The following is a 72,089-nucleotide window of genomic DNA, read 5'->3' on the forward strand; positions in this document are numbered from 1 at the left end:
CTAGTTGGTGGGGCGCTTCGCGCCCCCCCAAGCCCCCCCGTGCGCGTAAGTCGTTACGCCCCATATTAGTTACGCGCCATTGTAGTTGTGTCCCTGTGTCCCACCTGTGAATAGAGATAGATATAAATATATGTTTTTAACTACGTAAAACATGCGAATATACAACATTCTTCGCTGTCCCATTGTCTGTGCATATAAATAGATTGTCAGGTTTACTGACTCTTGAACATGCAACATATAATTGTCCATGGGAAAAACAATCCGTATTCAGATCTGTACCTCATTATTCTAATGATGTGTCCCTGTGTCCAGGTCGTCATTTATATTCCCTGTGTCCCGGTCGTCATTTGTGTCCCGGTGTCCCAGTTTGTAATTTCTCTTTGAGTGTCCCGGTCGTCATTTATATTCCCTGTGTCCCAATGTCCCGGTCTTCATTTGTGTCCCGGTGTCCCGGTCTGTAATTTCTATTCGAACAATCCCTGTGTCCCGGTCGTCATTTATATATCCCACCTGTGCCCCCGGCGTCCCTGTTGTAGTTGTGTCCCTGTGTCCCGATCGTCATTTATATTCCCTGTGTCCCGGTCGTGATTTGTGTCCGGGTGTCCCAGTCTGTAATTTCTCTTTGAGGTTCCCGGTCGTCACTTATATTCCCTCTGTCTCGGTAGTCATTTGTGTCCCGGTCTGTAATGTCTCTTTGAGTATTTTTCTTTTTAGTTTTTTTTTAGTTTTTTACCTTTTTTCTTTTTTCAGTTTTCTTTTTCTTCTTTATTTTTCAGCGTCACTATGAAGTACATATCGACGAACCTTTGTTTTTTAACTTAAATCTGGTAGGCATTGATGACCTTATCCAAGTCAAAATCCCAAACCCAATCATCATCGCTATCATTTTCAGTTTTGATATGTTTTGACTCTCGATGTCCAGGTTGATTTTCATCTAACTGCGCGGTTTTGCGTTCTTTAGCCGCAAGCCTGTTTTCTTGCTGTTCTTGTGATTCCTCGGAACGCTTTCTTTTCTTACTTTCTCTATCAGCAGCAAGTTTTTTGGCATAAACTCTTTGAGCAGCTTCCTCGGCTGTTGCCATTGTAGGTTCTTCAGTCATTTTACAATTAAACATTTTTCTGTGAACAAATGTCTTAAATACCGTTAATGACGTCACCGTCAAAGCAAAATGACGACAACTAATTTCATGGCGTCAGTCAACACAGAAACATGACATCACCTGATTCACAGACAGACACACAGACAGACAACTTATTTTTATATATATACTAGCTGTTGGGGTGGCGCTTATATAAAATATATATATAAAAATATATATATAAAAATAAGTTGTCTGTGGATCTGTGGATGTGTGGATCAGGTAAACTGTCTGTCGAGTGACGTCGTGTTTGTCCGCATATGACGTCTGAATTATTTCACACTAATACAAAAGAAGAAAAAAAACTAAAAAAGGTAAAAACTACAAAAAAAATAAAAAGAAAAAAAAACTAAAAAAGCTAAAAAACTAAAAAAACTAAAAAAAGGTAAAAAACTAAAAACTAAAAAAAAACTGAAAAAACTAAAAAAGGCAAAAACTACAAAAAAACTAAAAACTAATAAAAAAACTAAAAAAGCTAAAAAACTAAAAAAACTAAAAAAACTAAAAAAAGGTAAAAACTAAAAAAACTAAAAACTAAAAAAGAAAAAAACTAAAAAAAGGACAAAACTGAAAAATAAAAGAGAAAAAGAAAACTAAAAAATATAAATAAGAATAGAAAAAACTAAAAAAGATAAAAACTACAAAAAAAAACTGAAATGAAAAAACGAAAAAAAACTAAAAAAGCTATAGTCACTCGGTGAGAGAGGGTGTCAGAACGGAGAATGAAGGTCCCAGGTTCAAATCCTGGTTAGGCTAAAAAAGGTAAAAAACTAAAAACTAAAAAAAAAACTGAAAAAACTAAAAAAAGGCAAAAACTACAAAAAAAACTAAAAACAAATAAAAAAAAATAAAAAGGCTAAAAAACTAAAAAAAAACTAAAAAAACTAAAAAAAGGTAAAAAACTAAAAAAACTAAAAACTAAAAAAACTAAAAACTAAAAAAAAGGAAAAAACTGAAAAATAGAAGAGAAAAAGAAAACTAAAAAAACTAAAAACTAAAAAAAAGGAAAAAACTGAAAAATAGAAGAGAAAAAGAAAACTAATAAAATTAAGAATAAAAAAGAAGAAAAACAAAACTAAAAAACGAATGTATATACAGACCGGGACACCGGGATACAAATGACGACCGGGACACAGGGAATATAAATGACCATACATAAGCCATAATGACCAGGACATAAGTAAAAAATATAAATGACGACCGGGACACAGGGACACAACTACAACGGGGACGCCGGGGGGCACAGGGGGATATAAATGACGACTGGGACACCGGGACAGGGAATGGTCGATTAGCAATCACCATCAACAAAGCTCAAGGGCAATCATTAGAATCATGAGGTATAGATCTGAATACGGATTGTTTTCGCATGGACCATTATATGTTGCATGTTCAAGAGTCAGTAAACCTGACAATCTATATATATGCACAGACAATGGGACAGCAAAGAATGTTGTATATTCTCAAGTTTTACGTAGTTAAAAACATATATATAATATATCTATCTATATTCACAGGTGGGACATAGGGACACAACTACAATGGTGCGTAACGACTTACGCGCGCGGGGGGGCTTGGGGGGGCGCGAAGCGCCCCCACCAACTAGGTGTTGGGGTGGCGCGAAGCGCCACCCCAACAGCTAGTATATATATATATATATATATATATATATATATATATATATATATATATATATATATATATATATATATATATATATATATATATATATATATATATATATATATATATATATATATATATATATTTTCTTTTTAGTTTTTTTGTAGTTTTTACCTTTTTTAATGTTTTCTTCTTTTGTATTAATGCTAAAGCCAAGGTTCAAACCTGGAGCCTCTCGGACCTAGAACCTGAAACATAACGCTTTACCAACTCAGCTACTTCGGCTTGAATACATTCGTTTTGAGCAGCTTCCTCGGGTGTTGCCATTGTAGGTTCTTCAGTCATTTTACAATTAGAAATTTCTCTTTCAACGGTCTTCTTACAATTAAAAATTTGTCTTTGAACGATATTCTTAAATACCTGTGTCCTGGTCGTCATTTATATTCCCTGTGTCCCGGTATTCCAGTCTGTAATTTCTCTTTGAGTGTCCCGGTCGTTATTTATATTCCCTCTGTCCCGGTCGTCATTTGTGTCCCGGTCTGTAATTTCTCTTTGAGGGTTTTTTCTTTTTAGTATTTTTTAGTTTTTTACATTTTTTCTTTTTTCAGTTTTCTTTTTCTTCTTTATTTTTCAGCTTCACTATGAAATACATATCGCCGAACCTTTGTTTTTTTAACTAAAATCTGGTAGGCATTGATGACCTTATCCAAATCAAAATCCCAAACCCAATCATCATCGCTATCATTTTCAGTTTTGATATGTTTTGACTCCCGCTGTCCAGGTGGATCTTCATCTAACTGCGCAGTTTTGCGTTCTTTAGCCTCAAGCCTGTTTCCTTGCTGTTCTTTTGATTCCTCGGCACGCTTTCTTTTCTGACTTTCTCTATCAGCAGCAAGTTTTTTGGCGTAGACTCTTTGAGCATCTTCATCGGCTTTTGCCATTGTAAGTTCATCAGTCATTTTAAACTTAAACATTAATAGATTTCTACGTGAACATATATGTCTTAAATATCTTTAATGACGTCACTGTCATAGCAAAAATGACGACAACTAACTTCATGACGTCAGCCGACACAGAAACATGACGTCACCTGATCCACAGACAGACAGACAACTTATTATATATATATATATATATATATATATATATATATATATATATATATATATATATATATATATATATATATATATATATATATATATATATATATATATATATATATATATATATATATATATATATATATATATATATATTCACAGGTGGGGCACAGGGACACTACTACAATGGCGCGTTCTCAAATAATAAATATATGTTTTAATTTCAAGAAATTAAGTCAGTATGTTCATCTAAGGATTTTTCTTTTGCAAATTATGTTCTAATCTCCATAAGGAACGGGCGGGTCTGCTGTGGTCCTCGTAATATCTGCTCGTTTTGAATTTAACTCGATTATTTATTGTAATTTCTGTTCGTTCTGTGTTTCAGTAATATAATGATGGATTGCACTGCAGGGCCGACACAGGGACCTTAGTAGTCAAGAAGTGTCGTTAATCTGATACAATGAATCTTGAAAACAGCCGTCCGAACTTCAAAACAAGTAAAATACGCAATAAAAACTTTAAAGCAGAAAATTCCTCCATAGTTATTTAATGAAAGAATGAATTTTTGACTTCTGCTTTATTATTTGGACTTTCAAATTTTATGTTGAAATTCCATAAAAAATTTTGTCAACATCGTTTCGAAACCTTACAATATTCCACTAACAGTTACTAGGAATGGTTTTGTTTTAACTCGTGCAAACACAATTGTTACCACAATTGACTTTCGTTATTTTGTCGAAATGGCAGAAAAATGTCTGAAATGACAGGATATATAAGCCAAAGAATAAATTATAAGGTTCGTTTTCTACGTTTCTAGAAGAACCAGATTAAAAAACTTCCCATTGAAATTTTTCAATCCCACAGACAGGGCCGCATCCAGGATTTTTTTTTTCTCGTTTTTTCTTAGGCAAGAATTTCTTTTTGGGAAGGGGGTTATACCAAAAACACATAAAAAATGTATACAAAATTCATTTAAAGCCATTTCTCTTATGTTTTTGCAGGTTAGAGAAATATTTTTTGGGGGGAGGGGGGGGGGGAGGTTCAAATGTTCTAACACCCCTAAATATAGCCTTTCCCACAACACACGAATTGTGATCTCATCGTCTTCCTTTTAAATTCTTAGGTAAATTTTATCACAAAAAAACAGTGTCTAATTTTGGATCATTCTTGTTCTAAGATAGAACCCGTGCTGCTTTTTAGATCTAAACTATAAATTGGCAAAACAAGCCCTCATGAAAATTTCCATTGTTATTTACAATTAACAGAAAATAAAGGGGTGCTAGAAGCTTCACTTGCGTAATTCATGCAGATGGAACTGAAAGGACAGCTTGCACATGTTTTTCAAATTTAAATAAGTGGCGAAAATAGACTAATTTCTGAACCATTAATGCAAGATAAATAGGAATAAACAACTCAAGCTGGTGATCAGTTTTTTTTTGTTTGAAAAAATACGTTTTGTGTTTTCCAAAAGAAGATGTGACTAAACATAGTGTGATCAAAAACACAGCAAATTTTTTTGGAATGTTATTCTGCAGTAAATTACGAGCAAAATAATAAACCGCAACTAAATGAATTATCAAAAGTGTTTGTGTGTGTGTGTGTGGGTGGGGAGGGGGTAATACTAATATAAATGACTTTCTACAAATTGATAATTATCAACTTGTAGAAACACATACTTTGTAACTACAAATAGCGCGTAAAGAGTTCTTTTACCGACTTATCCGCTTAATATTAACCTCCGCGAATTTAATCCGTAAAAAACAACAAATGTTTATCCAGAAACTTGTCAGCTGCAATGTTATTTGAAAATTGGCTATTTGGTAGAAAAACTACATTAATCAACATTAATATATTAACTGTAGTACACCATTAATCAGGTGTACTACAGTTTAAACAGAGCTTATTTAGAAATCCTTGAAAGTGTGGCAGATTTCACAATTACTGTCCCTTTTCGTTTCTCAGCATATAATTTCACACATTCTTACCTTTTTTAAACCGATTGATTTTTTGTTTATAAACAAAGTCATAAATAGTCGGGGTTGTCAGATACCTAATCTTGTGATGCTCGACCACATTAAAAGCGTAAAAATTATCGTAAACTTACAAAAATCTTGCGCCAAGCTTCTGGAATTGGTCCATAAACTAAGGTCTAGTATGTTTAATTATAGTATGTTTAAAAAAGTATGTTTAAAAAATATTATATGTTATAATGTATTTTAGAAAATGTTTATAGCCTTTTACCCCTTCTCCTTCCGATTCGCAAGGCTTAATAGAATCTGTGAATCCTAATTTGCAAAATAAAGAATAACATAGCTTAAAACCAAGCGAAATCTTGGGAATGATTTTGAGAAAGCCCATTTGCTCGAAGAAGTATACTATAAGCTAAATATTTCTTTTTTCCGAGATAAAGACAAGTGCAGCGACGATAGATCTTCACGTAATCTAACGGCGAGACATGTCATAAAAGTGTGAATCAAGACTGCATTTTCATGCCCTTCTTTTCTTTCAGCACGTTGAGAGCCAGCGACCTTGAGCTAGCTGCCAAAAGTGTAGATTTTTGCTGCTCCTTTTTATTGAGCTTTGATTTCTCTTATTAAAAAAGCTTGCAACTGACTCACTTGGCTCCTTACTTTTAAATTTGAGTTTTTTTTGTTGCTAAGGTTTTTACTTATCTAATCAGAGAATGAACTACTTTATTACATTTTATCTTTTTTAAAGCCAATCCAAAGTTTATTTTTCTATTATCAATATTTTTTCCACCATTCCGACATGTTTCAGAATAACCCTGTATTTTTTCAAAGGTCTCAGATTTGACTGAACACTAATCGCCAGAAGTTCAAGTCTATGTGCACTATATTAATCCTTTCATGTGATCTGTCTGATCCAATCAGAACTTTTTGACTGCACTTAATTGTTTTGAAAGTCTTTTGCTTTCAAGCCATTGTGTTGAAAATTGGCTCCGATTATTTTTTGGACTTCATTTGGTGTGTACCAGCTAAACAATGGAAAACAACACTTTCAATGATTTTTCCATCATTCCCACATGTTACAGAATAACCCTGTATTTTTTCAAACGTGCGAGATTTGATTGAACAGTAATCGCCAGAAGTTCAACTCTACTACGTGCACTGTGTTAATCCTGTCATGTGATATGTCTGATCCAATGAAGGGTTTTTTGACTGCACTTGATTGTTTTGATAGTCTTTTCCTTTCAAGTCGTTGTGTTGAAAATTAGTTAAGATTATTTTCTTAGACTTCATTGGGTGTGTACCAGCCGAACAAGGGAAACGGTTAAAAGTGATAAAACGGAAATTTTGGTTCTTGATTAAGATTTCCAAGAAAGGAATGACAGGGGACATTTTATAGGCAAGGGAAGGGGCTAAGAAGCCTTCAGAATGGCTTTAAAATAAGGTAGCATGGGCTTGATATCAGAAAAATATATATTTATATTTATATATATATATATATATATACATATATATATATATATATATATATATATATATATATATATATATATATATATATATATATATATATATATATATATATATATATATACCTAGGATAAATACTTGAAGTAGTACTTGAAGTAATACTTAAGTACAATTTAGGCAAGTACTTGATATTTGATACTTAAGTAAGAATTTGGAAAGTACTTATTTCTTGATATTTAAGTAAAAAAACAATGAGTACTTAATACTTGATACTTAAGTAAAAATTTGGAGTACTTGTTGCAGCACTGTCCGAAACACAAACACTTTCCCACATAGCCTTTCCCACAACACACGAATTGTGATCTCATCGTCTTCCTTTTAAATTCTTAGGTAAATTTTATCACAAAAAAACAGTGTCTAATTTTGGATCATTCTTGTTCTAAGATAGAACCCGTGCTGCTTTTTAGATCTAAACTATAAATTGGCAAAACAAGCCCTCATGAAAATTTCCATTGTTATTTACAATTAACAGAAAATATAGGGGTGCTAGAAGCTTCACTTTCGTAATTCACACAGATGGAACTGAAAGGACAGCTTGCACATGTTTTTCAAATTTAAATAAGTGGCGAAAATAGACTAATTTCTGAACCATTAATGCAAGATAAATAGGAATAAACAACTCAAGCAGGTGATCAGTTTTTTTTTTGAAAAAATACGTTTTGTGTTTTCCAAAAGAAGATGTGACTAAACATAGTGTGATCAAAAACACAGCAAATTTTTTTGGAATGTTATTCTGCAGTAAATTACGAGCAAAATAATAAACCGCAACTAAATGAATTATCAAAAGTGTTTGTGTGTGTGTGTGTGGGTGGGGAGGGGGTAATACTAATATAAATGACTTTCTACAAATTGATAATTATCAACTTGTAGGAACACATACTTTGTAACTACAAATAGCGCGTAAAGAGTACTTTTACCGACTTATCCGCTCATTCTTACCTTTTTTAAACCGATTGATTATTTGTTTATAAACAAAGTCATAAATAGTCGGGCTTGTCAGATACCTAATCTTGTGATGCTCGACCACAATAAAAGCGTAAAAATTATCGTAAACTTACCAAAGTCTTGCGCCAAGCTTCTGGAATTGGTCCATAAACTAAGATCTAGTATGTTTAATTATAGTATGTTTAAAAAAGTATGTTTAAAAAATATTATATGTTATAATGTATTTTAGAAAATGTTTATAGCCTTTTACCCCTTCTCCTTCCGATTCGCAAGGCTTAATAGAATCTGTGAATCCTAATTTGCAAAATAAAGAATAACATAGCTTAAAACCAAGCGAAATCTTGGGAATGATTTTGAGAAAGCCCATTTGCTCGAAGAAGTATACTATAAGCTAAATATTTCTTTTTTCCGAGATAAAGACAAGTGCAGCGACGATAGATCTTCACGTAATCTAACAGGCTGTGTACAAAAGGACACAGCAAATTTTTTTGGAATGTTATTCTGCAGTAAATTACGAGCAAAATAATAAACCGCAACTAAATGAATTATCAAAAGTGTTTGTGTGTGTGTGTGTGTGGGTGGGGAGGGGGTAATACTTATATAAATGACTTTCTACAAATTGATAATTATCAACTTGTAGAAACACATACTTTGTAACTACAAATAGCGCGTAAAGAGTTCTTTTACCGACTTATCCGCTTAATATTAACCTCCGCGAATTTAATCCGTAAAAAACAACAAATGTTTATCCAGAAACTTGTCAGCTGCAATGTTATTTGAAAATTGGCTATTTGGTAGAAAAACTACATTAATCAGGTGTACTACAGTTTAAACAGAGCTTATTTAGAAATCCTTGAAAGTGTGGCAGATTTCACAATTACTGTCCCTTTTCGTTTCTCAGCATATAATTTCACACATTCTTACCTTTTTTAAACCGATTGATTTTTTGTTTATAAACAAAGTCATAAATAGTCGGGCTTGTCAGATACCTAATCTTGTGATGCTCGACCACATTAAAAGCGTAAAAATTATCGTAAACTTACAAAAATCTTGCGCCAAGCTTCTGGAATTGGTCCATAAACTAAGGTCTAGTATGTTTAATTATAGTATGTTTAAAAAAGTATGTTTAAAAAATATTATATGTTATAATGTATTTTAGAAAATGTTTATAGCCTTTTACCCCTTCTCCTTCCGATTCGCAAGGCTTAATAGAATCTGTGAATCCTAATTTGCAAAATAAAGAATAACATAGCTTAAAACCAAACGAAATCTTGGGAATGATTTTGAGAAAGCCCATTTGCTCGAAGAAGTATACTATAAGCTAAATATTTCTTTTTTCCGAGATAAAGACAAGTGCAGCGACGATAGATCTTCACGTAATCTAACAGGCTGTGTACAAAAGGGACACGTGTATGTTTGACCTTGAAAGTATCTCGGATTTAGTACCGTTCCTGAAAGTTTTGCACACATGACACGTGCAATTCATCCAATGGCAAAGAAAACACTGTGGTATAACAAAAGCTGTTACAACCGCAACGGTTTGTGCATGATTTATAACGCTTATTGCACCCCTGTGCTTTTTTTTTATCAGGCATGGCTCATCAATTTTGTAATAAATATCGCCATACTCTACCTCCGGCTTATTTCAGATATTACAAATTCCTCCTCCGGCTTCCTAGATGGCACCAAAACAGAAAAATAATTCCTCGATTTGGTTTAATAGATATGACTTCTTGGATTCGGTCTTCCAGTGATGATTTATGTAAAAAGACCATCTACTTTATTCATGTTTACGATCCTATGCAGTCTTTTTTTCCATATTGATACTGGTTAATTAGTCCATGTTGTCTTTTGTCAGTTTGATTTTTTTTTTCTTGCTGTTTATTGTTTTTGTTTAAATATAATACTCCGTACTTTGTGTTTTTTTTATACCTTTACGGATAATAAAGTTCATTCATTCATTCAATCTGCAGTTTGACCAGCCGTATAGAATGCGTCTGAATCAGCGGGCTCGCTGCAGGCCCGTGATCTTATAATATATGTTTGTAGGGAGTTTCACCGACCATCTGAATTGACTACACAGCACGCGGCTTGCTTGAGTAAAAACCAGCCAAAGGATATAGATGCCATATATTTTCATAGCGAATCTGAAATTTAACTTGAAAACTGGATGCAGTTTCCTTGTAAAGATGCCGAGGGCGAGACATGTCATAAAAGTGTGAATCAAGACTTCATTTTCATGCCCTTCTTTTCTTTCAGCACGTTGAGAGCCAGCGACCTTGAGCTAGCTGCCAAAAGTGTAGATTTTTGCTGCTCCTTTTTATTGAGCTTTGATTTCTCTTATTAAAAAAGCTTGCAACTGACTCACTTGGCTCCTTACTTTTAAATTTGAGTTTTTTTGTTGCTAAGGTTTTTACTTATCTAATCAGAGAATGAACTACTTTATTACATTTTATCTTTTTTAAAGCCAATCCAAAGTTTATTTTTCTATTATCAATATTTTTTCCACCATTCCGACATGTTTCAGAATAACCCTGTATTTTTTCAAAGGTCTCAGATTTGACTGAACACTAATCGCCAGAAGTTCAAGTCTATGTGCACTATATTAATCCTTTCATGTGATCTGTCTGATCCAATCAGAACTTTTTGACTGCACTTAATTGTTTTGAAAGTCTTTTGCTTTCAAGCCATTGTGTTGAAAATTGGCTCCGATTATTTTTTGGACTTCATTTGGTGTGTACCAGCTAAACAACGGAAAACAACACTTTCAATGATTTTTCCATCATTCCCACATGTTACAGAATAACCCTGTATTTTTTCAAACGTGCGAGATTTGATTAAACACTAATCGCCAGAAGTTCAACTCTACTACGTGCACTGTGTTAATCCTGTCATGTGATATGTCTGATCCAATGAAGGGTTTTTTGACTGCACTTGATTGTTTTGATAGTCTTTTCCTTTCAAGTCGTTGTGTTGAAAATTAGTTAAGATTATTTTCTTAGACTTCATTGGGTGTGTACCAGCCGAACAAGGGAAACGGTTAAAAGTGATAAAACGGAAATTTTGGTTCTTGATTAAGATTTCCAAGAAAGGAATGACAGGGGACATTTTATAGGCAAGGGAAGGGGCTAAGAAGCCTTCAGAATGGCTTTAAAATAAGGTAGCGTGGGCTTGATATCAGAAAAATATATATTTATATTTATATATATATATATATATATATATATATATATATATATATATATATATACATATATATATATATATATATATATATATATATATATATATATATATATATATATATATATATATATATATATATATATATATATATATATATACCTAGGATAAATACTTGAAGTAGTACTTGAAGTAATACTTAAGTACAATTTTGGCAAGTACTTGATATTTGATACTTAAGTAAGAATTTGGAAAGTACTTATTTCTTGATATTTAAGTAAAAAAAACAATGAGTACTTAATACTTGATACTTAAGTAAAAATTTGGAGTACTTGTTGCAGCACTGTCCGAAACACAAACACTCGTTCCTTTCCAAAAACTGTACCGTTATGCAAAACATTGTCTCTTTGATACGCATTTGAAAACCGAATAAGCATAGGACGTGGATTCGATTTTTATGGCAGTCTGAAAACATCCTGTAAATTTTACTTTGGGGAACTATTTTTGTAAGATAATGCTCTGACTATTCTTTGAAAGATATATTGGCTCTGCTTTTCTGCAACCCATAAATTGCTAAATTCTTCCTTCGAGCTTCCTTCTCGAGAATTCGTATACTGGAGTCCTGGAGTGTATTTAGTTTCTTTGTGTTTTGGACTCTAGATTCTACTGCAGACATTTCTGATTTCACTAAAGTCGTTTCAACTCTTAATTCATTTGACAAATGTTGTATTGCCCCGCTTGCTGAATTCTGATCCTCTTGTAGGATATTCAGCTTGGACCCCTTTGCTTTTAACTTTTCAGATAATCCCTGAATCGATACTAAAATAACCTCTGTTGTCTCGTAGCCTAATAGTTTAAGCAGAAACAGAAACTTACACGAAAGTGGGGTATATTTGTGATCCTACTGTTTCCAATAACTCCTGTTTGTTTTTGCACGTTTACTGTTTCTCAGGTGGGATAAATGTCTGAATATCAATAAATCATACTTTTTGCGTTTATCTTCAATGGAAAATACAGATATGGGCATAACATGTTTTGATTTAGTTCGACATTTTCCTCAATATTCTCGGAACAGATCAATTGAATGTTCTTCATCTTTTATGAAACTGCAGGTGAAATATTGCCGACCTATCTCAATAGCAAATACGGTATGTAAACAAGGGATAAATTGCATAGCTTGCATCTCTTGCCCCATGGGCTTTGGTAGGGGGAGGGGGCTGGATAGCTCAAAGACATAATAAATATTCATAATTTCAATTTTATTTGTTTGGGAATCGGCTGGCGTAGGAGGGGGGTAGTGGTGATTTCCCTCCAATCGGTTTTGACTCTTAAAAATGGGACTTGAAAAAGGAACAAGAACTTTTAATTCCTGATTGAAGGAGGCCCCTTCAAAGCTTAGATGACCACCCTTTCCTTAAAACTGTAGAATTTGGGAGGGAAAGTCGAGGGGGGGGGGGGGGGTTGACTACAATCTGATCTCTTTTGAATCTTAAAAGAAAGCTAGAAGTTTGATCTACCTATACAAGATGATATTATTACCATTTGCTACTACAGCGTTAAACAAAAATCCAGTTTTCGTAACAAATTGATTTTATTAAAAAAAATTAACAACAAAATGTTTTTAACCACATCAATTGCCTTTATAATTAGCCATTAAACAGCTCTCTAGGATGTTCTAACTCTCAGACATCTGCGGAGGAAAGGAAAAGAAAAACTTGCCCTTTATGCGGAATATCGTGGTTACAGTCACTTTTCTTGATTTCCAAGCTAATATGTTTTCCTTGTTATTCATGCCGAGAGACGGTAACTTTCCTATATAGAGGTTTCAAACAAGGTGGTTAATAATAAACTTTTTGTTTTGATCCGTCTCTATTTTTAGGGCTTATAGTTTTTACTCCAATGGAGTTTGATCGTCTCTGACTAGGGTGCTAGCTACTACTGCAACCTAGAAAAAATAATCTTTATAAAAGTTTCACCTCTGTGGTAAGCTTCCACACTTACTGTGCTGGCTAATTCTCTGAAGTTTGTCTCTTGGTATTCCAACCATTAAAAGGCCATAAACATTTTCCTCTTTGTAATAGTCTTTGAAATCATAATGCATGGTTGTTGTATCAAAGTATTCATCATTCTTAAAATTTCGCTTATAACGACATCTGTTGTTCAAATATATGTCCTCATAATAGCCTATTTGCAAACAGGTGTAGCAAACAAAAAGTTTTCCATTGTATTTTTAGAAGATTTTATGATGTCATTTTATACCAATTCAAGCCACAAGCAAATAGAATGTAACAGAGAGATTTAATAAATGTCACAGAAAAACATTTTTTAAATAAATCATTCGAAACTGCATTTCACTAAAACATATTTCTATAATAACGGTGCTATTGAGGTTTCTGTTCTCGCGACAGGCGGGATTTGAACCTGCAGACTCATGATCCACTAGCCCAATCTATTCCACTGTGCTGTCACAAGATATGATATTAAGTTAATAAAAGTTCTGTTGAATAATTAAAAGTTGAAGAGCATAATCCGATTCTGTGTGGTTCTTGCGACAGGCGGGATTTGAACCTGCAGACTCATGATTCACTACCCCAATATATTCCACTGCGCTGTCACAAGATATGATATTAAGTTAATAAAAGTTCTGTTGAATAATTAAAAGTCGAAGAGCATAATCCCGATTCTGTGTGGTTCAGGGAAAATTATAATTCGTACAAAATAAAAGTGGAAGAAATCTTCAGTCCGCTCTCTTACGGGTATCTTACCCTAGATGATATTGTTTGGATTGACGGTAAAACATATCTAAGCAACTCGATGGACTTAACTGTTGGAAATAGTTATGCTGCTGCTACACTCATAGAATATAATAATACAGGACATGCTGGAAGAACATTAAGATATTGTGTGACTTGGCACCAAAAATGGAATAATCTTAATGATGAGCAAAGAAAGTATTTGCATGACGTGCAGAACCATTGCAGGAACGGCATTCCGTTTCCTTAACTGTTGGAAATAGTTATGCTGCTGCTACACTCATAGAATATAATAATACAGGACATGCTGCAAGGACATTAAGATATTGTGACTTGGCACCAAAAATGGAATAATCTTAATGATGAGCAAAGAAAGTATTTACATGACGTGCGGAACCATTGCAGGAACGGCATTCCGTTTCCTAAGGCTGAGGTTACCTTTGTTCTTGCGACAGGCGGGATTTGAACCTGCAGACTCATGATCCACCAGCCAAATCTTTACCACGGCGCTGTCACAAGATATGATATTAAGTTAATAAAAGTTCTGTTGAATAATTAAAAGTCGAAGAGCATAATACCGATTCTGTGTGGTTCAGGGAAAATTATAATTCGTACAAAATAAAAGTGGAAGAAATCTTCAGTCCACCCTCTTACGGGTATCTTACCCTAGATGATATTGTTTGGATTGACGGTAAAACATATCTAAGCAACTCGATGGACTTAACTGTTGGAAATAGTTATGCTGCTGCTACACTCATAGAATAAAATAATACAGGACATGCTGCAAGAACATTAAGATATTGTGTGACTTGGCACCAAAAATAGAATAATCTTAATGATGAGCAAAGAAAGTATTTGCATGACGTGCGGAACCATTGCAGGAACGGCATTCCGTTTCCTAAGGCTGAGAATGGCATTCCGTTTCCTAAGGCTGAGATTACCTTTTATGGTTCTGGGGCTACTGGGGTTACTCGGATTGACATCTTTGTTGTAGCCGTAGCTGCGATGGTGGTTGCAGTTACATTTATGACCTAGCACGTCCAATTGGAATAGAAAAAGCCTGAAATTCTCCATATATGATGTCGGATTGAAATACAAATTTAGCCACTGGCACCGGCTCGGCCAAAAACCCTAAAGAGAAGACAATATCTGTCTTCCCTGTCCTGTGGTGGCGCAGTGGAATTGATCTTAGCTTGGTAATACGGGACCCAGAGATCGATTCACACTGCAGGAATGCACTGCAGGGCCGACGCAGGGACCATAGTAGTCGAGAAGCGTCGTTAATCTATCTATATATATATCTATCTATCTTCTATCTATATAAAAATAAGTTGTCTGTGGATCTGTGGATCTGTGGATCAGGTGACGATCCACAAAAAAGGTAAAAAACTAAAAACTAAAAAAAAAACTGAAAAAACTAAAAAAAGGCAAAAACTACAAAAAAAACTAAAAACTAATAAAAAAAATAAAAAAGCTAAAAAACTAAAAAAACTAAAAAAACTAAAAAACTAAAAAAACTAAAAACTAAAAAAAAAATCTTAAAAAAAGGAAAAAACTGAAAAATAGAAGAGAAAAAGAAAACTAATAAAATTAAGAATAAAATAAAAAAAAATAAAAGATAAAAACTAAAAAAAAAGTAAAAAGAAAAAAACGAAAAAAACTAAAAAAGCTAAAAAAAGGTAAAAACCAATAAAAAACTAAAAAGAAAAAAAGGAAAAAAAAACTAAAAAAACTAAAAACTAAAAAAAAAACTTAAAAAAAAGGAAAAAACTGAAAAATAGAAGAGAAAAAGAAAACTAATAAAATTAAGAATAAAAATAAAAAAAAATAAAAAAGATAAAAACTAAAAAAAAATTAAAAGAAAAAACGAAAAAAACTAAAAAAGCTAAAAAAAAGGTAAAAACCAATAAAAAACTAAAAAGAAAAAAAGGAAAAAAACTAAAAAAAATTTTCATCTAAAAAACTAAAAAAAACTAAAAAAGGTAAAAACTAAAAGAACTAAAAAAGAAAAAAAACTAAAAAAAGGAAAAAAACTGAAAAATAAAGGAGAAACAATCTAAATAAATGACGACACTCAAAGAGAAAGCGACCGGGACAAAAGGAATGTTCGATTAGCAATCAAAAAAGAACCGGGACACAGGGAGTATAAATGACGACGACCGGGACACAGGGACATAACTACAAAGGGGACGCCGGGGTGCACAGGGGGATATATAAAAGAATAAAATTAAGAATGAAATAAAAAAAATAAAAAAGATAAAAACTCAAAAAAAAGTAAAAAGAAAAAACGAAAAAAACTAAAAAAGCTAAAAAAAAGGTAAAAACCAATAAAAAACTAAAAAGAAAAAAAGGAAAAAAACTAAAAAAACTAATAACTAAAAAAAACTTAAAAAAGTAAAAAACTGAAAAATAGAAGAGAAAAAGAAAACTAATAAAATTAAGAATAAAAATAAAAAAAAAATAAAAAAGATAAAAACTAAAAAAAAAGTGAAAAGAAAAAACGAAAAAAAATAAAAAAGCTAAAAAAAGGTAAAAACCAATAAAAAACTAAAAAGAAAAAAAGGAAAAAAACTAAAAAAAATTTTCATCTAAAAAACTAAAAAAAACTAAAAAAGGTAAAAACTAAAAGAACTAAAAAAGAAAAAAAAAACTAAAAAAAGGAAAAAAACTGAAAAATAAAGGAGAAACAATCTAAATAAATGACGACACTCAAAGAGAAAGCGACCGGGACAAAAGGAATGTTCGATTAGCAATCAACAAAGCACCGGGACACAGGGAGTATAAATGACGACGACCGGGACACAGGGACATAACTACAAAGGGGACGCCGGGGTGCACAGGGGGATATATAAATGACGATGGCGACTCAGGGAATGGTCGATTCACAGGTGGGACATAGGGACACAACTACAATGGCGCGTAGCGTTTGCATATGACGTCATTATTAGTACATACGGCTTTGTATATGGACAGACAATGGGAAAGCCAAGAATGTTGTATATTCGCAATTTTTACGTAGTTTGAAACACATATATAAATCTATCTATATTCACAGGTGGGACACAGGGACACAACTACAATGGCGCGTAACTAATATAGCGCGTAACTAATATGGCGCGTAGCGACTTACGCGCGCGGGGGGGCTTGGGGGGGCGCGAAGCGCCCCACCAACTAGGTGTTGGGGTGGCACGAAGCGCCACCCCAACAGCTAGTATATATATATAAATAAGTTATTTGGGTGTTATGTCTGTTACACTATGTCTGTTACGCCAGATTATGAAAAATAAAGAAGAAAAAGAAAACAAACTAAAATGTAAAAGCTGGGAATTGCATAAATATTTCGAAATATTTTGACAATAGATTAAAGTAATTCGAAAACCTTAAAACAGATACTTAAAATATTGAGGTTTATTATAAATTGTTGAGCAATCACCATCAACAAAACTCAAGGGCAATCGTTAGAAAAATGCGTTATAGATCTGAATACGGATTGTTTTCCCATGGATAATTATTATGTTGCATGTTCAAGAGTTGGTAAACCTAAAAATCTATTTATATGGACAGACAATGGGACAGCAAAGAATGTTGTATATTCGCAAGTTTTTCTTAGTTAAATATATATATACTAGCTGTTGGGGTGGCGCTTCGCGCCACCCCAACACCAAGTTGGTGGGGCGCTTCGCGCCCCCCCAAGCCCCCCCGTGCGCGTAAGTCGTTACGCCCCATATTAGTTACGCGCCATTGTAGTTGTGTCCCTGTGTCCCACCTGTGAATAGAGATAGATATAAATATATGTTTTTAACTACGTAAAACATGCGAATTTACAACATTCTTCGCTGTCCCATTGTCTGTGCATATAAATAGATTGTCAGGTTTACTGACTCTTGAACATGCAACATATAATTGTCCATGGGAAAAACAATCCGTATTCAGATCTATACCTCATTATTCTAATGATGTGTCCCTGTGTCCCGGTCGTCATTTATATTCCCTGTGTCCCGGTCGTCATTTGTGTCCCGGTGTCCCAGTTTGTAATTTCTCTTTGAGTGTCCCGGTCGTCATTTATATTCCCTGTGTCCCGGTGTCCCGGTCGTCATTTGTGTCCCGGTGTCCCGGTCTGTAATTTCTATTCGAACAATCCCTGTGTCCCGGTCGTCATTTATATATCCCACCTGTGCCCCCGGCGTCCCCGTTGTAGTTGTGTCCCTGTGTCCCGGTCGTCACTTATATTCCCTGTGTCCCGGTCGTGATTTGTGTCCGGGTGTCCCAGTCTGTAATTTCTCTTTGAGGTTCCCGGTCGTCACTTATATTCCCTCTGTCTCGGTAGTCATTTGTGTCCCGGTCTGTAATTTCTCTTTGAGTATTTTTTCTTTTTAGTTTTTTTTTAGTTTTTTACCTTTTTTCTTTTTTCAGTTTTCTTTTTCTTCTTTATTTTTCAGCGTCACTATGAAGTACATATCGACGAACCTTTGTTTTTTAACTTAAATCTGGTAGGCATTGATGACCTTATCCAAGTCAAAATCCCAAACCCAATCATCATCGCTATCATTTTCAGTTTTGATATGTTTTGACTCTCGCTGTCCAGGTGGATTTTCATCTACCTGCGCGGTTTCGCGTTCTTTAGCCGCAAGCCTGTTTTCTTGCTGTTCTTGTGATTCCTCGGAACGCTTTCTTTTCTTACTTTCTCTATCAGCAGCAAGTTTTTTGGCATAAACTCTTTGAGCAGCTTCCTCGGCTGTTGCCATTGTAGGTTCTTCAGTCATTTTACAATTAAACATTTTTCTGTGAACAAATGTCTTAAATACCGTTAATGACGTCACCGTCAAAGCAAAAATGACGACAACTAATTTCATGGCGTCAGTCAACACAGAAACATGACGTCACCTGATCCACAGACAGACACACAGACAGACAACTTATTTTTATATATATACTAGCTGTTGGGGTGGCGCTTCGCGCCACCCCAACACCTAATTGGTGGGGCGCTTCGCGCCCCCCCCAAGCCCCCCCACGCGCGTAAGTCGTTACGCGCCATATTAGATACGCGCCATTGTAGTTGTGTCCCTGTGTCCCACCTGTGAATATAGATAGATTTATATATGTGTTTCAAACTACGTAAAAATTGCGAATATACAACATTCTTGGCTTTCCCATTGTCTGTCCATATACAAAGCCGTATGTACTAATAATGACGTCATATGCAAACGCTCTTTTTACAAACAAACAAACATGCATACACACAACTCGTTTTTATATAGATAGATAGATAGATAGATAGATAGATACAATACAAATTAACTACGTAAAACTTGTGAATATACAACAGTCTTCGCTGTCCCATTGTCTGTGCGTATAAATAGATTGTCAGGTTTACCGACCCTCAAAGATGCAACATACAATTGTACATTGGTAAAGCAATCTGTATTAAGATCTATACCGCATTTTTCTAGTGATTGCCCTTGAGCTTTGTTGATGGTGGTTGCAAATGCTAATCGAATTGGGAATTGCAATCTTTTAAATTGAAAAAGCAGATCCGTTGGAATCATGGGAATGCGAGGAATAAGAACAGCCTCACCCTCATAAGGCCCTGTCAAGATTGTGGCATCTATTAGGTTTTCCATTGTTTTTTTTTTACGGCAAGTCGCGTGCCATTGCAAAGCTTTGGTGGGTTGATATTTCTTAAAAGTATTATTGGTACGCCTATTTTTAGTTGTAGCAGGTGTGGTGGACACCCTGAAGGATCTATGGAATTTAAAAATTCAGATGGATAATTAACCGCTTCATTTGGTTCCGAAATACAAATTAACTGCGTAAAACTTGCGAATATACAACATTCTTCGCTGTCCAATTCTCGCTGCATATAAATAGATTGTCAGGTTTACCGACCCTCGAACATGCAACGTACAATTGTCCATGGGAAAAACAATCAGTATTAAGATCAATACCACATTTTTCTAATGATTGACCTTGAGCTTTATTAATGGTGATTGCAAATGCTAATCGAATTGGGAATTGCAATCTTTTAAATTGAAAAGGCAGATCTGTTGGAATCATGGGAATGCGAGGAATAAGAACAGCCTCACCCTCAAAAGGCCCTGTCAGGATTGTGGCCTCTATTAGGTTTTCCATTGTTTTTTTTACGGCAAGTCGAGTGCCATTGCAAAGCTTTGGTGGGTTTATATTTCTTAAAAGTATTATTGGTACGCCTATTTTTAGTTGTAGCACGTGTGGTGGAAACCCTGAAAGATCTATGGAATTTAAAAATTCAAATGGATAATTAACCGCTTCATTTGGTTCCAAAACAGTGTCGACTGACTTGTAAAGGACTGCCTGGTCTTGAATCTTGGTCAAAACAATATTGTTGATTTCGTGGACGTCTATATTTTTGGGTGCGAGAATCGCTCTTTCACTTAGCCATTTATTATTTTTATAATTTTTTTGAATATTCGGAAATACTTTTTCAATCAATTCATTTTTGGACGTCACTAAATTACAGAAATCAGCAGGTAGTTGTATACGTCCTGAAATTGAGTCTACTGGGAGCTTTCCGTTTCCCATTGCCAGCAATTGATCTGAAAATGTTTGACCAGAGTCATCGTTTTGCAATCGGACACGCATATTTGTAGTTAATTTTAATGTTTTTACGTGTGCCCATAAATTAGAATTTTTCAGGCAAGCATTCATTTCGTCTGCAGGAGTTGATCTAGGTATTATAGGTAATGTTTGCCTGAAATCTCCCGCAAGCAATATTAAGGTGCTGCCAAAGGGTTTCGACTTCCCTCGCAAATCTTTCAAGCATTGATCCAGAGCCTCGAGCGATTTTTTGTGTGCCATTGTGCACTCATCCCAAATAATAAGTTTGCATTGCTGCAATACTTTACCCATCCCAGATGATTTGGAAATATTGCACGTGGGAGTTTCTGTAGAATGCAAGTTCAGAGGCAATTTCAAAGCGGAATGAGCAGTTCTTCCACCAGGCAGCAATGTTGCGGCTATTCCGGTCGACGCAATTGCCAACGCTATATCATTTTTAGATCGAATTGATGCCAGAATCAGTTTTATCACAAACGTTTTACCAGTACCTCCTGGCGCATCCAAAAAGAAAATTTCTCCAACGTTGTTATCGACACAATGCATTATCGTATCATAAATGCCTTTTTGTTCCGACGTTAACTTGGAAATGTTATTTTGTACATACGACAATAGATCACTCGTACTGTAACTTTGTTCACGATCCAATTCTACACATGTCGAAACAGCAGCGATACGGTTAGGTGAAGGCATTCCCAAACCCTGAAGAGGTTTGTTTGCCATACTTATGCACAAATCTTCTATAACAACTAAAGTGTAGTTATAAATTTCTGATGTAAAATCAAAAGTCATGTCTGACGTCTCTAACTGTTTTCGATGAAGTATATCTTCGGACATTTTTGACTTATATTTTTCCCATAAATCTGTAGGAGCTGATGGAGAGCAAGTTGTTAAAATGATGCCAAACAATGCACGAATTTGACTTGGGGTTGACGTTTCGCACGCGTCATTGATGCAGTTATCCCAGTGTTGGTCATTCTCCAATAAATTCAGAGCTTGGCATGCACTACGGTAAGTGTCATGTATAGTACCATTTACAGTCCTCAAATACTCAAAGGATGTCGGACCGGGTACATTCACCAAAAGCAGGCGTAGAAAGAAGCATTCATGTTGATTGGGGTGAACGGTGTAGAGTCTTCCTATCGTGGTATCTTTGAAGATGGTAGGTTGGCCGTCGACTGACGTACCCTGTTTTCGACGTTCAAATACTTTATTTTTAGTATTCCACGTGTAATACGAAGGCACTTCAGTATACAGCAGTTTTTTTGCAAAAGAATCATTTTTGCAAAGCGAAAAAAAAGCTGTTAATGTTGTATCCGGTGGATTCAGGACTCTTTGTTGCACGTTGGTTTCCGTGAAATAAACACGTTGACCATTCTGTAAATGTACCGCTAAGTGAACAACAGCTGGACTACGTTCATGTATCGGAAATGAAAGAATTCGCCAAACAGCTTCATTACTGCTTATGTATCTTCCAGCCTGATATTCTACGATTTCATCGAAATCTTTGATTTCGGACTGCAAGCCAAAAACTGCCATGTCACTGCCTTTGTTGACGTATTTACATATGTATTTGATTGCCTTTACGGAATTACAGTATTCAACGTTTATGTGTGCATTAAATGTTTTTGATAATAAAGGGGAATATGGAACAACCCACTGGTTATCTACTTCGATGGTGGTACCGTTACGCTTCTTTATTATTGCTGTTTTACCGCCATCTTCAGTAGATCTTCTTCTATATTGTGGGTAACCATCATTGCCAGTAATTGTTTTGGGTACTAAAAGTCGAGGATATTGCTTTGTGCACCTTCCTTTGGCCATGCATGGTGAATTTTCGTTCAGTGCACCCCAAGGTCCATGTATCATATTTTTTACAATAATATCATGTAACCCCTTATCGACATTTTTATCAGGTATTTCAGCGGAAATCACATAATCAATTTCGTTTGAAATAATTTTTTTATGTAGCCAGTTTAGTATATGTGCGTGTGGCAAACCTCGTTTTTGCCATTCCACTGAGTACATCCAGCATCGCACTGACCCAAACACTTCATGTTTTACAAGGTAGTTTATCAGTGATTTCAACTTTTTCCGGAAGACACGTGCCGTAATGTCATGCCTATGAACCGCCGATTGTCCTTCATGTAAAAGCTGCAGTATCTCGTCCCAAGATTGATTACATGTAAATGTAATAAATAAATCTGGACGACCATAGAGACGAACATACGCAATAGCATCTTGAGCATATTCATGCATATGACGGGGACTGCCAGCATATGACGAAGGTAAAATTGTTAATCTTCCAACGTTTGTGGTATTACCGTCATTTATAACTGCATCTCACAAATGAATGTATTGTTCAGAGCGGAGCTTGGTCTGATTCAGGCGGATATATAGCAAACGTTCTGATTCAATTTTAGCATACATATCCACGACAAATTGGTGAAACAATACACGGCATTTTAAAATATAATTTTCTTCATCCTGCCGAATCATTAGTCTATAGGAATAATAATGCATTGTACTGCATTTCTTATTCATTTCTTTGTTAGTGGCTGGATTCATCAATTTAATATTAAAGTGATAGCCGTCGGCTCCATCCCAAAAAATGATAGGATATTGTAGGGCATCGTAGCATCGATGAGTTTCAGCAATTCTTAACAACTGAGCGTTTCGCTTATGTAGAATAATATCTCGAGGTAAAAACTGATCACCGACCATAACGATTGCCACTTCGTCGATAGTCGGAGCATTGTATCTACGCACATGTTGGCCAGGAGGCGTTTTGTCAGTGGAAATAACAATTTTATGAGTATCAGTAGGCATCAAATCGATGGCTGTTTTGAACAGACGCACTAACTTATTATTTTCGTGGAAAAGATGTTGCAATTGGGAAACGATTGTCCTTTCAACGTTGGGAGAAATTTCGCAACGTGCATTCAATTCAGAATTTCTATCACTGATGAAGTACAATTGTAAAAATTTATGATTCTCGCCTGAGAATGGTAGAAGGGACCCTGCTTTATGATAAATTTGCCCTTTTACTTTGAAAGTAGACATAAATTGATCTGGATTTTCGATTTGGGCTCCAAACGACGTCATTTGGAAACATGAGTTGTATTGTCTGATTTTTGACAAAAAACGCTTAGATTCTGACGTATTTCCAGTAAGGAAAGTCTTCAATGGCTCTGGTGGTGCAGCCAATAGAGGAAGTTTAACTTTTCCTGAGGCGCAACACATTCCCATTGTTTCACCATTGAATTTCAAGGCCTTGCAATAGGGACAAATTTTAGACATTGTCCCGATTTGAACACATCTACTCAAGCTATAATCATCGACTGGGTTGTACCTGAATGCCAGGCGATAACTTTCAGATTGCTCTGATTCCTCGGCACGCTTTCTTTTCTTACTTTCTCTATCAGCCTCAAGCCTGTTTCCCTGCTGTTCTTTTGATTCCTCGGCACGCCTTCTTTTTTTACTTTCTCTTTCAGAAGCAAGTCTGGTTTCGCGTTGCTCTGGTAGTTCCTCGACACGCCTTCGTTGACGTAAATTGCACATTCTTAATCTGGCCCTTTCTCTTTGAACCGCAAGCCTGGTTTTGCTTTTTGGTAACATTCTATCTTTTTCAATGTTTTTCAATTTTTCAGTGTTCATTCTAACATTGATGTTAGAAAAAAATTTTACGTGCCAAGCATGCAAACACTCGACAATTTATAATAAAACTCAATATTATAAATATCTGTTATAAGGTTTTCGAATTACTTTAATCTATTGTCAAAATATATAGAAATATTTATGCAATTACCAGTTTCTACATTTTTAGTTTCAGTTTGCTTTTCAGTTTAGTTTCATTTTTATATATATTTAAGATATAATCTGGCGTAACGGACAGACAACTTATTTTTATATATATAGAAGATAGATTTTTATATATATAGATACAGTTTCTTCTTTAGTTTTTTTTCTTTTTTAGTTTTTTCTTTTTTTAGTTTCTTCTTTTTATTGATTTGTTTTCTTCAATTTCTCAATGTTCATTCTAACATTGACACTTGGAAAAATCTTTACGTGCCAAGCATGCTAAAGCTCCAACAATTTAAATTAAACCTCAAATTTGGGGTATCTGTTTTAAGGTTTTCGAATTACTTTAATCTATTGTCAAAATATATTGAAATATTTGTGCAATTCCCAGTTTTTTTTTTAGTTTTTTCTTTTTTTAGTTTTTAGCTTTTTTAGTTTTTTTTTAGTTTTTTATCTTTTTTATTTTTTTACGTTTTTTCTTTTTAGGTTTTTTCTTTTTTTAATTTTTTTAATTTTTATTTTTTTTTTAGTTTTTTCTCTTAGTTTTTTTTAGTTTTTTACCATTTTTCTTTTTCGAATTACTTTAATCTATTGTCAAAATATTTCGAAATATTTATGCAATTTCCAGTTTTTACATTCTAATTTGTTTTCTTTTATATATATAGAAGATATAATCTAGCGTAACGGACAGACAACTTATTTTTATATATATAGACTAGCTGTTGGGGTGGCGCTTATATAAAATATATATATAAAAATATATATATAAAAATAAGTTGTCCGTGGATCTGTGGATCTGTGGATCAGGTGAACTGTCTGTCGAGTGACGTCGTGTTTGTCCGCATATGACGTCTGAATTATTTCACACTAATACAAAAGAAGAAAAAAAACTAAAAAAGGTAAAAACAACAAAAAAAATAAAAAGAAAAAAAAACTAAAAAAGCTAAAAAACTAAAAAAACTAAAAAAAGGTAAAAAACTAAAAACTAAAAAAAAAAACTGAAAAAACTAAAAAAGGCAAAAACTACAAAAAAACTAAAAACTAATAAAAAAAACTAAAAAAGCTAAAAAACTAAAAAAACTAAAAAAACTAAAAAAAGGTAAAAACTAAAAAAACTAAAAACTAAAAAAGAAAAAAACTAAAAAAAGGACAAAACTGAAAAATAAAAGAGAAAAAGAAAACTAAAAAATATAAATAAGAATAGAAAAAACTAAAAAAGATAAAAACTACAAAAAAAAACTAAAAAGAAAAAACGAAAAAAACTAAAAAAGCTATAGTCACTCGGTGAGAGAGGGTTTCAGAACGGAGAATGAAGGTCCCAGGTTCAAATCCTGGTTAGGCTAAAAAAGGTTAAAAACTAAAAACTAAAAAAAAAAACTGAAAAAACTAAAAAAAGGCAAAAACTACAAAAAAACTAAAAATTAATAAAAAAAAATAAAAAGGCTAAAAAACTAAAAAAACTAAAAAAACTAAAAAAAGGTAAAAAACTAAAAAAACTAAAAACTAAAAAAAAAGAAAAAACTGAAAAATAGAAGAGAAAAAGAAAACTAATAAAATTAAGAATAAAAAAGGAGAAAAACAAAACTAAAAAACGAATGTATATACAGACCGGGACACCGGGATACAAATGACGACCGGGACACAGGGAATATAAATGACCATACATAAGCCATAATGACCAGGACATAAGTAAAAAATATAAATGACGACCGGGACACAGGGACACAACTACAACGGGGACGCCGGGGGGCACAGGGGGATATAAATGACGACCGGGACACCGGGACAGGAAATGGTCGATTAGCAATCACCATCAACAAAGCTCAAGGGCAATCATTAGAATCATGAGGTATAGATCTGAATACGGATTGTTTTCCCATGGACCATTATATGTTGCATGTTCAAGAGTCGGTAAACCTGACAATCTATATATATGCACAGACAATGGGACAGCAAAGAATGTTGTATATTCTCAAGTTTTACGTAGTTAAAAACATATATATAATATATCTATCTATATTCACAGGTGGGACATAGGGACACAACTACAATGGCGCGTAACGACTTACGCGCGCGGGGGGGCTTGGGGGGCGCGAAGCGCCCCCACCAACTAGGTGTTGGGGTGGCGCGAAGTGCCACCCCAACAGCTAGTATATATATATATATATATATATATATATATATATATATATATATATATATATATATATATATATATATATATATATATATATATATATATATATATATATATATATATATATATATATATATATATATATATATACATATATACATACATATATATATATATATATATATATATATATATATATATATATATATATATATATATATATATATATATATATAAATATATATATATATTTTCTTTTTAGTTTTTTTGTAGTTTTTACCTTTTTTAATGTTTTCTTCTTTTGTATTAATGCTAAAGCCAAGGTTCAAACCTGGAGCCTCTCGGACCTAGAACCTGAAACATAACGCTTTACCAACTCAGCTACTTCGGCTTGAATACATTCGTTTTGAGCAACTTCCTCGGGTGTTGCCATTGTAGGTTCTTCAGTCATTTTACAATTAGAAATTTCTCTTTCAACGGTCTTCTTACAATTAAAAATTTGTCTTTGAACGATATTCTTAAATACCTGTGTCCTGGTCGTCATTTATATTCCCTGTGTCCCGGTATCCCAGTCTGTAATTTCTCTTTGAGTGTCCCGGTCGTTATTTATATTCCCTCTGTCCCGGTCGTCATTTGTGTCCCGGTCTGTAATTTCTCTTTGAGGGTTTTTTCTTTTTAGTATTTTTTAGTTTTTTACATTTTTTCTTTTTTCAGTTTTCTTTTTCTTCTTTATTTTTCAGCTTCACTATGAAATACATATCGCCGAACCTTTGTTTTTTTTAACTAAAATCTGGTAGGCATTGATGACCTTATCCAAATCAAAATCCCAAACCCAATCATCATCGCTATCATTTTCAGTTTTGATATGTTTTGACTCCCGCTGTCCGGGTGGATCTTCATCTAACTGCGCAGTTTTGCGTTCTTTAGCCTCAAGCCTAATTCCTTGCTGTTCTTTTGATTCCTCGGCACGCTTTCTTTTCTGACTTTCTCTATCAGCAGCAAGTTTTTTGGCGTAGACTCTTTGAGCATCTTCATCGGCTTTTGCCATTGTAAGTTCATCAGTCATTTTAAACTTAAACATTAATAGATTTCTACGTGAACATATATGTCTTAAATATCTTTAATGACGTCACTGTCATAGCAAAAATGACGACAACTAACTTCATGACGTCAGCCGACACAGAAACATGACGTCACCTGATCCACAGACAGACAGACAACTATATATATATATATATATATATATATATATATATATATATATATATATATATATATATATATATATATATATATATATATATATATATTCACAGGTGGGGCACAGGGACACTACTACAATGGCGCGTTCTCAAATAATAAATATCTGTTTTAATTTCAAGCAATTAAGTCAGTATGTTCATCTAAGGATTTTTCTTTTGCAAATTATGTTCTAATCTCCATAGGGAACGGGCGGGTCTGCTGTGGTCCTCGTAATATCTGCTCGTTTTGAATTTAACTCGATTATTTATTGTAATTTCTGTTCGTTCTGTGTTTCAGTAATATAATGATGAAATGCACTGCAGGACCGACACAGGGACCTTAGTAGTCAATCGTTAATCTGATACAATGAATCTTGAAAACAGCCGTCCGAACTTCAAAACAAGTAAAATACGCAATAAAAACTTTAAAGCAGAAAATTCCTCCATAGTTATTTAATGAAAGAATGAATTTTTGACTTCTGCTTTATTATTTGGACTTTCAAATTTTATGTTGAAATTCCATAAAAAATTTTGTCAACATCGTTTCGAAACCTTACAATATTCCACTAACAGTTACTAGGAATGGTTTTGTTTTAACTCGTGCAAACACAATTGTTACCACAATTGACATTCGTTATTTTGTCGAAATGGCAGAAAAATGTCTGAAATGACAGGATATATAAGCCAAAGAATAAATTATAAGGTTCGTTTTCTACGTTTCTAGAAGAACCAGATTAAAAAACTTCCCATTGAAATTTTTCAATCCCACAGACAGGGCCGCATCCAGGATTTTTTTTTTTCTCGTTTTTTCTTAGGCAAGAATTTCTTTTTGGGAAGGGGGTTATACCAAAACACATAAAAAATGCATACAAAATTCATTTAAAGCCATTTCTCTTATGTTTTTGCAGGTTAGAGAAATATTTTTTGGGGGGAGGGGGGGAGGTTCAAATGTTCTAACACCCCTAAATATAGCCTTTCCCACAACACACGAATTTTGATCTCATCGTCTTCCTTTTAAATTCTTAGGTAAATTTTATCACAAAAAAACAGTGTCTAATTTTGGATCATTCTTGTTCTAAGATAGAACCCGTGCTGCTTTTTAGATCTAAACTATAAATTGGCAAAACAAGCCCTCATGAAAATTTCCATTGTTATTTACAATTAACAGAAAATAAAGGGGTGCTAGAAGCTTCACTTGCGTAATTCACACAGATGGAACTGAAAGGACAGCTTGCACATGTTTTTCAAATTTAAATAAGTGGCGAAAATAGACTAATTTCTGAACCATTAATGCAAGATAAATAGGAATAAACAACTCAAGCTGGTGATCAGTTTTTTTTTTTGAAAAAATACGTTTTGTGTTTTCCAAAAGAAGATGTGACTAAACATAGTGTGATCAAAAACACAGCAAATTTTTTTGGAATGTTATTCTGCAGTAAATTACGAGCAAAATAATAAACCGCAACTAAATGAATTATCAAAAGTGTTTGTGTGTGTGTGTGTGGGTGGGGAGGGGGTAATACTAATATAAATGACTTTCTACAAATTGATAATTATCAACTTGTAGAAACACATACTTTGTAACTTCAAATAGCGCGTAAAGAGTTCTTTTACCGACTTATCCGCTTAATATTAACCTCCGCGAATTTAATCCGTAAAAAACAACAAATGTTTATCCAGAAACTTGTCAGCTGCAATGTTATTTGAAAATTGGCTATTTGGTAGAAAAACTACATTAATCAGGTGTACTACAGTTTAAACAGAGCTTATTTAGAAATCCTTGAAAGTGTGGCAGATTTCACAATTACTGTCCCTTTTCGTTTCTCAGCATATAATTTCACACATTCTTACCTTTTTTAAACCGATTGATTTTTTGTTTATAAACAAAGTCATAAATAGTCGGGCTTGTCAGATACCTAATCTTGTGATGCTCGACCACATTAAAAGCGTAAAAATTATCGTAAACTTACAAAAATCTTGCGCCAAGCTTCTGGAATTGGTCCATAAACTAAGATCTAGTATGTTTAATTATATTATGTTTAAAAAAGTATGTTTAAAAAATATTATATGTTATAATGTATTTTAGAAAATGTTTATAGCCTTTTACCCCTTCTCCTTCCGATTCGCAAGGCTTAATAGAATCTGTGAATCCTAATTTGCAAAATAAAGAATAACATAGCTTAAAACCAAGCGAAATCTTGGGAATGATTTTGAGAAAGCCCATTTGCTCGAAGAAGCATACTATAAGCTAAATATTTCTTTTTTCCGAGATAAAGACAAGTGCAGCGACGATAGATCTTCACGTAATCTAACAGGCTGTGTACAAAAGGGACACGTGTATGTTTGACCTTGAAAGTATCTAGGATTTAGTACCGTTCCTGAAAGTTTTGCACACATGACACGTGCAATTCATCCAATGGCAAAGAAAACACTGTGGTATAACAAAAGCTGTTACAACCGCAACGGTTTGTGCATGATTTATAACGCTTATTGCACCCCTGTGCTTTTTTTTTATCAGGCATGGCTCATCAATTTTGTAATAAATATCGCCCTACTCTACCTCCGGCTTATTTCAGATATTACAAATTCCTCCTCCGGCTTCCTAGATGGCACCAAAACAGAAAAATAATTCCTCGATTTGGTTTAATAGATATGACTTCTTGGATTCGGTCTTCCAGTGATGATTTATGTAAAAAGACCATCTACTTTATTCACGTTTACGATCCTATGCAGTCTTTTTTTCCATATTGATACTGGTTAATTAGTCCATGTTGTCTTTTGTCAGTTTGATTTTTTTTCTTGCTGTTTATTGTTTTTGTTTAAATATAATACTCCGTACTTTGTGTTTTTTTTATACCTTTACGGATAATAAAGTTCATTCATTCATTCAATCTGCAGTTTGACCAGCCGTATGGAATGCGTCTGAATCAGCGGGCTCGCTGCAGGCCCGTGATCTTATAATATATGTTTGTAGGGAGTTTCACCGACCATCTGAATTGACTACACAGCACGCGGCTTGCTTGAGTAAAAACCAGCCAAAGGATATAGATGCCATATATTTTCATGGCGAATCTGAAATTTAACTTGAAAACTGGAGGCAGTTTCCTTGTAAAGATGCCGAGGGCGAGACATGTCATAAAAGTGTGAATCAAGACTTCATTTTCATGCCCTTCTTTTCTTTCAGCACGTTGAGAGCCAGCGACCTTGAGCTAGCTGCCAAAAGTGTAGATTTTTGCTGCTCCTTTTTATTGAGCTTTGATTTCTCTTATTAAAAAAGCTTGCAACTGACTCACTTGGCTCCTTACTTTTAAATTTGAGTTTTTTTTGTTGCTAAGGTTTTTACTTATCTAATCAGAAAATGAACTATTTTATTACATTTTATCTTTTTTAAAGCTAATCCAAAGTTTATTTTTCTATTATCAATATTTTTTCCACCATTCCGACATGTTTCAGAATAACCCTGTATTTTTTCAAAGGTCTCAGATTTGACTGAACACTAATCGCCAGAAGTTCAAGTCTATGTGCACTATATTAATCCTTTCATGTGATCTGTCTGATCCAATCAGAACTTTTTGACTGCACTTAATTGTTTTGAAAGTCTTTTGCTTTCAAGCCATTGTGTTGAAAATTGGCTCCGATTATTTTTTGGACTTCATTTGGTGTGTACCAGCTAAACAATGGAAAACAACACTTTCAATGATTTTTCCATCATTCCCACATGTTACAGAATAACCCTGTATTTTTTCAAACGTGCGAGATTTGATTGAACACTAATCGCCAGAAGTTCAACTCTACTACGTGCACTGTGTTAATCCTGTCATGTGATATGTCTGATCCAATGAAGGGTTTTTTGACTGCACTTGATTGTTTTGATAGTCTTTTCCTTTCAAGTCGTTGTGTTGAAAATTAGTTAAGATTATTTTCTTAGACTTCATTGGGTGTGTACCAGCCGAACAAGGGAAACGGTTAAAATTGATAAAACGGAAATTTTGGTTCTTGATTAAGATTTCCAAGAAAGCAATGACAGGGGACATTTTATAGGCAAGGGAAGGGGCTAAGAAGCCTTCAGAATGGCTTTAAAATAAGGTAGCATGGGCTTGATATCAGAAAAATATATATTTATATATATATATATATATATATATATATATATATATATATATATATATATATATATATATATATATATATATATATATATATATATATATATATATATATATACCTAGGATAAATACTTGAAGTAGTACTTGAAGTAATACTTAAGTACAATTTTGGCAAGTACTTGATATTTGATACTTAAGTAAGAATTTGGAAAGTACTTATTTCTTGACATTTAAGTAAAAAAACAATGAGTACTTAATACTTGATACTTAAGTAAAAATTTGGAGTACTTGTTGCAGCACTGTCCGAAACACAAACACTCGTTCCTTTCCAAAAACTGTACCGTTATGCATAACATTGTCTCTTTGATACGCATTTGAAAACCGAATAAGTAGAGGACGTGGATTCGATTTTTATGGCAGTCTGAAAACATCCTGTAAATTTTACTTTGGGGAACTATTTTTGTAAGATAATGCTCTGACTATTCTTTGAAAGATATATTGGCTCTGCTTTTCTGCAACCCATAAATTGCTAAATTCTTCCTTCGAGCTTCCTTCTCGAGAATTCGTATACTGGAGTCCTGGAGTGTATTTAGTTTCTTTGTGTTTTGGACTCTAGATTCTACTGCAGACATTTCTGATTTCACTAAAGTCGTTTCAACTCTTAATTCATTTGACAAATGTTGTATTGCCCCGCTTGCTGAATTCTGATCCTCTTGTAGGATATCCTCTTGTAGGATATATATATATATATATATATATATATATATATATATATATAAATATATATATATATTTTCTTTTTAGTTTTTTTGTAGTTTTTACCTTTTTTAATGTTTTCTTCTTTTGTATTAATGCTAAAGCCAAGGTTCAAACCTGGAGCCTCTCGGACCTAGAACCTGAAACATAACGCTTTACCAACTCAGCTACTTCGGCTTGAATACATTCGTTTTGAGCAACTTCCTCGGGTGTTGCCATTGTAGGTTCTTCAGTCATTTTACAATTAGAAATTTCTCTTTCAACGGTCTTCTTACAATTAAAAATTTGTCTTTGAACGATATTCTTAAATACCTGTGTCCTGGTCGTCATTTATATTCCCTGTGTCCCGGTATCCCAGTCTGTAATTTCTCTTTGAGTGTCCCGGTCGTTATTTATATTCCCTCTGTCCCGGTCGTCATTTGTGTCCCGGTCTGTAATTTCTCTTTGAGGGTTTTTTCTTTTTAGTATTTTTTAGTTTTTTACATTTTTTCTTTTTTCAGTTTTCTTTTTCTTCTTTATTTTTCAGCTTCACTATGAAATACATATCGCCGAACCTTTGTTTTTTTTAACTAAAATCTGGTAGGCATTGATGACCTTATCCAAATCAAAATCCCAAACCCAATCATCATCGCTATCATTTTCAGTTTTGATATGTTTTGACTCCCGCTGTCCGGGTGGATCTTCATCTAACTGCGCAGTTTTGCGTTCTTTAGCCTCAAGCCTGTTTCCTTGCTGTTCTTTTGATTCCTCGGCACGCTTTCTTTTCTGACTTTCTCTATCAGCAGCAAGTTTTTTGGCGTAGACTCTTTGAGCATCTTCATCGGCTTTTGCCATTGTAAGTTCATCAGTCATTTTAAACTTAAACATTAATAGATTTCTACGTGAACATATATGTCTTAAATATCTTTAATGACGTCACTGTCATAGCAAAAATGACGACAACTAACTTCATGACGTCAGCCGACACAGAAACATGACGTCACCTGATCCACAGACAGACAGACAACTATATATATATATATATATATATATATATATATATATATATATATATATATATATATATATATATATATATATATATATATATATATATATATATATATATATATATATATATACAATAACAGGTGGGGCACAGGGACACTACTACAATGGCGCGTTCTCAAATAATAAATATCTGTTTTAATTTCAAGCAATTAAGTCAGTATGTTCATCTAAGGATTTTTCTTTTGCAAATTATGTTCTAATCTCCATAGGGAACGGGCGGGTCTGCTGTGGTCCTCGTAATATCTGCTCGTTTTGAATTTAACTCGATTATTTATTGTAATTTCTGTTCGTTCTGTGTTTCAGTAATATAATGATGGAATGCACTGCAGGACCGACACAGGGACCTTAGTAGTCAATCGTTAATCTGATACAATGAATCTTGAAAACAGCCGTCCGAACTTCAAAACAAGTAAAATACGCAATAAAAACTTTAAAGCAGAAAATTCCTCCATAGTTATTTAATGAAATTTAATGACCCTGTATTTTTTCAAAGGTCTCAGATTTGACTGAACACTAATCGCCAGAAGTTCAAGTCTATGTGCACTATATTAATCCTTTCATGTGATCTGTCTGATCCAATCAGAACTTTTTGACTGCACTTAATTGTTTTGAAAGTCTTTTGCTTTCAAGCCATTGTGTTGAAAATTGGCTCCGATTATTTTTTGGACTTCATTTGGTGTGTACCAGCTAAACAATGGAAAACAACACTTTCAATGATTTTTCCATCATTCCCACATGTTACAGAATAACCCTGTATTTTTTCAAACGTGCGAGATTTGATTGAACACTAATCGCCAGAAGTTCAACTCTACTACGTGCACTGTGTTAATCCTGTCATGTGATATGTCTGATCCAATGAAGGGTTTTTTGACTGCACTTGATTGTTTTGATAGTCTTTTCCTTTCAAGTCGTTGTGTTGAAAATTAGTTAAGATTATTTTCTTAGACTTCATTGGGTGTGTACCAGCCGAACAAGGGAAACGGTTAAAATTGATAAAACGGAAATTTTGGTTCTTGATTAAGATTTCCAAGAAAGCAATGACAGGGGACATTTTATAGGCAAGGGAAGGGGCTAAGAAGCCTTCAGAATGGCTTTAAAATAAGGTAGCATGGGCTTGATATCAGAAAAATATATATTTATATATATATATATATATATATATATATATATATATATATATATATATATATATATATATATATATATATATATACCTAGGATAAATACTTGAAGTAGTACTTGAAGTAATACTTAAGTACAATTTTGGCAAGTACTTGATATTTGATACTTAAGTAAGAATTTGGAAAGTACTTATTTCTTGATATTTAAGTAAAAAAACAATGAGTACTAAATACTTGATACTTAAGTAAAAATTTGGAGTACTTGTTGCAGCACTGTCCGAAACACAAACACTCGTTCCTTTCCAAAAACTGTACCGTTATGCATAACATTGTCTCTTTGATACGCATTTGAAAACCAAATAAGTATAGGACGTGGATTCGATTTTTATGGCGGTCTGAAAACATCCTGTAAATTTTACTTTGGGGAACTATTTTTGTAAGATAATGCTCTGACTATTCTTTGAAAGATATATTGGCTCTGCTTTTCTGCAACCCATAAATTGCTAAATTCTTCCTTCGAGCTTCCTTCTCGAGAATTCGTATACTGGAGTCCTGGAGTGTATTTAGTTTCTTTGTGTTTTGGACTCTAGATTCTACTGCAGACATTTCTGATTTCACTAAAGTCGTTTCAACTCTTAATTCATTTGACAAATGTTGTATTGCCCCGCTTGCTGAATTCTGATCCTCTTGTAGGATATTCAGCTTGGACCCCTTTGCTTTTAACTTTTCTGATAATCCCTGAATCGATACTAAAATAACCTCTGTCGTCTCGTAGCCTAATAGTTTAAGCAGAAACAGAAACTTACACGAAAGTGGGGTATATTTGTGATCCTACTGTTTCCAATAACTCCTGTTTGTTTTTGCACGTTTACTGTTTCTCAGGTGGGATAAATGTCTGAATATCAATAAATCATACTTTTTGCGTTTATCTTCAATGGAAAATACAGATATGGGCATAACATGTTTTGATTTAGTTCGACATTTTCCTCAATATTCTCAGAACAGATCAATTGAATGTTCTTCATCTTTTATGAAACTGCAGGTGAAATATTGCCGACCTATCCCAATAGCAAATACGGTATGTAAACAAGGGATAAATTGCATAGCTTGCATCTCTTGCCCCATGGGCTTTGGTAGGGGGAGGGGGCTGGATAGCTCAAAGACATAATAAATATTCATAATTTCAATTTTATTTGTTTGGGAATCGGCTGGCGTAGGAGGGGGGTAGTGGTGATTTCCCTCCAATCGGTTTTGACTCTTAAAAATGGGACTTGAAAAAGGAACAAGAACTTTCAATTCCTGATTGAAGGAGGCCCCTTCAAAGCTTAGATGACCACCCTTTCCTTAAAACTGTAGAATTTGGGAGGGAAAGTCGAGGGGGGGGGGGTTGACTACAATCTGATCTCTTTTGAATCTTAAGAGAAAGCTAGAAGTTTGATCTACCTATACAAGATGATATTATTACCACTTGCTACTACAGCGTTAAACAAAAATCCAGTTTTCGTAACAAATTGATTTTATTAAAAAAAAATTAAGAACAAAATGTTTTTAACCACATCAATTGCCTTTATAATTAGCCATTAAACAGCTCACTAGGATGTTCTAACTCTCAGACATCTGCGGAGGAAAGGAAAAGAAAAAGTTGCCCTTTATGCGGAATATCGTGGTTACAGTCACTTTTCTTGATTTCCAAGCCAATATGTTTTCCTTGTTATTCATGCCGAGAGACGGTAACTTTCCTATATAGAGGTTTCAAACAAGGTGGTTAATAATAAACTTTTTGTTTTGATCCGTCTCTATTTTTAGGGCTTATAGTTTTTACTCCAATGGGGTTTGATCGTCTCTGACTAGGGTGCTAGTTACTACTGCAACCTAGAAAAAATAATCTTTATAAAAGTTTCACCTCTGTGGTAAGCTTCCACACTTACTGTGCTGGCTAATTCTCTGAAGTTTGTCTCTTGGTATTCCAACCATGAAAAAGCCATAAACATTTTCCTCTTTGTAATAGTCTTTGAAATCATAATGCATGGTTGTTGTATCAAAGTATTCATAATTCTTAAAATTTCGCTTATAACGACATCTGTTGTTCAAATATATGTCCTCATAATAGCCTATTTGCAAACAGGTGTAGCAAACAAAAAGTTTTCCATTGTATTTTTAGAAGATTTTATGATGTCATTTTATACCAATTCAAGCCACAAGCAAATAGAATGTAACAGAGAGATTTAATAAATGTCACAGAAAAACATTTTTTAAATAAATCATTCGAAACTGCATTTCACTAAAACATATTTCTATAATAACGGTGCTATTGAGGTTTCTGTTCTCGCGACAGGCGGGATTTGAACCTGCAGACTCATGATCCACTAGCCCAATCTATTCCACTGCGCTGTCACAAGATATGATATTAAGTTAATAAAAGTTCTGTTGAATAATTAAAAGTTGAAGAGCATAATCCCGATTCTGTGTGGTTCTTGCGACAGGCGGGATTTGAACCTGCAGACTCATGATTCACTACCCCAATCTATTCCACTGCGCTGTCACAAGATATGATATTAAGTTAATAAAAGTTCTGTTGAATAATTAAAAGTCGAAGAGCATAATCCCGATTCTGTGTGGTTCAGGGAAAATTATAATTCGTACAAAATAAAAGTGGAAGAAATCTTCAGTCCGCTCTCTTACGGGTATCTTACCCTAGATGATATTGTTTGGATTGACGGTAAAACATATCTAAGCAACTCGATGGACTTAACTGTTGGAAATAGTTATGCTGCTGCTACACTCATAGAATATAATAATACAGGACATGCTGCAAGAACATTAAGATATTGTGTGACTTGGCACCAAAAATGGAATAATCTTAATGATGAGCAAAGAAAGTATTTGCATGACGTGCGGAACCATTGCAGGAACGGCATTCCGTTTCCTTAACTGTTGGAAATAGTTATGCTGCTGCTACACTCATAGAATATAATAATACAGGACATGCTGCAAGAACATTAAGATGTGACTTGGCACCAAAAATGGAATAATCTTAATGATGAGCAAAGAAAGTATTTACATGACGTGCGGAATCATTGCAGGAACGGCATTCCGTTTCCTAAGGCTGAGGTTACCTTTTTTCTTGCGACAGGCGGGATTTGAACCTGCAGACTCATGATCCACGAGCCAAATCTTTACCACGGCGCTGTCACAAGATATGATATTAAGTTAATAAAAGTTCTGTTGAATAATTAAAAGTCGAAGAGCATAATACCGATTCTATGTGGTTCAGGGAAAATTATAATTCGTACAAAATAAAAGTGGAAGAAATCTTCAGTCCGCCCTCTTACGGGTATCTTACCCTAGATGATATTGTTTGGATTGACGGTAAAACATATCTAAGCAACTCGATGGACTTAACTGTTGGAAATAGTTATGCTGCTGCTACACTCATAGAATATAATAATACAGGACATGCTGCAAGAACATTAAGATATTGTGTGACTTGGCACCGAAAATGGAATAATCTGAATTATAAACAATTAAAGTATTCTTGCGACAGGCGGGATTTGAACCTGCAGACTCATGATCCACGATCCAAATCTTTACCACGGCGCTGTCACAAGATATGATATTAAGTTAATAAAAGTTCTGTTGAATAATTAAAAGTCGAAGAGCATAATACCGATTCTGTGTGGTTCCGGGAAAATTATAATTCGTACAAAATAAAAGTGGAAGAAATCTTCAGTCCGCCCTCTTACGGGTATCTTACCCTAGATGATATTGTTTGGATTGACGGTAAAACATATCTAAGCAACTCGATGGACTTAACTGTTGGAAATAGTTATGCTGCTGCTACACTCATAGAATATAATAATACAGGACATGCTGCAAGAACATTAAGATATTGTGTGACTTGGCACCAAAAATAGAATAATCTTAATGATGAGCAAAGAAAGTATTTGCATGACGTGCGGAACCATTGCAGGAACGGCATTCCGTTTCCTAAGGCTGAGAATGGCATTCCGTTTCCTAAGGCTGAGGTTACCTTTGTTCTTGCGACAGGCGGGATTCGAACCTACAGACTCATGATCCACCAGCCAAATCTTTACCACGGCGCTGTCACAAGATATTATATTAAGTTAATAAAAGTTCTGTTGAATAATTAAAAGTCGAAGAGCATAATCCCGATTCTGTGTGGTTCAGGGAAAATTATAATTCGTACAAAATAAAAGTGGAAGAAATCTTCAGTCCGCCCTCTTACGGGTATCTTACCCTAGATGATATTGTTTGGATTGACGGTAAAACATATCTAAGCAACTCGATGGACTTAACTGTTGGAAATAGTTATGCTGCTGCTACACTCATAGAATATAATAATAAAGGACATGCTGCAAGAACATTAAGATATTGTGTGACTTGGCATCAAAAATGGAATAATCTTAATGATGAGCAAAGAAAGTATTTGCATGACGTGCGGAACCATTGCAGGAACGGCATTCCGTTTCCTAAGGCTGAGAATGGCATTCCGTTTCCTAAGGCTGAGGTTACCTTTTATGGTTCTGGGGCTACTGGGGTTACTCGGATTGACATCTTTGTTGTAGCCGTAGCTGCGATGGTGGTTGCAGTTACATTTATTACCCAGCACGTCCAATTGGAATAGAAAAAGCCTGAAATTCTCCATATATGATGTCGGATTGAAATACAAATTTAGCCACTGGCACCGGCTCGGCCAAAAACCCTAAAGAGAAGACAATATCTGTCTTCCCTGTCCTGTGGTGGCGCAGTGGAATTGATCTTAGCTTGGTAATACGGGACCCAGAGATCGATTCACACTGCAGGAATGCACTGCAGGGCCGACGCAGGGACCATAGTAGTCGAGAAGCGTCGTTAATCTATCTATATATATCTATCTATCTTCTATCTATATAAAAATAAGTTGTCTGTGGATCTGTGGATCTGTGGATCAGGTGAAGATCCACAAAAAAGGTAAAAAACTAAAAACTAAAAAAAAAACTGAAAAAACTAAAAAAAGGCAAAAACTACAAAAAAAACTAAAAACTAATAAAAAAAATAAAAAAGCTAAAAAACTAAAAAAAATAAAAAAACTAAAAAACTAAAAAAACTAAAAACTAATAAAAAAACTTAAAAAAAGGAAAAAACTGAAAAATAGAAGAGAAAAAGAAAACTAATAAAATTAAGAATAAAATAAAAAAAATAAAAGATAAAAACTAAAAAAAAAGTAAAAAGAAAAAAACGAAAAAAACTAAAAAAGCTAAAAAAAAGGTAAAAACCAATAAAAAACTAAAAAGAAAAAAAGGAAAAAAAACTAAAAAAACTAAAAACTAAAAAAAAAACTTAAAAAAAAGGAAAAACTGAAAAATAGAAGAGAAAAAGAAAACTAATAAAATTAAGAATAAAAATAAAAAAAATAAAAAAGATAAAAACTAAAAAAAAAGTAAAAAGAAAAAACGAAAAAAACTAAAAAAGCTAAAAAAAAGGTAAAAACCAATAAAAAACTAAAAAGAAAAAAAGGAAAAAAACTAAAAAAAATTTTCATCTAAAAAACTAAAAAAAACTAAAAAAGGTAAAAACTAAAAGAACTAAAAAAGAAAAAAACTAAAAAAAGGAAAAAAAACTGAAAAATAAAGGAGAAACAATCTAAATAAATGACGACACTCAAAGAGAAAGCGACCGGGACAAAAGGAATGTTCGATTAGCAATCAAAAAAGAACCGGGACACAGGGAGTATAAATGACGATGACCGGGACACAGGGACATAACTACAAAGGGGACGCCGGGGTGCACAGGGGGATATATAAAAGAATAAAATTAAGAATAAAATAAAAAAAAATAAAAAGATAAAAACTAAAAAAAAAGTAAAAAGAAAAAACGAAAAAAACTAAAAAAGCTAAAAAAAAAAGGTAAAAACCAATAAAAAACTAAAAAGAAAAAAAGGAAAAAAACTAAAAAAACTAAAAACTAAAAAAAAAACTTAAAAAAAGGAAAAAACTGAAAAATAGAAGAGAAAAAGAAAACTAATAAAATTAAGATTAAAAATAAAAAAAAATAAAAAAGATAAAAACTAAAAAAAAAAGTAAAAAGAAAAACCGAAAAAAAACTAAAAAAGCTAAAAAAAAAGGTAAAAACCAAAAAAAAACTAAAAAGAAAAAAAGGAAAAAAACTAAAAAAAATTTTCATCTAAAAAACTAAAAAAAACTAAAAAAGGTAAAAACTAAAAGAACTAAAAAAGAAAAAAAACTAAAAAAAGGAAAAAAACTGAAAAATAAAGGAGAAACAATCTAAATAAATGACGACACTCAAAGAGAAAGCGACCGGGACAAAAGGAATGTTCGATTAGCAATCAACAAAGCACCGGGACACAGGGAGTATAAATGACGACGACCGGGACACAGGGACATAACTACAAAGGGGACGCCGGGGTGCACAGGGGGATATATAAATGACGATGGCGACTCAGGGAATGGTCGATTCACAGGTGGGACATAGGGACACAACTACAATGGCGCGTAGCGTTTGCATATGACGTCATTATTAGTACATACGGCTTTGTATATGGACAGACAATGGGAAAGCCAAGAATGTTGTATATTCGCAATTTTTACGTAGTTTGAAACACATATATAAATCTATCTACATTCACAGGTGGGACACAGGGACACAACTACAATGGCGCGTAACTAATATAGCGCGTAACTAATATGGCGCGTAGCGACTTACGCGCGCGGGGGCTTGGGGGGGCGCGAAGCTCCCCACCAACTAGGTGTTGGGGTGGCACGAAGCGCCACCCCAACAGCTAGTATATATATATAAATAAGTTATTTGGGTGTTATGTCTGTTACACTATGTCTGTTACGCCAGATTATGAAAAATAAAGAAGAAAAAGAAAACAAACTAAAATGTAAAAACTGGGAATTGCATAAATATTTCGAAATATTTTGACAATAGATTAAAGTAATTCGAAAACCTTAAAACAGATACTTAAAATATTGAGGTTTATTATAAATTGTTGAGCAATCACCATCAACAAAACTCAAGGGCAATCGTTAGAAAAATGCGTTATAGATCTGAATACGGATTGTTTTCCCATGGATAATTATTATGTTGCATGTTCAAGAGTTGGTAAACCTAAAAATCTATTTATATGGACAGACAATGGGACAGCAAAGAATGTTGTATATTCGCAAGTTTTTCTTAGTTAAATATATATATACTAGCTGTTGGGGTGGCGCTTCGCGCCACCCCAACACCTAGTTGGTGGGGCGCTTCGCGCCCCCCCAAGCCCCCCCGTGCGCGTAAGTCGTTACGCCCCATATTAGTTACGCGCCATTGTAGTTGTGTCCCTGTGTCCCACCTGTGAATAGAGATAGATATAAATATATGTTTTTAACTACGTAAAAAATGCGAATATACAACATTCTTCGCTGTCCCATTGTCTGTGCATATAAATAGATTGTCAGGTTTACTGACTCTTGAACATGCAACATATAATTGTCCATGGGAAAAACAATCCGTATTCAGATCTATACCTCATTATTCTAATGATGTGTCCCTGTGTCCCGGTCGTCATTTATATTCCCTGTGTCCCGGTTGTCATTTGTGTCCCGGTGTCCCAGTTTCTAATTTCTCTTTGAGTGTCCCGGTCGTCATTTATATTCCCTGTGTCCCGGTGTCCCGGTCGTCATTTGTGTCCCGGTGTCCCGGTCTGTAATTTCTATTCGAACAATCCCTGTGTCCCGGTCGTCATTTATATATCCCACCTGTGACCCCGGCGTCCCCGTTGTAGTTTTGTCCCTGTGTCCCGGTCGTCATTTATATTCCCTGTGTCCCGGTCGTGATTTGTGTCCGGGTGTCCCAGTCTGTAATTTCTCTTTGAGGTTCCCGGTCGTCACTTATATTCCCTCTGTCTCGGTAGTCATTTGCGTCCCGGTCTGTAATTTCTCTTTGAGTATTTTTTCTTTTTAGTTTTTTTTTAGTTTTTTACCTTTTTTCTTTTTTCAGTTTTCTTTTTCTTCTTTATTTTTCAGCGTCACTATGAAGTACATATCGACGAACCTTTGTTTTTTAACTTAAATCTGGTAGGCATTGATGACCTTATCCAAGTCAAAATCCCAAACCCAATCATCATCGCTATCATTTTCAGTTTTGATATGTTTTGACTCTCGGTGTCCAGGTGGATTTTCATCTAACTGCGCGGTTTTGCGTTCTTTAGCCGCAAGCCTGTTTTCTTGCTGTTCTTGTGATTCCTCGGAACGCTTTCTTTTCTTACTTTCTCTATCAGCAGCAAGTTTTTTGGCATAAACTCTTTGAGCAGCTTCCTCGGCTGTTGCCATTGTAGGTTCTTCAGTCATTTTACAATTAAACATTTTTCTGTGAACAAATGTCTTAAATACCGTTAATGACGTCACCGTCAAAGCAAAAATGACGACAACTAATTTCATGGCGTCAGTCAGCACAGAAACATGACGTCACCTGATCCACAGACAGACACACAGACAGACAACTTATTTTTATATATATAGACTAGCTGTTGGGGTGGCGCTTATATAAAATATATATATAAAAATATATATATAAAAATAAGTTGTCTGTGGATCTGTGGATCTGTGGATCAGGTGAACTGTCTGTCGAGTGACGTCGTGTTTGTCCGCATATGACGTCTGAATTATTTCACACTAATACAAAAGAAGAAAAAAAACTAAAAAAGGTAAAAACTACAAAAAAAAATAAAAAGAAAAAAAAACTAAAAAAGCTAAAAAACTAAAAAAACTAAAAAAAGGTAAAAAACTAAAAACTAAAAAAAAAAAACTGAAAAAACTAAAAAAGGCAAAAACTACAAAAAAACTAAAAACTAATAAAAAAACTAAAAAAGCTAAAAAACTAAAAAAACTAAAAAAACTAAAAAAAGGTAAAAACTAAAAAAACTAAAAACTAAAAAAGAAAAAAACTAAAAAAAGGACAAAACTGAAAAATAAAAGAGAAAAATAAAACTAAAAAATATAAATAAGAATAGAAAAAACTAAAAAAGATAAAAACTACAAAAAAAAACTAAAAAGAAAAAACGAAAAAAAAACTAAAAAAGCTATAGTCACTCGGTGAGAGAGGGTGTCAGAACGGAGAATGAAGGTCCCAGGTTCAAATCCTGGTTAGGCTAAAAAAGGTAAAAAACTAAAAACTAAAAAAAAAACTGAAAAAACTAAAAAAAGGCAAAACCTACAAAAAAACTAAAAACTAATAAAAAAAAATAAAAAGGCTAAAAAACTAAAAAAAACTAAAAAAACTAAAAAAAGGTAAAAAACTAAAAAAACTAAAAACTAAAAAAAAAAGGAAAAAACTGAAAAATAGAAGAGAAAAAGAAAACTAATAAAATTAAGAATAAAAAAGGAGAAAAACAAAACTAAAAACGAATGTATATACAGACCGGGACACCGGGATACAAATGACGACCGGGACACAGGGAATATAAATGACCATACATAAGCCATAATGACCAGGACATAAGTAAAAAATATAAATGACGACCGGGACACAGGGACACAACTACAACGGGGACGCCGGGGGGCACAGGGGGATATAAATGACGACCGGGACACCGGGACAGGGAATGGTCGATTAGCAATCACCATCAACAAAGCTCAAGGGCAATCATTAGAATCATGAGGTATAGATCTGAATACGGATTGTTTTCCCATGGACCATTATATGTTGCATGTTCAAGAGTCGGTAAACCTGACAATCTATATATATGCACAGACAATGGGACAGCAAAGAATGTTGTATATTTTCAAGTTTTACGTAGTTAAAAACATATATATAATATATCTATCTATATTCACAGGTGGGACATAGGGACACAACTACAATGGCGCGTAACGACTTACGCGCGCGGGGGGGCTTGGGGGGGCGCGAAGCGCCCCCACCAACTAGGTGTTGGGGTGGCGCGAAGCGCCACCCCAACAGCTAGTATATATATATATATATATATATATATATATATATATATATATATATATATATATATATATATATATATATATATATATATATATATATATATATATATATATATATATATATATATATATATATATATATATATATATATATATATATATATATATATATATATATATATATATATATTTATATATATATATATATATATATATATATATATATATATATATATATATATATATATATATATATATATATATATATATATATATATATATATATATATATATATATATATATATATATATATATATATATATATATATATATATATATATATATATATATATATATAAATATATATATATATTTTCTTTTTAGTTTTTTTGTAGTTTTTACCTTTTTTAATGTTTTCTTCTTTTGTATTAATGCTAAAGCCAAGGTTCAAACCTGGAGCCTCTCGGACCTAGAACCTGAAACATAACGCTTTACCAACTCAGCTACTTCGGCTTGAATACATTCGTTTTGAGCAGCTTCCTCGGGTGTTGCCATTGTAGGTTCTTCAGTCATTTTACAATTAGAAATTTCTCTTTCAACGGTCTTCTTACAATTAAAAATTTGTCTTTGAACGATATTCTTAAATACCTGTGTCCTGGTCGTCATTTATATTCCCTGTGTCCCGGTATCCCAGTCTGTAATTTCTCTTTGAGTGTCCCGGTCGTTATTTATATTCCCTCTGTCCCGGTCGTCATTTGTGTCCCGGTCTGTAATTTCTCTTTGAGGGTTTTTTCTTTTTAGTATTTTTTAGTTTTTTACATTTTTTCTTTTTTCAGTTTTCTTTTTCTTCTTTATTTTTCAGCTTCACTATGAAATACATATCGCCGAACCTTTGTTTTTTTAACTAAAATCTGGTAGGCATTGATGACCTTATCCAAATCAAAATCCCAAACCCAATCATCATCGCTATCATTTTCAGTTTTGATATGTTTTGACTCCCGCTGTCCAGGTGGATCTTCATCTAACTGCGCAGTTTTGCGTTCTTTAGCCTCAAGCCTGTTTCCTTGCTGTTCTTTTGATTCCTCGGCACGCTTTCTTTTCTGACTTTCTCTATCAGCAGCAAGTTTTTTGGCGTAGACTCTTTGAGCATCTTCATCGGCTTTTGCCATTGTAAGTTCATCAGTCATTTTAAACTTAAACATTAATAGATTTCTACGTGAACATATATGTCTTAAATATCTTTAATGACGTCACTGTCATAGCAAAAATGACGACAACTAACTTCATGACGTCAGCCGACACAGAAACATGACGTCACCTGATCCACAGACAGACAGACAACTATATATATATATATATATATATATATATATATATATATATATATATATATATATATATATATATATATATATATATATATATATATATATTCACAGGTGGGGCACAGGGACACTACTACAATGGCGCGTTCTCAAATAATAAATATCTGTTTTAATTTCAAGCAATTAAGTCAGTATGTTCATCTAAGGATTTTTCTTTTGCAAATTATGTTCTAATCTCCATAGGGAACGGGCGGGTCTGCTGTGGTCCTCGTAATATCTGCTCGTTTTGAATTTAACTCGATTATTTATTGTAATTTCTGTTCGTTCTGTGTTTCAGTAATATAATGATGGAATGCACTGCAGGACCGACACAGGGACCTTAGTAGTCAATCGTTAATCTGATACAATGAATCTTGAAAACAGCCGTCCGAACTTCAAAACAAGTAAAATACGCAATAAAAACTTTAAAGCAGAAAATTCCTCCATAGTTATTTAATGAAAGAATGAATTTTTGACTTCTGCTTTATTATTTGGACTTTCAAATTTTATGTTGAAATTCCATAAAAAATTTTGTCAACATCGTTTCGAAACCTTACAATATTCCACTAACAGTTACTAGGAATGGTTTTGTTTTAACTCGTGCAAACACAATTGTTACCACAATTGACATTCGTTATTTTGTCGAAATGGCAGAAAAATGTCTGAAATGACAGGATATATAAGCCAAAGAATAAATTATAAGGTTCGTTTTCTACGTTTCTAGAAGAACCAGATTAAAAAACTTCCCATTGAAATTTTTCAATCCCACAGACAGGGCCGCATCCAGGATTTTTTTTTTCTCGTTTTTTCTTAGGCAAGAATTTCTTTTTGGGAAGGGGGTTATACCAAAACACATAAAAAATGCATACAAAATTCATTTAAAGCCATTTCTCTTATGTTTTTGCAGGTTAGAGAAATATTTTTTGGGGGGAGGGGGGGGAGGTTCAAATGTTCTAACACCCCTAAATATAGCCTTTCCCACAACACACGAATTTTGATCTCATCGTCTTCCTTTTAAATTCTTAGGTAAATTTTATCACAAAAAAACAGTGTCTAATTTTGGATCATTCTTGTTCTAAGATAGAACCCGTGCTGCTTTTTAGATCTAAACTATAAATTGGCAAAACAAGCCCTCATGAAAATTTCCATTGTTATTTACAATTAACAGAAAATAAAGGGGTGCTAGAAGCTTCACTTGCGTAATTCACACAGATGGAACTGAAAGGACAGCTTGCACATGTTTTTCAAATTTAAATAAGTGGCGAAAATAGACTAATTTCTGAACCATTAATGCAAGATAAATAGGAATAAACAACTCAAGCTGGTGATCAGTTTTTTTTTTTGAAAAAATACGTTTTGTGTTTTCCAAAAGAAGATGTGACTAAACATAGTGTGATCAAAAACACAGCAAATTTTTTTGGAATGTTATTCTGCAGTAAATTACGAGCAAAATAATAAACCGCAACTAAATGAATTATCAAAAGTGTTTGTGTGTGTGTGTGTGGGTGGGGAGGGGGTAATACTAATATAAATGACTTTCTACAAATTGATAATTATCAACTTGTAGAAACACATACTTTGTAACTTCAAATAGCGCGTAAAGAGTTCTTTTACCGACTTATCCGCTTAATATTAACCTCCGCGAATTTAATCCGTAAAAAACAACAAATGTTTATCCAGAAACTTGTCAGCTGCAATGTTATTTGAAAATTGGCTATTTGGTAGAAAAACTACATTAATCAGGTGTACTACAGTTTAAACAGAGCTTATTTAGAAATCCTTGAAAGTGTGGCAGATTTCACAATTACTGTCCCTTTTCGTTTCTCAGCATATAATTTCACACATTCTTACCTTTTTTAAACCGATTGATTTTTTGTTTATAAACAAAGTCATAAATAGTCGGGCTTGTCAGATACCTAATCTTGTGATGCTCGACCACATTAAAAGCGTAAAAATTATCGTAAACTTACAAAAATCTTGCGCCAAGCTTCTGGAATTGGTCCATAAACTAAGATCTAGTATGTTTAATTATATTATGTTTAAAAAAGTATGTTTAAAAAATATTATATGTTATAATGTATTTTAGAAAATGTTTATAGCCTTTTACCCCTTCTCCTTCCGATTCGCAAGGCTTAATAGAATCTGTGAATCCTAATTTGCAAAATAAAGAATAACATAGCTTAAAACCAAGCGAAATCTTGGGAATGATTTTGAGAAAGCCCATTTGCTCGAAGAAGTATACTATAAGCTAAATATTTCTTTTTTCCGAGATAAAGACAAGTGCAGCGACGATAGATCTTCACGTAATCTAACAGGCTGTGTACAAAAGGGACACGTGTATGTTTGACCTTGAAAGTATCTAGGATTTAGTACCGTTCCTGAAAGTTTTGCACACATGACACGTGCAATTCATCCAATGGCAAAGAAAACACTGTGGTATAACAAAAGCTGTTACAACCGCAACGGTTTGTGCATGATTTATAACGCTTATTGCACCCCTGTGCTTTTTTTTTATCAGGCATGGCTCATCAATTTTGTAATAAATATCGCCCTACTCTACCTCCGGCTTATTTCAGATATTACAAATTCCTCCTCCGGCTTCCTAGATGGCACCAAAACAGAAAAATAATTCCTCGATTTGGTTTAATAGATATGACTTCTTGGATTCGGTCTTCCAGTGATGATTTATGTAAAAAGACCATCTACTTTATTCACGTTTACGATCCTATGCAGTCTTTTTTTCCATATTGATACTGGTTAATTAGTCCATGTTGTCTTTTGTCAGTTTGATTTTTTTTCTTGCTGTTTATTGTTTTTGTTTAAATATAATACTCCGTACTTTGTGTTTTTTTTATACCTTTACGGATAATAAAGTTCATTCATTCATTCAATCTGCAGTTTGACCAGCCGTATGGAATGCGTCTGAATCAGCGGGCTCGCTGCAGGCCCGTGATCTTATAATATATGTTTGTAGGGAGTTTCACCGACCATCTGAATTGACTACACAGCACGCGGCTTCCTTGAGTAAAAACCAGCCAAAGGATATAGATGCCATATATTTTCATGGCGAATCTGAAATTTAACTTGAAAACTGGAGGCAGTTTCCTTGTAAAGATGCCGAGGGCGAGACATGTCATAAAAGTGTGAATCAAGACTTCATTTTCATGCCCTTCTTTTCTTTCAGCACGTTGAGAGCCAGCGACCTTGAGCTAGCTGCCAAAAGTGTAGATTTTTGCTGCTCTTTTTTTATTGAGCTTTGATTTCTCTTATTAAAAAAGCTTGCAACTGACTCACTTGGCTCCTTACTTTTAAATTTGAGTTTTTTTTTGTTGCTAAGGTTTTTACTTATCTAATCAGAAAATGAACTACTTTATTACATTTTATCTTTTTTAAAGCTAATCCAAAGTTTATTTTTCTATTATCAATATTTTTTCCACCATTCCGACATGTTTCAGAATAACCCTGTATTTTTTCAAAGGTCTCAGATTTGACTGAACACTAATCGCCAGAAGTTCAAGTCTATGTGCAATATATTAATCCTTTCATGTGATCTGTCTGATCCAATCAGAACTTTTTGACTGCACTTAATTGTTTTGAAAGTCTTTTGCTTTCAAGCCATTGTGTTGAAAATTGGCTCCGATTATTTTTTGGACTTCATTTGGTGTGTACCAGCTAAACAATGGAAAACAACACTTTCAATGATTTTTCCATCATTCCCACATGTTACAGAATAACCCTGTATTTTTTCAAACGTGCGAGATTTGATTGAACACTAATCGCCAGAAGTTCAACTCTACTACGTGCACTGTGTTAATCCTGTCATGTGATATGTCTGATCCAATGAAGGGTTTTTTGACTGCACTTGATTGTTTTGATAGTCTTTTCCTTTCAAGTCGTTGTGTTGAAAATTAGTTAAGATTATTTTCTTAGACTTCATTGGGTGTGTACCACCCGAACAAGGGAAACGGTTAAAATTGATAAAACGGAAATTTTGGTTCTTGATTAAGATTTCCAAGAAAGCAATGACAGGGGACATTTTATAGGCAAGGGAAGGGGCTAAGAAGCCTTCAGAATGGCTTTAAAATAAGGTAGCATGGGCTTGATATCAGAAAAATATATATTTATATATATATATATATATATATATATATATATATATATATATATATATATATATATATATATATATATATACCTAGGATAAATACTTGAAGTAGTACTTGAAGTAATACTTAAGTACAATTTTGGCAAGTACTTGATATTTGATACTTAAGTAAGAATTTGGAAAGTACTTATTTCTTGACATTTAAGTAAAAAAACAATGAGTACTTAATACTTGATACTTAAGTAAAAATTTGGAGTACTTGTTGCAGCACTGTCCGAAACACAAACACTCGTTCCTTTCCAAAAACTGTACCGTTATGCATAACATTGTCTCTTTGATACGCATTTGAAAACCGAATAAGTATAGGACGTGGATTCGATTTTTATGGCAGTCTGAAAACATCCTGTAAATTTTACTTTGGGGAACTATTTTTGTAAGATAATGCTCTGACTATTCTTTGAAAGATATATTGGCTCTGCTTTTCTGCAACCCATAAATTGCTAAATTCTTCCTTCGAGCTTCCTTCTCGAGAATTCGTATACTGGAGTCCTGGAGTGTATTTAGTTTCTTTGTGTTTTGGACTCTAGATTCTACTGCAGACATTTCTGATTTCACTAAAGTCGTTTCAACTCTTAATTCATTTGACAAATGTTGTATTGCCCCGCTTGCTGAATTCTGATCCTCTTGTAGGATATCCTCTTGTAGGTATATATATATATATATATATATATATATATATATATATATATATATATATATATATATATATATATATATATATATATAAATATATATATATATATTTTCTTTTTAGTTTTTTAGTAGTTTTTACCTTTTTTAATGTTTTCTTCTTTTGTATTAATGCTAAAGCCAAGGTTCAAACCTGGAGCCTCTCGGACCTAGAACCTGAAACATAACGCTTTACCAACTCAGCTACTTCGGCTTGAATACATTCGTTTTGAGCAACTTCCTCGGGTGTTGCCATTGTAGGTTCTTCAGTCATTTCACAATTAGAAATTTCTCTTTCAACGGTCTTCTTACAATTAAAAATTTGTCTTTGAACGATATTCTTAAATACCTGTGTCCTGGTCGTCATTTATATTCCCTGTGTCCCGGTATCCCAGTCTGTAATTTCTCTTTGAGTGTCCCGGTCGTTATTTATATTCCCTCTGTCCCGGTCGTCATTTGTGTCCCGGTCTGTAATTTCTCTTTGAGGGTTTTTTCTTTTTAGTATTTTTTAGTTTTTTACATTTTTTCTTTTTTCAGTTTTCTTTTTCTTCTTTATTTTTCAGCTTCACTATGAAATACATATCGCCGAACCTTTGTTTTTTTTAACTAAAATCTGGTAGGCATTGATGACCTTATCCAAATCAAAATCCCAAACCCAATCATCATCGCTATCATTTTCAGTTTTGATATGTTTTGACTCCCGCTGTCCGGGTGGATCTTCATCTAACTGCGCAGTTTTGCGTTCTTTAGCCTCAAGCCTGTTTCCTTGCTGTTCTTTTGATTCCTCGGCACGCTTTCTTTTCTGACTTTCTCTATCAGCAGCAAGTTTTTTGGCGTAGACTCTTTGAGCATCTTCATCGGCTTTTGCCATTGTAAGTTCATCAGTCATTTTAAACTTAAACATTAATAGATTTCTACGTGAACATATATGTCTTAAATATCTTTAATGACGTCACTGTCATAGCAAAAATGACGACAACTAACTTCATGACGTCAGCCGACACAGAAACATGACGTCACCTGATCCACAGACAGACAGACAACTATATATATATATATATATATATATATATATATATATATATATATATATATATATATATATATTCACAGGTGGGGCACAGGGACACTACTACAATGGCGCGTTCTCAAATAATAAATATCTGTTTTAATTTCAAGCAATTAAGTCAGTATGTTCATCTAAGGATTTTTCTTTTGCAAATTATGTTCTAATCTCCATAGGGAACGGGCGGGTCTGCTGTGGTCCTCGTAATATCTGCTCGTTTTGAATTTAACTCGATTATTTATTGTAATTTCTGTTCGTTCTGTGTTTCAGTAATATAATGATGGAATGCACTGCAGGACCGACACAGGGACCTTAGTAGTCAATCGTTAATCTGATACAATGAATCTTGAAAACAGCCGTCCGAACTTCAAAACAAGTAAAATACGCAATAAAAACTTTAAAGCAGAAAATTCCTCCATAGTTATTTAATGAAATTTAATGACCCTGTATTTTTTCAAAGGTCTCAGATTTGACTGAACACTAATCGCCAGAAGTTCAAGTCTATGTGCACTATATTAATCCTTTCATGTGATCTGTCTGATCCAATCAGAACTTTTTGACTGCACTTAATTGTTTTGAAAGTCTTTTGCTTTCAAGCCATTGTGTTGAAAATTGGCTCCGATTATTTTTTGGACTTCATTTGGTGTGTACCAGCTAAACAATTGAAAACAACACTTTCAATGATTTTTCCATCATTCCCACATGTTACAGAATAACCCTGTATTTTTTCAAACGTGCGAGATTTGATTGAACACTAATCGCCAGAAGTTCAACTCTACTACGTGCACTGTGTTAATCCTGTCATGTGATATGTCTGATCCAAGGAAGGGTTTTTTGACTGCACTTGATTGTTTTGATAGTCTTTTCCTTTCAAGTCGTTGTGTTGAAAATTAGTTAAGATTATTTTCTTAGACTTCATTGGGTGTGTACCAGCCGAACAAGGGAAACGGTTAAAATTGATAAAACGGAAATTTTGGTTCTTGATTAAGATTTCCAAGAAAGCAATGACAGGGGACATTTTATAGGCAAGGGAAGGGGCTAAGAAGCCTTCAGAATGGCTTTAAAATAAGGTAGCATGGGCTTGATATCAGAAAAATATATATTATATATATATATATATATATATATATATATATATATATATATATATATATATATATATATATATATATATACCTAGGATAAATACTTGAAGTAGTACTTGAAGTAATACTTAAGTACAATTTTGGCAAGTACTTGATATTTGATACTTAAGTAAGAATTTGGAAAGTACTTATTTCTTGATATTTAAGTAAAAAAACAATGAGTACTAAATACTTGATACTTAAGTAAAAATTTGGAGTACTTGTTGCAGCACTGTCCGAAACACAAACACTCGTTCCTTTCCAAAAACTGTACCGTTATGCATAACATTGTCTCTTTGATACGCATTTGAAAACCGAATAAGTATAGGACGTGGATTCGATTTTTATGGCGGTCTGAAAACATCCTGTAAATTTTACTTTGGGGAACTATTTTTGTAAGATAATGCTCTGACTATTCTTTGAAAGATATATTGGCTCTGCTTTTCTGAAACCCATAAATTGCTAAATTCTTCCTTCGAGCTTCCTTCTCGAGAATTCGTATACTGGAGTCCTGGAGTGTATTTAGTTTCTTTGTGTTTTGGACTCTAGATTCTACTGCAGACATTTCTGATTTCACTAAAGTCGTTTCAACTCTTAATTCATTTGACAAATGTTGTATTGCCCCGCTTGCTGAATTCTGATCCTCTTGTAGGATATTCAGCTTGGACCCCTTTGCTTTTAACTTTTCTGATAATCCCTGAATCGATACTAAAATAACCTCTGTCGTCTCGTAGCCTAATAGTTTAAGCAGAAACAGAAACTTACACGAAAGTGGGGTATATTTGTGATCCTACGGTTTCCAATAACTCCTGTTTGTTTTTGCACGTTTACTGTTTCTCAGGTGGGATAAATGTCTGAATATCAATAAATCATACTTTTTGCGTTTATCTTCAATGGAAAATACAGATATGGGCATAACATGTTTTGATTTAGTTCGACATTTTCCTCAATATTCTCGGAACAGATCAATTGAATGTTCTTCATCTTTTATGAAACTGCAGGTGAAATATTGCCGACCTATCTCAATAGCAAATACGGTATGTAAACAAGGGATAAATTGCATAGCTTGCATCTCTTGCCCCATGGGCTTTGGTAGGGGGAGGGGGCTGGATAGCTCAAAGACATAATAAATATTCATAATTTCAATTTTATTTGTTTGGGAATCGGCTGGCGTAGGAGGGGGGTAGTGGTGATTTCCCTCCAATCGGTTTTGACTCTTAAAAATGGGACTTGAAAAAGGAACAAGAACTTTCAATTCCTGATTGAAGGAGGCCCCTTCAAAGCTTAGATGACCACCCTTTCCTTAAAACTGTAGAATTTGGGAGGGAAAGTCGAGGGGGGGGGGGTTGACTACAATCTGATCTCTTTTGAATCTTAAGAGAAAGCTAGAAGTTTGATCTACCTATACAAGATGATATTATTACCACTTGCTACTACAGCGTTAAACAAAAATCCAGTTTTCGTAACAAATTGATTTTATTAAAAAAAAATTAACAACAAAATGTTTTTAACCACATCAATTGCCTTTATAATTAGCCATTAAACAGCTCACTAGGATGTTCTAACTCTCAGACATCTGCGGAGGAAAGGAAAAGAAAAAGTTGCCCTTTATGCGGAATATCGTGGTTACAGTCACTTTTCTTGATTTCCAAGCCAATATGTTTTCCTTGTTATTCATGCCGAGAGACGGTAACTTTCCTATATAGAGGTTTCAAACAAGGTGGTTAATAATAAACTTTTTGTTTTGATCCGTCTCTATTTTTAGGGCTTATAGTTTTTACTCCAATGGGGTTTGATCGTCTCTGACTAGGGTGCTAGTTACTACTGCAACCTAGAAAAAATAATCTTTATAAAAGTTTCACCTCTGTGGTAAGCTTCCACACTTACTGTGCTGGCTAATTCTCTGAAGTTTGTCTCTTGGTATTCCAACCATGAAAAAGCCATAAACATTTTCCTCTTTGTAATAGTCTTTGAAATCATAATGCATGGTTGTTGTATCAAAGTATTCATAATTCTTAAAATTTCGCTTATAACGACATCTGTTGTTCAAATATATGTCCTCATAATAGCCTATTTGCAAACAGGTGTAGCAAACAAAAAGTTTTCCATTGTATTTTTAGAAGATTTTATGATGTCATTTTATACCAATTCAAGCCACAAGCAAATAGAATGTAACAGAGAGATTTAATAAATGTCACAGAAAAACATTTTTTAAATAAATCATTCGAAACTGCATTTCACTAAAACATATTTCTATAATAACGGTGCTATTGAGGTTTCTGTTCTCGCGACAGGCGGGATTTGAACCTGCAGACTCATGATCCACTAGCCCAATCTATTCCACTGCGCTGTCACAAGATATGATATTAAGTTAATAAAAGTTCTGTTGAATAATTAAAAGTTGAAGAGCATAATCCCGATTCTGTGTGGTTCTTGCGACAGGCGGGATTTGAACCTGCAGACTCATGATTCACTACCAGAATCTATTCCACTGCGCTGTCACAAGATATGATATTAAGTTAATAAAAGTTCTGTTGAATAATTAAAAGTCGAAGAGCATAATCCCGATTCTGTGTGGTTCAGGGAAAATTATAATTCGTACAAAATAAAAGTGGAAGAAATCTTCAGTCCGCTCTCTTACGGGTATCTTACCCTAGATGATATTGTTTGGATTGACGGTAAAACATATCTAAGCAACTCGATGGACTTAACTGTTGGAAATAGTTATGCTGCTGCTACACTCATAGAATATAATAATACAGGACATGCTGCAAGAACATTAAGATATTGTGTGACTTGGCACCAAAAATGGAATAATCTTAATGATGAGCAAAGAAAGTATTTGCATGACGTGCGGAACCATTGCAGGAACGGCATTCCGTTTCCTTAACTGTTGGAAATAGTTATGCTGCTGCTACACTCATAGAATATAATAATACAGGACATGCTGCAAGAACATTAAGATGTGACTTGGCACCAAAAATGGAATAATCTTAATGATGAGCAAAGAAAGTATTTACATGACGTGCGGAACCATTGCAGGAACGGCATTCCGTTTCCTAAGGCTGAGGTTACCTTTGTTCTTGCGACAGGCGGGATTTGAACCTGCAGACTCATGATCCACGAGCCAAATCTTTACCACGGCGCTGTCACAAGATATGATATTAAGTTAATAAAAGTTCTGTTGAATAATTAAAAGTCGAAGAGCATAATACCGATTCTATGTGGTTCAGGGAAAATTATAATTCGTACAAAATAAAAGTGGAAGAAATCTTCAGTCCGCCCTCTTACGGGTATCTTACCCTAGATGATATTGTTTGGATTGACGGTAAAACATATCTAAGCAACTCGATGGACTTAACTGTTGGAAATAGTTATGCTGCTGCTACACTCATAGAATATAATAATACAGGACATGCTGCAAGAACATTAAGATATTGTGTGACTTGGCACCGAAAATGGAATAATCTGAATTATAAACAATTAAAGTATTCTTGCGACAGGCGGGATTTGAACCTGCAGACTCATGATCCACGATCCAAATCTTTACCACGGCGCTGTCACAAGATATTATATTAAGTTAATAAAAGTTCTGTTGAATAATTAAAAGTCGAAGAGCATAATCCCGATTCTGTGTGGTTCAGGGAAAATTATAATTCGTACAAAATAAAAGTGGAAGAAATCTTCAGTCCGCCCTCTTACGGGTATCTTACCCTAGATGATATTGTTTGGATTGACGGTAAAACATATCTAAGCAACTCGATGGACTTAACTGTTGGAAATAGTTATGCTGCTGCTACACTCATAGAATATAATAATAAAGGACATGCTGCAAGAACATTAAGATATTGTGTGACTTGGCATCAAAAATGGAATAATCTTAATGATGAGCAAAGAAAGTATTTGCATGACGTGCGGAACCATTGCAGGAACGGCATTCCGTTTCCTAAGGCTGAGAATGGCATTCCGTTTCCTAAGGCTGAGGTTACCTTTGTTCTTGCGACAGGCGGGATTCGAACCTACAGACTCATGATCCACCAGCCAAATCTTTACCACGGCGCTGTCACAAGATATTATATTAAGTTAATAAAAGTTCTGTTGAATAATTAAAAGTCGAAGAGCATAATCCCGATTCTGTGTGGTTCAGGGAAAATTATAATTCGTACAAAATAAAAGTGGAAGAAATCTTCAGTCCGCCCTCTTACGGGTATCTTACCCTAGATGATATTGTTTGGATTGACGGTAAAACATATCTAAGCAACTCGATGGACTTAACTGTTGGAAATAGTTATGCTGCTGCTACACTCATAGAATATAATAATAAAGGACATGCTGCAAGAACATTAAGATATTGTGTGACTTGGCATCAAAAATGGAATAATCTTAATGATGAGCAAAGAAAGTATTTGCATGACGTGCGGAACCATTGCAGGAACGGCATTCCGTTTCCTAAGGCTGAGAATGGCATTCCGTTTCCTAAGGCTGAGGTTACCTTTTATGGTTCTGGGGCTACTGGGGTTACTCGGATTGACATCTTTGTTGTAGCCGTAGCTGCGATGGTGGTTGCAGTTACATTTATTACCTAGCACGTCCAATTGGAATATAAAAAGCCTGAAATTCTCCATATATGATGTCGGATTGAAATACAAATTTAGCCACTGGCACCGGCTCGGCCAAAAACCCTAAAGAGAAGACAATATCTGTCTTCCCTGTCCTGTGGTGGCGCAGTGGAATTGATCTTAGCTTGGTAATACGGGACCCAGAGATCGATTCACACTGCAGGAATGCACTGCAGGGCCGACGCAGGGACCATAGTAGTCGAGAAGCGTCGTTAATCTATCTATATATATCTATCTATCTTCTATCTATATAAAAATAAGTTGTCTGTGGATCTGTGGATCTGTGGATCAGGTGAAGATCCACAAAAAAGGTAAAAAACTAAAAACTAAAAAAAAAACTGAAAAAACTAAAAAAAGGCAAAAACTACAAAAAAAACTAAAAACTAATAAAAAATATAAAAAAGCTAAAAAACTAAAAAAAATAAAAAAACTAAAAAACTAAAAAAACTAAAAACTAATAAAAAAACTTAAAAAAAGGAAAAATCTGAAAAATAGAAGAGAAAAAGAAAACTAATAAAATTAAGAATAAAATAAAAAAAATAAAAGATAAAAACTAAAAAAAAAGTAAAAAGAAAAAAACGAAAAAAACTAAAAAAGCTAAAAAAAAGGTAAAAACCAATAAAAAACTAAAAAGAAAAAAAGGAAAAAAAAACTAAAAAAACTAAAAACTAAAAAAAAAACTTAAAAAAAAGGAAAAACTGAAAAATAGAAGAGAAAAAGAAAACTAATAAAATTAAGAATAAAAATAAAAAAAATAAAAAAGATAAAAACTAAAAAAAAAGTAAAAAGAAAAAACGAAAAAAACTAAAAAAGCTAAAAAAAAGGTAAAAACCAATAAAAAACTAAAAAGAAAAAAAGGAAAAAAACTAAAAAAAATTTTCATCTAAAAAACTAAAAAAAACTAAAAAAGGTAAAAACTAAAAGAACTAAAAAAGAAAAAAACTAAAAAAAGGAAAAAAACTGAAAAATAAAGGAGAAACAATCTAAATAAATGACGACACTCAAAGAGAAAACGACCGGGACAAAAGGAATGTTCGATTAGCAATCAAAAAAGAACCGGGACACAGGGAGTATAAATGACGATGACCGGGACACAGGGACATAACTACAAAGGGGACGCCGGGGTGCACAGGGGGATATATAAAAGAATAAAATTAAGAATAAAATAAAAAAAAATAAAAAGATAAAAACTAAAAAAAAAGTAAAAAGAAAAAACGAAAAAAACTAAAAAAGCTAAAAAAAAAAAGGTAAAAACCAATAAAAAACTAAAAAGAAAAAAAGGAAAAAAACTAAAAAAACTAAAAACTAAAAAAAAAACTTAAAAAAAGGAAAAAACTGAAAAATAGAAGAGAAAAAGAAAACTAATAAAATTAAGAATAAAAATAAAAAAAAATAAAAAAGATAAAAACTAAAAAAAAAAGTAAAAAGAAAAACCGAAAAAAACTAAAAAAGCTAAAAAAAAGGTAAAAACCAATAAAGAACTAAAAAGAAAAAAAGGAAAAAAACAAAAAAAAATTTTCATCTAAAAAACTAAAAAAAACTAAAAAAGGTAAAAACTAAAAGAACTAAAAAAGAAAAAAAACTAAAAAAAGGAAAAAAACTGAAAAATAAAGGAGAAACAATCTAAATAAATGACGACACTCAAAGAGAAAGCGACCGGGACAAAAGGAATGTTCGATTAGCAATCAAAAAAGAACCGGGACACAGGGAGTATAAATGACGACGACCGGGACACAGTGACATAACTACAAAGGGGACGCCGGGGTGCACAGGGGGATATATAAAAGAATAAAATTAAGAATAAAATAAAAAAAATAAAAAAGATAAAAACTAAAAAAAAGTAAAAAGAAAAAACGAAAAAAACTAAAAAAGCTAAAAAAAAGGTAAAAACCAATAAAAAACTAAAAAGAAAAAAAGGAAAAAAAACTAAAAAAACTAAAAACTAAAAAAAAAACTTAAAAAAAGGAAAAAACTGAAAAATAGAAGAGAAAAAGAAAACTAATAAAATTAAGAATAAAAATAAAAAAAATAAAAAAGATAAAAACTAAAAAAAAAAGTAAAAAGAAAAAACGAAAAAAACTAAAAAAGCTAAAAAAATGGTAAAAACCAATAAAAAACTAAAAAGAAAAAGGAAAAAAACTAAAAAAAATTTTCATCTAAAAAACTAAAAAAAACTAAAAAAGGTAAAAACTAAAAGAACTAAAAAAGAAAAAAACTAAAAAAAGGAAAAAAACTGAAAAATAAAGGAGAAACAATCTAAATAAATGACGACACTCAAAGAGAAAGCGACCGGGACAAAAGGAATGTTCGATTAGCAATCAACAAAGCACCGGGACACAGGGAGTATAAATGACGACGACCGGGACACAGGGAGTATAAATGACGACGACCGGGACACAGGGACATAACTACAAAGGGGACGCCGGGGTGCACAGGGGGATATATAAATGACGATGGCGACTCAGGGAATGGTCGATTCACAGGTGGGACATAGGGACACAACTACAATGGCGCGTAGCGTTTGCATATGACGTCATTATTAGTACATACGGCTTTGTATATGGACAGACAATGGGAAAGCCAAGAATGTTGTATATTCGCAATTTTTACGTAGTTTGAAACACATATATAAATCTATCTATATTCACAGGTGGGACACAGGGACACAACTACAATAGCGCGTAACTAATATAGCGCGTAACTAATATGGCGCGTAGCGACTTACGCAGGCGGGGGGGCTTGGGGGGGCGCGAAGCGCCCCACCAACTAGGTGTTGGGGTTGCACGAAGCGCCACCCCAACAGCTAGTATATATATATAAATAAGTTATTTGGGTGTTATGTCTGTTACACTATGTCTGTTACGCCAGATTATGAAAAATAAAGAAGAAAAAGAAAACAAACTAAAATGTAAAAACTGGGAATTGCATAAATATTTCGAAATATTTTGACAATAGAATAAAGTAATTCGAAAACCTTAAAACAGATACTTAAAATATTGAGGTTTATTATAAATTGTTGAGCAATCACCATCAACAAAACTCAAGGGCAATCGTTAGAAAAATGCGTTATAGATCTGAATACGGATTGTTTTCCCATGGATAATTATTATGTTGCAGGTTCAAGAGTTGGTAAACCTAAAAATCTATTTATATGGACAGACAATGGGACAGCAAAGAATGTTGTATATTCGCAAGTTTTTCTTAGTTAAATATATATATACTAGCTGTTGGGGTGGCACTTCGCGCCACCCCAACACCTAGTTGGTGGGGCGCTTCGTGCCCCCCCAAGCCCCCCCGTGCGCGTAAGTCGTTACGCCCCATATTAGTTACGCGCCATTGTAGTTGTGTCCCTGTGTCCCACCTGTGAATAGAGATAGATATAAATATATGTTTTTAACTACGTAAAACATGCGAATATACAACATTCTTCGCTGTCCCATTGTCTGTGCATATAAATAGATTGTCAGGTTTACTGACTCTTGAACATGCAACATATAATTGTCCATGGGAAAAACAATCCGTATTCAGATCTGTACCTCATTATTCTAATGATGTGTCCCTGTGTCCCGGTCGTCATTTATATTCCCTGTGTCCCGGTCGTCATTTGTGTCCCGGTGTCCCAGTTTGTAATTTCTCTTTGAGTGTCCCGGTCGTCATTTATATTCCCTGTGTCCCGATGTCCCGGTCGTCATTTGTGTCCCGGTGTCCCGGTCTGTAATTTCTATTCGAACAATCCCTGTGTCCCGGTCGTCATTTATATATCCCACCTGTGCCCCCGGCGTCCCCGTTGTAGTTGTGTCCCTGTGTCCCGATCGTCATTTATATTCCCTGTGTCCCGGTCGTGATTTGTGTCCGGGTGTCCCAGTCTGTAATTTCTCTTTTAGGTTCCCGGTCGTCACTTATATTCCCTCTGTCTCGGTAGTCATTTGTGTCCCGGTCTGTAATTTCTCTTTGAGTATTTTTTCTTTTTAGTTTTTTTTTAGTTTTTTACCTTTTTTCTTTTTTCAGTTTTCTTTTTCTTCTTTATTTTTCAGCGTCACTATGAAGTACATATCGACGAACCTTTGTTTTTTAACTTAAATCTGGTAGGCATTGATGACCTTATCCAAGTCAAAATCCCAAACCCAATCATCATCGCTATCATTTTCAGTTTTGATATGTTTTGACTCTCGCTGTCCAGGTTGATTTTCATCTAACTGCGCGGTTTTGCGTTCTTTAGCCGCAAGCCTGTTTTCTTGCTGTTCTTGTGATTCCTCGGAACGCTTTCTTTTCTTACTTTCTCTATCAGCAGCAAGTTTTTTGGCATAAACTCTTTGAGCAGCTTCCTCGGCTGTTGCCATTGTAGGTTCTTCAGTCATTTTACAATTAAACATTTTTCTGTGAACAAATGTCTTAAATACCGTTAATGACGTCACCGTCAAAGCAAAATGACGACAACTAATTTCATGGCGTCAGTCAACACAGAAACATGACATCACCTGATTCACAGACAGACACACAGACAGACAACTTATTTTTATATATATACTAGCTGTTGGGGTGGCGCTTATATAAAATATATATATAAAAATATATATATAAAAATAAGTTGTCTGTGGATCTGTGGATGTGTGGATCAGGTAAACTGTCTGTCGAGTGACGTCGTGTTTGTCCGCATATGACGTCTGAATTATTTCACACTAATACAAAAGAAGAAAAAAAACTAAAAAAGGTAAAAACTACAAAAAAAATAAAAAGAAAAAAAAACTAAAAAAGCTAAAAAACTAAAAAAACTAAAAAAAGGTAAAAAACTAAAAACTAAAAAAAAAACTGAAAAAACTAAAAAAGGCAAAAACTACAAAAAAACTAAAAACTAATAAAAAAACTAAAAAAGCTAAAAAACTAAAAAAACTAAAAAAACTAAAAAAAGGTAAAAACTAAAAAAACTAAAAACTAAAAAAGAAAAAAACTAAAAAAAGGACAAAACTGAAAAATAAAAGAGAAAAAGAAAACTAAAAAATATAAATAAGAATAGAAAAAACTAAAAAAGATAAAAACTACAAAAAAAAACTAAAAAGAAAAAACGAAAAAAAACTAAAAAAGCTATAGTCACTCGGTGAGAGAGGGTGTCAGAACGGAGAATGAAGGTCCCAGGTTCAAATCCTGGTTAGGCTAAAAAAGGTAAAAAACTAAAAACTAAAAAAAAAACTGAAAAAACTAAAAAAAGGCAAAAACTACAAAAAAAAAACTAAAAACTAATAAAAAAAAATAAAAAGGCTAAAAAACTAAAAAAAAACTAAAAAAACTAAAAAAAGGTAAAAAACTAAAAAAACTAAAAACTAAAAAAAAGGAAAAAACTGAAAAATAGAAGAGAAAAAGAAAACTAAAAAAACTAAAAACTAAAAAAAAGGAAAAAACTGAAAAATAGAAGAGAAAAAGAAAACTAATAAAATTAAGAATAAAAAAGAAGAAAAACAAAACTAAAAAACGAATGTATATACAGACCGGGACACCGGGATACAAATGACGACCGGGACACAGGGAATATAAATGACCATACATAAGCCATAATGACCAGGACATAAGTAAAAAATATAAATGACGACCGGGACACAGGGACACAACTACAACGGGGACGCCGGGGGGCACAGGGGGATATAAATGACGACCGGGACACCGGGACAGGGAATGGTCGATTAGCAATCACCATCAACAAAGCTCAAGGGCAATCATTAGAATCATGAGGTATAGATCTGAATACGGATTGTTTTCCCATGGACCATTATATGTTGCATGTTCAAGAGTCGGTAAACCTGACAATCTATATATATGCACAGACAATGGGACAGCAAAGAATGTTGTATATTCTCAAGTTTTACGTAGTTAAAAACATATATATAATATATCTATCTATATTCACAGGTGGGACATAGGGACACAACTACAATGGCGCGTAACGACTTACGCGCGCGGGGGGGCTTGGGGGGCGCGAAGCGCCCCCACCAACTAGGTGTTGGGGTGGCGCGAAGCGCCACCCCAACAGCTAGTATATATATATATATATATATATATATATTTTCTTTTTAGTTTTTTTTGTAGTTTTTACCTTTTTTAATGTTTTCTTCTTTTGTATTAATGCTAAAGCCAAGGTTCAAACCTGGAGCCTCTCGGACCTAGAACCTGAAACATAACGCTTTACCAACTCAGCTACTTCGGCTTGAATACATTCGTTTTGAGCAGCTTCCTCGGGTGTTGCCATTGTAGGTTCTTCAGTCATTTTACAATTAGAAATTTCTCTTTCAACGGTCTTCTTACAATTAAAAATTTGTCTTTGAACGATATTCTTAAATACCTGTGTCCTGGTCGTCATTTATATTCCCTGTGTCCCGGTATTCCAGTCTGTAATTTCTCTTTGAGTGTCCCGGTCGTTATTTATATTCCCTCTGTCCCGGTCGTCATTTGTGTCCCGGTCTGTAATTTCTCTTTGAGGGTTTTTTCTTTTTAGTATTTTTTAGTTTTTTACATTTTTTCTTTTTTCAGTTTTCTTTTTCTTCTTTATTTTTCAGCTTCACTATGAAATACATATCGCCGAACCTTTGTTTTTTTAACTAAAATCTGGTAGGCATTGATGACCTTATCCAAATCAAAATCCCAAACCCAATCATCATCGCTATCATTTTCAGTTTTGATATGTTTTGACTCCCGCTGTCCAGGTGGATCTTCATCTAACTGCGCAGTTTTGCGTTCTTTAGCCTCAAGCCTGTTTCCTTGCTGTTCTTTTGATTCCTCGGCACGCTTTCTTTTCTGACTTTCTCTATCAGCAGCAAGTTTTTTGGCGTAGACTCTTTGAGCATCTTCATCGGCTTTTGCCATTGTAAGTTCATCAGTCATTTTAAACTTAAACATTAATAGATTTCTACGTGAACATATATGTCTTAAATATCTTTAATGACGTCACTGTCATAGCAAAAATGACGACAACTAACTTCATGACGTCAGCCGACACAGAAACATGACGTCACCTGATCCACAGACAGACAGACAACTTATATATATATATATATATATATATATATATATATATATATATATATATATATATATATATATATATATATATATATATATATATATATATATATATATATATATATATTCACAGGTGGGGCACAGGGACACTACTACAATGGCGCGTTCTCAAATAATAAATATATGTTTTAATTTCAAGAAATTAAGTCAGTATGTTCATCTAAGGATTTTTCTTTTGCAAATTATGTTCTAATCTCCATAAGGAACGGGCGGGTCTGCTGTGGTCCTCGTAATATCTGCTCGTTTTGAATTTAACTCGATTATTTATTGTAATTTCTGTTCGTTCTGTGTTTCAGTAATATAATGATGGAATGCACTGCAGGGCCGACACAGGGACCTTAGTAGTCAAGAAGTGTCGTTAATCTGATACAATGAATCTTGAAAACAGCCGTCCGAACTTCAAAACAAGTAAAATACGCAATAAAAACTTTAAAGCAGAAAATTCCTCCATAGTTATTTAATGAAAGAATGAATTTTTGACTTCTGCTTTATTATTTGGACTTTCAAATTTTATGTTGAAATTCCATAAAAAATTTTGTCAACATCGTTTCGAAACCTTACAATATTCCACTAACAGTTACTAGGAATGGTTTTGTTTTAACTCGTGCAAACACAATTGTTACCACAATTGACTTTCGTTATTTTGTCGAAATGGCAGAAAAATGTCTGAAATGACAGGATATATAAGCCAAAGAATAAATTATAAGGTTCGTTTTCTACGTTTCTAGAAGAACCAGATTAAAAAACTTCCCATTGAAATTTTTCAATCCCACAGACAGGGCCGCATCCAGGATTTTTTTTTCTCGTTTTTTCTTAGGCAAGAATTTCTTTTTGGGAAGGGGGTTATACCAAAAACACATAAAAAATGTATACAAAATTCATTTAAAGCCATTTCTCTTATGTTTTTGCAGGTTAGAGAAATATTTTTTGGGAGGAGGGGGGGGAGGTTCAAATGTTCTAACACCCCTAAATATAGCCTTTCCCACAACACACGAATTGTGATCTCATCGTCTTCCTTTTAAATTCTTAGGTAAATTTTATCACAAAAAAACAGTGTCTAATTTTGGATCATTCTTGTTCTAAGATAGAACCCGTGCTGCTTTTTAGATCTAAACTATAAATTGGCAAAACAAGCCCTCATAAAAATTTCCATTGTTATTTACAATTAACAGAAAATAAAGGGGTGCTAGAAGCTTCACTTGCGTAATTCATGCAGATGGAACTGAAAGGACAGCTTGCACATGTTTTTCAAATTTAAATAAGTGGCGAAAATAGACTAATTTCTGAACCATTAATGCAAGATAAATAGGAATAAACAACTCAAGCTGGTGATCAGTTTTTTTTTGTTTGAAAAAATACGTTTTGTGTTTTCCAAAAGAAGATGTGACTAAACATAGTGTGATCAAAAACACAGCAAATTTTTTTGGAATGTTATTCTGCAGTAAATTACGAGCAAAATAATAAACCGCAACTAAATGAATTATCAAAAGTGTTTGTGTGTGTGTGTGTGGGTGGGGAGGGGGTAATACTAATATAAATGACTTTCTACAAATTGATAATTATCAACTTGTAGAAACACATACTTTGTAACTACAAATAGCGCGTAAAGAGTTCTTTTACCGACTTATCCGCTTAATATTAACCTCCGCGAATTTAATCCGTAAAAAACAACAAATGTTTATCCAGAAACTTGTCAGCTGCAATGTTATTTGAAAATTGGCTATTTGGTAGAAAAACTACATTAATCAGGTGTACTACAGTTTAAACAGAGCTTATTTAGAAATCCTTGAAAGTGTGGCAGATTTCACAATTACTGTCCCTTTTCGTTTCTCAGCATATAATTTCACACATTCTTACCTTTTTTAAACCGATTGATTTTTTGTTTATAAGCAAAGTCATAAATAGTCGGGCTTGTCAGATACCTAATCTTGTGATGCTCGACCACATTAAAAGCGTAAAAATTATCGTAAACTTACAAAAATCTTGCGCCAAGCTTCTGGAATTGGTCCATAAACTAAGGTCTAGTATGTTTAATTATAGTATGTTTAAAAAAGTATGTTTAAAAAATATTATATGTTATAATGTATTTTAGAAAATGTTTATAGCCTTTTACCCCTTCTCCTTCCGATTCGCAAGGCTTAATAGAATCTGTGAATCCTAATTTGCAAAATAAAGAATAACATAGCTTAAAACCAAGCGAAATCTTGGGAATGATTTTGAGAAAGCCCATTTGCTCGAAGAAGTATACTATAAGCTAAATATTTCTTTTTTCCGAGATAAAGACAAGTGCAGCGACGATAGATCTTCACGTAATCTAACAGGCTGTGTACAAAAGGGACACGTGTATGTTTGACCTTGAAAGTATCTAGGATTTAGTACCGTTCCTGAAAGTTTTGCACACATGACACGTGCAATTCATCCAATGGCAAAGAAAACACTGTGGTATAACAAAAGCTGTTACAACCGCAACGGTTTGTGCATGATTTATAACGCTTATTGCACCCCTGTGCTTTTTTTTTATCAGGCATGGCTCATCAATTTTGTAATAAATATCGCCAGACTCTACCTCCGGCTTATTTCAGATATTACAAATTCCTCCTCCGGCTTCCTAGATGGCACCAAAACAGAAAAATAATTCCTCGATTTGGTTTAATAGATATGACTTCTTGGATTCGGTCTTCCAGTGATGATTTATGTAAAAAGACCATCTACTTTATTCACGTTTACGATCCTATGCAGTCTTTTTTTCCATATTGATACTGGTTAATTAGTCCATGTTGTCTTTTGTCAGTTTGATTTTTTTTTTCTTGCTGTTTATTGTTTTTGTTTAAATATAATACTCCGTACTTTGTGTTTTTTTTATACCTTTACGGATAATAAAGTTCATTCATTCATTCAATCTGCAGTTTGACCAGCCGTATGGAATGCGTCTGAATCAGCGGGCTCGCTGCAGGCCCGTGATCTTATAATATATGTTTGTAGGGAGTTTCACCGACCATCTGAATTGACTACACAGCACGCGGCTTGCTTGAGTAAAAACCAGCCAAAGGATATAGATGCCATATATTTTCATAGCGAATCTGAAATTTAACTTGAAAACTGGAGGCAGTTTCCTTGTAAAGATGCCGAGGGCGAGACATGTCATAAAAGTGTGAATCAAGACTTCATTTTCATGCCCTTCTTTTCTTTCAGCACGTTGAGAGCCAGCGACCTTGAGCTAGCTGCCAAAAGTGTAGATTTTTACTGCTCCTTTTTATTGAGCTTTGATTTCTCTTATTAAAAAAGCTTGCAACTGACTCACTTGGCTCCTTACTTTTAAATTTGAGTTTTTTTTGTTGCTAAGGTTTTTACTTATCTAATCAGAGAATGAACTACTTTATTACATTTTATCTTTTTTAAAGCCAATCCAAAGTTTATTTTTCTATTATCAATATTTTTTCCACCATTCCGACATGTTTCAGAATAACCCTGTATTTTTTCAAAGGTCTCAGATTTGACTGAACACTAATCGCCAGAAGTTCAAGTCTATGTGCACTATATTAATCCTTTCATGTGATCTGTCTGATCCAATCAGAACTTTTTGACTGCACTTAATTGTTTTGAAAGTCTTTTGCTTTCAAGCCATTGTGTTGAAAATTGGCTCCGATTATTTTTTGGACTTCATTTGGTGTGTACCAGCTAAACAATGGAAAACAACACTTTCAATGATTTTTCCATCATTCCCACATGTTACAGAATAACCCTGTATTTTTTCAAACGTGCGAGATTGGATTGAACAGTAATCGCCAGAAGTTCAACTCTACTACGTGCACTGTGTTAATCCTGTCATGTGATATGTCTGATCCAATGAAGGGTTTTTTGACTGCACTTGATTGTTTTGATAGTCTTTTCCTTTCAAGTCGTTGTGTTGAAAATTAGTTAAGATTATTTTCTTAGACTTCATTGGGTGTGTACCAGCCGAACAAGGGAAACGGTTAAAAGTGATAAAACGGAAATTTTGGTTCTTGATTAAGATTTCCAAGAAAGGAATGACAGGGGACATTTTATAGGCAAGGGAAGGGGCTAAGAAGCCTTCAGAATGGCTTTAAAATAAGGTAGCATGGGCTTGATATCAGAAAAATATATATTTATATTATATATATATATATATATATATATATATATACATATATATATATATATATATATATATATATATATATATATATATATATATACCTAGGATAAATACTTGAAGTAGTACTTGAAGTAATACTTAAGTACAATTTAGGCAAGTACTTGATATTTGATACTTAAGTAAGAATTTGGAAAGTACTTATTTCTTGATATTTAAGTAAAAAAACAATGAGTACTTAATACTTGATACTTAAGTAAAAATTTGGAGTACTTGTTGCAGCACTGTCCGAAACACAAACACTCGTTCCTTTCCAAAAACTGTACCGTTATGCAAAACATTGTCTCTTTGATACGCATTTGAAAACCGAATAAGTATAGGACGTGGATTCGATTTTTATGGCAGTCTGAAAACATCCTGTAAATTTTACTTTGGGGAACTATTTTTGTAAGATAATGCTCTGACTATTCTTTGAAAGATATATTGGCTCTGCTTTTCTGCAACCCATAAATTGCTAAATTCTTCCTTCGAGCTTCCTTCTCGAGAATTCGTATACTGGAGTCCTGGAGTGTATTTAGTTTCTTTGTGTTTTGGACTCTAGATTCTACTGCAGACATTTCTGATTTCACTAAAGTCGTTTCAACTCTTAATTCATTTGACAAATGTTGTATTGCCCCGCTTGCTGAATTCTGATCCTCTTGTAGGATATTCAGCTTGGACCCCTTTGCTTTTAACTTTTCAGATAATCCCTGAATCGATACTAAAATAACCTCTGTCGTCTCGTAGCCTAATAGTTTAAGCAGAAACAGAAACTTACACGAAAGTGGGGTATATTTGTGATCCTACTGTTTCCAATAACTCCTGTTTGTTTTTGCACGTTTACTGTTTCTCAGGTGGGATAAATGTCTGAATATCAATAAATCATACTTTTTGCGTTTATCTTCAATGGAAAATACAGATATGGGCATAACATGTTTTGATTTAGTTCGACATTTTCCTCAATATTCTCGGAACAGATCAATTGAATGTTCTTCATCTTTTATGAAACTGCAGGTGAAATATTGCCGACCTATCTCAATAGCAAATACGGTATGTAAACAAGGGATAAATTGCATAGCTTGCATCTCTTGCCCCATGGGCTTTGGTAGGGGGAGGGGGCTGGATAGCTCAAAGACATAATAAATATTCATAATTTCAATTTTATTTGTTTGGGAATCGGCTGGCGTAGGAGGGGGGTAGTGATGATTTCCCTCCAATCGGTTTTGACTCTTAAAAATGGGACTTGAAAAAGGAACAAGAACTTTCAATTCCTGATTGAAGGAGGCCCCTTCAAAGCTTAGATGACCACCCTTTCCTTAAAACTGTAGAATTTGGGAGGGAAAGTCGAGGGGGGGGGGGTTGACTACAATCTGATCTCTTTTGAATCTTAAGAGAAAGCTAGAAGTTTGATCTACCTATACAAGATGATATTATTACCATTTGCTACTACAGCGTTAAACAAAAATCCAGTTTTCGTAACAAATTGATTTTATTAAAAAAAAATTAACAACAAAATGTTTTTAACCACATCAATTGCCTTTATAATTAGCCATTAAACAGCTCTCTAGGATGTTCTAACTCTCAGACATCTGCGGAGGAAAGGAAAAGAAAAAGTTGCCCTTTATGCGGAATATCGTGGTTACAGTCACTTTTCTTGATTTCCAAGCCAATATGTTTTCCTTGTTATTCATGCCGAGAGACGGTAACTTTCCTATATAGAGGTTTCAAACAAGGTGGTTAATAATAAACTTTTTGTTTTGATCCGTCTCTATTTTTAGGGCTTATAGTTTTTACTCCAATGGGGTTTGATCGTCTCTGACTAGGGTGCTAGCTACTACTGCAACCTAGAAAAAATAATCTTTATAAAAGTTTCACCTCTGTGGTAAGCTTCCACACTTACTGTGCTGGCTAATTCTCTGAAGTTTGTCTCTTGGTATTCCAACCATGAAAAAGCCATAAACATTTTCCTCTTTGTAATAGTCTTTGAAATCATAATGCATGGTTGTTGTATCAAAGTATTCATCATTCTTAAAATTTCGCTTATAACGACATCTGTTGTTCAAATATATGTCCTCATAATAGCCTATTTGCAAACAGGTGTAGCAAACAAAAAGTTTTCCATTGTATTTTTAGAAGATTTTATGATGTCATTTTATACCAATTCAAGCCACAAGCAAATAGAATGTAACAGAGAGATTTAATAAATGTCACAGAAAAACATTTTTTAAATAAATCATTCGAAACTGCATTTCACTAAAACATATTTCTATAATAACGGTGCTATTGAGGTTTCTGTTCTCGCGACAGGCGGGATTTGAACCTGCAGACTCATGATCCACTAGCCCAATCTATTCCACTGCGCTGTCACAAGATATGATATTAAGTTAATAAAAGTTCTGTTGAATAATTAAAAGTTGAAGAGCATAATCCCGATTCTGTGTGGTTCTTGCGACAGGCGGGATTTGAACCTGCAGACTCATGATTCACTACCCCAATCTATTCCACTGCGCTGTCACAAGATATGATATTAAGTTAATAAAAGTTCTGTTGAATAATTAAAAGTCGAAGAGCATAATCCCGATTCTGTGTGGTTCAGGGAAAATTATAATTCGTACAAAATAAAAGTGGAAGAAATCTTCAGTCCGCTCTCTTACGGGTATCTTACCCTAGATGATATTGTTTGGATTGACGGTAAAACATATCTAAGCAACTCGATGGACTTAACTGTTGGAAATAGTTATGCTGCTGCTACACTCATAGAATATAATAATACAGGACATGCTGCAAGAACATTAAGATATTGTGTGACTTGGCACCAAAAATGGAATAATCTTAATGATGAGCAAAGAAAGTATTTG

General features: G+C 33.8%; 3 long non-coding RNA genes across 3 annotated transcripts in view; all 3 read left to right on the plus strand.

Annotated features, from left to right (window-relative positions):
• Positions 1-15,217: 15,217 nt before the first annotated feature.
• Positions 15,218-17,065, plus strand: LOC136029827 (uncharacterized). Its single transcript, XR_010618124.1, has 2 exons — positions 15,218-16,560; positions 16,773-17,065. It is a non-coding gene; the product is annotated as an uncharacterized LOC136029827 (long non-coding RNA).
• Positions 17,066-25,931: 8,866 nt separating this feature from the next.
• LOC136030370 (uncharacterized) lies at positions 25,932-41,461 on the plus strand. Its single transcript, XR_010618267.1, has 2 exons — positions 25,932-25,984; positions 40,018-41,461. It is a non-coding gene; the product is annotated as an uncharacterized LOC136030370 (long non-coding RNA).
• Positions 41,462-62,641: 21,180 nt separating this feature from the next.
• LOC136030371 (uncharacterized) overlaps positions 62,642-72,089 on the plus strand; it is a 15,610-nt gene continuing 6,162 nt past the window's right edge. The window contains exon 1 of the long non-coding RNA XR_010618268.1: positions 62,642-63,170. This is a non-coding gene — a long non-coding RNA (uncharacterized LOC136030371). The remainder of the gene's footprint in view (positions 63,171-72,089) is intronic.

This window comes from Artemia franciscana, chromosome 8 (assembly GCF_032884065.1).
Source record: "Artemia franciscana chromosome 8, ASM3288406v1, whole genome shotgun sequence".
In the NCBI taxonomy this organism is placed as follows: Eukaryota; Metazoa; Arthropoda; class Branchiopoda; order Anostraca; family Artemiidae; genus Artemia; species Artemia franciscana.